Source organism: Mus caroli, unplaced genomic scaffold, assembly GCF_978045245.1.
Source record: "Mus caroli unplaced genomic scaffold, Mus_caroli_1 scaffold_20, whole genome shotgun sequence".
Taxonomy (NCBI): Eukaryota; Metazoa; Chordata; class Mammalia; order Rodentia; family Muridae; genus Mus; species Mus caroli.
The window spans coordinates 22,928,165-22,999,866 of record NW_028227275.1 but is presented as its reverse complement, the minus strand read 5'-3'; the positions used below and the strand labels follow the sequence as shown (position 1 = coordinate 22,999,866).

Sequence of the window (71,702 nt, the reverse complement as noted above, 5' to 3'; positions counted from 1 at the left end):
ACTCCTCTCTCAGCCTTGGACAAGGGTCCCGGTTTGCGAGAGTCTCCAAATACTGGTCTCGAAGCCATTTAATTGGAATAAGTCCTGTGATTGTTATCAGAGGTCACAGGATAATTTGGGTTGGACCTTGGTCTCTGCTTCTTCCTCTGCTGGTTTGTCGGGCTAAGGAATATCTCTGATTGTTCAGATTACAAGGCTAGAATGGATTACACCCAGCAGTTTGGATGTGAATCCAGCCTGGCCACTATCTGGCTGATTGACCTCGGATAGGTTACTCAACCTGTGACAACACTGAATTTTACTTGACCTCTAGTGGGTCGGGGGAAGCAAGAAATTCTAGCACCCACTGTATTATTGAAAACAGTAAAGGGCTACTCTGCCCTCCCATATGTCTTCTTCGACCTGTCTCTGTCCTTCCACAGAGATCCAATATGGCTAACTCCCTTCTTACCCTGATTTTATAAAAGCCTGAGCCCCCCCCCCCTTTGCTGTCTTTGAAATGGTATTCAAAATGAACATTCTTCCTATTGCAATAGCCTGAGTAAAGTTTCTTAGGGGCATTCATTTTATGTTTCAGGCTTGTAAGCCTTAAGTTCCTCATCTGTTAAAAGAAGAATCATAGCCCGGTGTGGTGCCGCATGCCTTTAATCCCAGCACTCGGGAGGCAGAGGCAGGCAGATTTCTGAGTTCGAGGACAGCTTGGTCTACAGAGTGAGTTCCAGGACAGCCAGGGCTACACAGAGAAACCCTGTCTCGAAAAAACAAAACAAAACAAAACAGAGCGGTCATAGCTACTCTTTTGATCAGTTGTTTGGTTTCTGCTTGTTCAGTTATTTGAAATAGCATCTTACTATGTAGTCCTGGCTGTCTTGGAACTCGTTCTGTAGACCAAACTGGTCTTGAACTCACAAAGATCCCCCTGCCTCTGCCTCCTAAGTACTGGGATTAAACTCCAGTGCCACCACCACCCAGCACGATGCTCAGTTCCTCCCGCTTTCTCTTGGCATGGATGTGCGTGCCCACTCTCTCTTTTTTTTTTTTTTTTTTTTTTTTTTTTTCGAGACAGGGTTTCTCCGTGTAGCCCTGGCTATCCTGGCACTCACTTTGTAGACCAGGCTGGCCTTGAACTCAGAAATCCGCCTGCCTCTGCCTCGCAAGTGCTGGGATTAAAGGTGTGCACCACCACAGCCCGGCTGCCCACTCTCTTCTTGATGAACTTTAGTGCGCGCTAGTCCTTGGATACTTTGAGCAACTCCATGGCTCGCAGCTCGCTCTTAGGGCGCAAAGCCGCACACCTCCGGGATCATGTCCCGCACAAACTTGATGTGCTTGGTGAGGCGCCTGAGGCGCCGGCTGTGTCTCCGCTTGTTGTTGTTTTTTTCATCACCTTGTGGCCCTTGTTAAGGCCCATGGCCATGGGGTAGCACAGGCTGCTGCTCTCTGATGGCGGCCGAACAGGAAGCCAAGTGCTACTTCTTAAAGCCAATTATGAAAAGTAAGTAATAAGCATAAAGCACAATGAATACTCAGCTAATATTTTGATGGAATTATTATTTCTGTTGTCAATTCTGCCCACCAGCCCTGGTTTTTGCAGTCTTGTATGCTAACCCTGTCTGAAGGAAGTGTAGTGCATATTTTCCTTTATGGACAGAATTGTTCTAGATGGTTTTGCAAGAGTTTAGTCACAGCCAGGCGTGGAGGCGCACCCCTTTAATCCTAGCACTCGGGAGGGGCAGAGGCAGGCGAATTTCTGAGTTCGAGGCCAGCCTGGTCTACAAAGGGCTATACAGAGAAACCCTGTCTCGAAAAAACAACAACAAAAAAAAAAAGAGTTTAGTCACATGTAGCTGACTTTCTCACTATGAGCACCAAACACATCTTAATACCTGTTATGGTTTGTATATGCTTAGCCCAGGGAGTGGCAGGATTAGAAGCTGTGGCCCTGTTGGAGTAGGTGTGTCACTGTGGGTGTGGGCTATAAGACCCTCATCCTAGCTGCCTGGAAGTCAGTATTTTGCTAGCAGCCTTCCTGCACTATGCTTGTCTGGATGTTTCCATGTTCCTACCTTGATGCTATTGGACAGAACCTCTGAATCTGAAAGCCAGCCCACATTAAAAGTTGTCTTCTATAAGACTTACTTTGGTCATGGTGTGTGCCCTTCCTCCAGCCTTGAGTAGGCTAAACAGACCTTGAGTGCTTGACACAATGATTTTACATCTTAGCTAGAGTTGGTTGGCCTCTCTGCGTTTGCAATTTCTTACAAGAGCTTTGAGGAATTCACTGCCTGATGAGCTTGCTTTGCAACTCAATCTAGCTGAAACAAAGGATGGGGCTGTGGGCTCTCCCTATATAAACACAGTGCTGAATATTAAACCTTGAGCCATGATTAGAAACTTTGTCTTGGCTTCATCTTTCTTTTGCACCCCGTCCTTTTTCTTCTTCTTTTTTTTTTTTTTTTTTTTGGTTTTTCGAGACAGGGTTTCTCTGTATAGCCCTGGCTGTCCTGGCACTCACTTTGTAGACCAGGCTGGCCTCGAACTCAGAAATCCGCCTGCCTCTGCCTCCCGAGTGCTGGGATTAAAGGCGTGCGCCACCACACCCGGCTCACCCCGTCCTTTTTCACTTCCAGCCCCTTTTTCCGGTAGACCCAGTTCTCCATGGCCGCTGGACGCCTACAATGGTGTCTGTTCACAGCAGTGAAACCTAACTAAGACAATGCAGGCCAAGACCAGCACTTCCTAGGCCCCTGTACATCTTGAAATAGGGAGACTGGAACCACTTTCTCACTCTGCCCACAAGGTTTTCTTTAAATGAAAGACCTGCCCCTGCTTCTCCTTTTGAATTTGACCCCAGATGGTTTCTGTAGCTCTGGTTGCTGCTCACCTGTTCTCAGTACAAGGTAGGGCCACTTGACTTTAGGGAGTGTTAGAGCTAAGTGTGTCCTTACTGGCCTTTTGCAGATCAGTCAGGACGGGGATCTCCTGGGGAGCTGTTTAATGACACTCCTGATGTACAGCCAGCTCTCCAGAACCCCTGCTGTAGCTACTTCCGTTCTTTGGAGCAAATGTCCTCTGGCATAACTTTTTGTTTACCTTTCCCATTAGACCAAGATTCTTAATCTGCAATCCATACACGACCCACGGGGATAATAAAAAATGCACAACCAGAAACTACTTAGAGTCATTCTTCCCAAGCCCAGGAACATCTTGGGAACCAAGTCCGTGGCTTATCCACTGTAGTAAGCTATGTGCTAACAACACACATGGTCATTCAATAAGGCAGCATCATTCTGCAGAAAACCAAGTGCTGCTGGAGGAGAGCAGCTCAGCAGGCATTGCTGAGACACTGTAAGGGGAAAGGTAAGAACCAGCTGGGCGGTGAAGTGGCTCCTGTCTCTAATCCAGGCACTCCTGAGGCTGAGTAAAAGTTAAAAGGAGTAGTTTAGGTGTAAGGCAACTTAGTATTGAGAGTGAGGGAAACTTTGTTTCAGAAAATAAAAGAAAAAGCAGCCGGGCATGATGGTGCAGGCCTTTAATCCCAGCACTCGGGAGGCAGAGGCAGGCCGATTTCTGAGTTTGAGGACAGCCTGGTCCACAAAGTGAGTTCCAGGACTGCCAGGGCTATACAGAGAAACCCTGTCTTGAAAAAACAACAACAACAAAAAGCATCACAGAATCAACAGCATGAAGTAGGCAAGGAGAATAGAGAGATAAAGAGGAATATTAGATATTTAAAATTCCCCAGTATTTGCCCAGACATGTTTATTGGGATATTTGGCTGCCAAAAAACCCTGTAATTCTTAGAAAGTGTTCAGTCTCTGGAAAATTATTCCAATTTTCTTGTACCAGTGTCTTGTCCAGGCCAGTATATTTTAAATTTATTTAAATAATCATTGATTTCCCTTTTTGCTTTAATTTTGCTAGGATAATGAGAGTTCTGTAGAATTTCTGAAACAGAAATAGTTTTAAAATTCATTTTGTACATTTGCACTAATGAACTGAGGTCTTATAGGTGTCCCTGGCAGGGAATGAAAAAGTATAACATAAAAACAACAACAAAAAAAAAACCCCTCGGCCTTTAGGCCCAGGCTTGAGAATGTGACCTTTGTGACTCAATGCTCCAAGGCATGCTAATCATAAAACAGATAGCACCATTCCTTCACCCACCTGCTTCCTGGGTTCAGGGAGTGTTTGTTCAAAAAAAGGTCACCCTGACCGTTCATGGAACCCGCTATGCAAATGTGCTATTGTTAGAGTCTCATAGAAACTGTCTTGAGAAATAACCTGCACAATTACCAGGTATTCCTTGTGATTCTTGTGACTTCCACTCCCTTGTACTCTTAACTGGTATTTTTGGTATTTTCTAAGAGTGCCCTCCCTACCCCCTTGAGTTGTGGTTTCTTCCTTTAAATACCACCTTACCCAGCTACTCGGGCCCGCACGGTCCTCTACCCCTGTGTGGTGTATGACTGTGGGCTCCAGAGCGCTCTTGGAATAAAAGTCCTCTTGTGGTTTGCATCAAGACCATTTCTCGTGAGTGATTTGGGGTGTCACCTCTCCTGAGTCAGAATGTGGGGGAGTCCTCACATTGTGGGTCTTTCAGAAATATCACACAGAGATCAAAGGCTTGGTCCCATCAGCAGCACTTGTCCAGGACCCCTTCTGTCCTGGTGGGAACATTCTAACTACTTCCCTGAATTCTTCCGGATCCTCAGAGGTGGGGAGAAGGGTGGGGATGAAATGGACAGTTTGTTATCCGGCAAGCTGACTGCAGCCAGCTGACTTCTAGAGGAGGCAGCACAGAAAAGGTCTGCCTTTTCCCCACAAAAAAGAACTTCGGGACAAATAATAACAAAAACAATAATGACAACAAACCAAACCAAACAATAAAACAACAACAAAGTTAGCAAGTTCACTGACAAAGCAAACAGACACAGCCAAAGAGTCAAGTACAAACATTGGAAGGCACATAGCCCACTGTGGCTCAACTGTTCTGTATGTGTGTCTTGGGGCTTTAAGATTATTTATTCTGCAACTGAGTTTAAATATCAGGGGAAATATGCACTGGTATACTTACTATTCTTGTCTAAAGAATTCTGCCCTTGAAGAGGAGATACATTGGGAACATTGCCATCAGGCAAAGAAGGGAACGCTAAACGACATAAAAATACCCATCAAAGGAACCTTTTCTTATGCCAGGAGATTGGATTTAAGATATGCATATAGTTCCATGGCCATTTTGATGATCTTATTTGTGAGATGTTTCTCACTTCTTTTGCAGGTGATCTGATCAGTAATGCCTAAATTCCAGGATGCCATCCAGTGAGACAAATTGGAGCCAGAGTTAGATATTAAGAGTAAAGGGCCCTCTCCATCCTCATACTCCCTCTATTTTCTGACTATCTAGTCTTCCCAGGGGGCAGTTCACAATAGCCAGAGCAAACAGTCCGGCCTGTACACTTTCTGCTGCCCCTGTATGGAATCTTATTTTTGGTATTCTGATACTTACATCTGCTGGCTCACTGACCCTAGAATGGGTGTCCATCTGGTGCTAACCAGTCCCAAAGTCAGGAGAGCTCTCAGGTATTGTGCCTGTCTTATGCAGAATAATGACTGCAGAAGCTCCCTGTTGCCACTCTGAGGTCTTCACACTCAGGATCACTATTCTGAAACCCTAGGCATTCTTAGGTCAGTTATCAAATAATCATAGATAGCTCCCCTACACCCTAGGCCAGCTAAAGTTACTTAAGCCAGCCAAGGTTAAGTCTTTCTGCCTACAGTAAAACCTACCCTAGCATACTGCAGTTCTGGGCACCATCCACACATATCCATAGACCCCAATGATTGCCAATAAAATGACACGCCATCTGTGGTGGTTTGAATAAAAATGGTCCCATAGGCCCATAGGGAGTGGCACTATTAGAAGGTATGACTTTGTTGGAGTAGGTGTGGCCTTGCTAAAGGAGGTGTGTCATTAGGAGGTGAGCTTTGAGTTCTCAGAAGCTCAAGGCTAGCCAGTATCGCAGATCACGACAATCTCGTGCAGCCAACAGATCCAAATGTAGAACTCACTTACCTCTCCAGCATCATGTCTGCCTGCTTGCTAAGCCGTATGTCACCATCACCATGCTTTCTGCCATGATGATAACGGACTAAACCTCTCAACTGTAAGCCAGCCTCAATTAAATATTTTCCTTTGTAGAAGTTGCACTGGTCATGGTGTCTCTAAACAACAATAAAATCTAGACTAAGACTCTATATTGTACCCTCTCACCAGAAGTTAAAAGCATGGACCAGACTATCTTGCAGTTCCACCAGGGGCATCTGTATAAACTGATGACATGCCACTCCTGAGGTATGCTTAAGGAGAAGGTTTTATTCTAAGTATGAGGGAGAGAATAGCCAGAGACATCTGGAAGATTCCAGAGCAAGGTGACCAAGTAGTGGACTGAACATGGCCAGCAGACCTGAGCTGGCCATGAGAGGAGAGAGAGAGAGAGAGAGAGAGAGAGAGAGAGAGAGAGAGAGAGAGAGAGAGAGAGAAAGAGGGAGGGGGAGGGGGGGAGGGGGAGGGGGAGGAGGAGGGGGAGAGGGAGAGGGAGAGAGGAGGGCAAAAGAGAAGACCAAGAGAGGGCATAGCCAAACATAATAGGGTTATAAGAGGAATTAGAAGCTAGAGGGAGGAGAACTAAGAAGAATGAGGAAGCCAGCATGGACTATTAGGGTAACAGGTACTTCTCATGCTGATGGGGAACAAATGCCCCTTGGTATGCTAATAGGCACAACAGATAGCCATAGGTCCCTTCTGCCAGAGTTAAGGAAGATGGTTTCTTGGGTAGAGGGGAACTGACTTCACAAGGTCCTAAGGAATGCTGGGTTTTGTCTAACAGGCAGAATCTGGGGAAACAACGCAGTTTCCTTTGGAGCCAACGGCATAAAATTAGAGCCGATCTTCAGGAGCACGGCTCCTGCTGTGAAGAAGGCCTGCTTTGAAAGACTTATGAGGGGCTTTGCTTTGGTTTGACCCTGACTGGAAGGATCTTTCTTCCAAGGAGAGGCAGGCAGTTCATTAACCCAGGATTGCTGCAGAGAGGAGAAAGCAGGGGTGAGGTGAAAGGGGGTGGGAGGTGAGGTGGAATGAGGAGTTCCGCTGAATCAGATCGCGTGGTGTCTGGGCCCAAGAAACCCAGGCTCAGAAAGGGACCCTGGGGCGATCCAATTGGTAAATAGCTTAAGACCAATTGATTTCTTGCTTTAGTGCTTCCTTTTTCTGAAAGAGTCCTAATGCCTCTCCACCTCTCCCTCCCCGTAGCCAACGGCTGTTATTCCCGAGAACAGCCATTTACCACCTGCAGGTTTGTATTAACATAAACTATGCAGATAGCTTTTCTGTTCTGTGGGTTCGGGGTGGCGATGGGGGGTGGGGGGTGGTGCTCTTTGTAGCTGGAGGCAATCAGACGATCCCTTTAAGAAAGGCAGAATTAATTGGCTGTGGAAGAGAAACCTATATTCAGCTGCAGCAGTGCCCTTACAGAGAAGTGATTTTCAATGGGTCTGTTACGGGCTCACTTAACACTATTTTAATTGTTTTTAAATGTTTCTATGGGCTTTTGGAGGTCAGAAGCTGCTAAGTACCGAAGTCTTCCCCAGGTAAGAGGCTAACTATCCACACAAACAGACGTCACCTCATCTTTGTTCTGTGCTTACTACTCCCGCTGGCGGTCGATGGTTCCGTAAGGGCCACTAAACTATTACCCATCAAGCGGTATTTTTACCTTTCGAGTTCATTTAACTAATTACCACTTAACGGAAGATTTTTGTAATTGGCCTTCTTCAGATCGTTGTTAAATGGACGACTGCAAAGATATCTTTTGTTTCAATATACCCTAGGGCTCTAGTCTGCGGGTTGGACAAAGGAAGCCCGGAGACTGTGAAAGGGAGCCTGGGATTAACAGAAGTGAGGTGAGCAGTGGGTGGTCCCAGAACTGAATGGCTACGAGTTCAAGTCCCTCTCTGCATCAGATAGGGTGATCAGTTAATGTCTCTTTCAAACACAGGGACTTCTGAAAGCTCCTCTAGGACTATGACTGGACACTCCTGAAAAATTATGACTGATGGACCAGTGATTAGACTCTCAGTACAATAGGGAGACTGGAATGTTTCCAGGCCAGAGGCTAACTACCTTCTCTTGGGCTAGTTCTAGCCCTCTGGAGCAGTCATTCCTTGCTGATCTCTGCAAGGCCTTTAACATAATAGATTAAAAACCTTTGCAGATTCAGTCTTCTGTCAATCCCAAAGCTAAGAATGTCATCTGATAGCATCTTGGGCATATAGAAAAGTCTCCCCCATCTTGCTGTAACCACCTCTCTGTTGTTGCCTTGACTTATGTCTTTCTTTGTCCTGCAAAACTAGGAAGACTTCATGAAACGGCTTCTACATTGGAACATGAGATTTGGGGTAATCTACATCTGTTCATGGGCATGATCGTTTCAAATGGCTCCAAAATAAACTGTCTTTTATTCCCTTTAAGGTGACAGCTGTAGATTTTGCATTGCTAGGCAGTACTAGCTGAATGGGATGTCAGTCGTGGTTCAAGACTTAGCAGCATCGTGACTTTAGGAGGTCACAGTGTCAGCATTTGGGGGTACAGGTAAGAGTCGCCACTCCCTACTGTTTCACTTGGCAGTGGGGGATGGGGGTTCCCTTAGAGTTTTAGGAATCTCAACTCAAGCCAGACCAACCCTGAAAAGACTTCAGGACTAGCCAGTATGGTAGAGTTGGGCATTTTATGAAAGATCTTTATTGTTACGATTATTTTTACTTATTAATTATTATTGTTGACTTTATTTGAGACAAGGGGTCTTTGTGTAGCCCTGGGCATCCTAGAACTTGCTCTGTAGACCAGGCTGTCCTTGAACTCAGATCTGCTTGCTTCTGCCTCCTCAGTGCTAGGATTTAAAGGCTTGCACCATCACCAACCATCAAAAGAGCTTTTTAATACAGACTGAAGCATGAAGATGAAGAGAAACAGAATTCACAATTAGGATTCTGGTAGACTTTTGTCGTCATTACTGTACCCATGAGTGCTTCCACAGTGACACCTGACATTATAATAGATTAACCAAAAGCTAACCTACTGGGCTACAGCCTCGTAGAGTACCTTTACTATGGGCAAAGTTGTCTGTGTTGTAAATCAAGTGGACTAGTTCCCCCCTTTAAAAGGTCCATCTTTCTTCTCTGTCTTCCAGTGTCTCTGTCTCTCCGTCTCTCTCTGTCTCTCTGTCTCTGTCTCTGTCTCTGTCTCTCTCACATGTTCTTACATCTGGACAGCCTTTTGTTTTCCCCCTCCACAACTAAACCTCTTGCATTAGATCTATTGCACGGTGTGATCTCTTACTGGCACATCTTAGCCCCAACTGCCAAAGGTACCCCCTCTGCTTTATCCTAAGAGTTTGAGATTCTCAGGCAATGAGTGACAGAAATGAATGAAGCCCTGCCGCCCCCACGATAATGAACATTCAATATATGTTCAATATATGCATGTATATGCATGCACAAGGGATGTGCCTACAGCCTTTACAGCGAATGTAATTTTATGCTGGGATCTTGCTTCTAGGCTGACTCTAACCCCTCTTGTGTCCCTCAAATCTCCCAGTTTTTCTGTCCTGCCTCAAAATGACTTCCGTGAAAAGAAGAAACTTGCAATGAAAACTGTGTTGAGAGAGCTTTCCAGAGTCTAGATACCATTAAGGCAACAGGACTAAATCAGATCTCCAACCACTCTCTGGCAATGGGCATTCTTGCTTACCTTCACCTTTGGCTACAGGCATCTTGCATGACTAGTATTTATGATGCATCAGAGACTCCAGATGGATGCTATGATGTCTCTGGAGACTGGGGAGATAGCTCAATGGGTAAAATGCCTCTGTACAAGCACAAAGAGCCAAGTTTAGATGCTCAGTGCCCAGTTAAAGCCAGTGTGGCAGTGCATGTCTCTAGCTCCTGTGCTGGGGTCAGAGACAGGAGGGGCCTTGCCTACCAACCAGTCCAGTCTAGCTAAAAGAGCAACCTCTAGATTCACTGAGACCCAGTCATAAAAACTAAGGTAAATGCATATCTAGCCTTCCTTTGTGTATCTAGTATGACATTTTTACTATGTGTTTGAATTATTTTATTGGTTTACTGATAATAGGTCTGTTGGTTGAGTGAGTGAGTCGGAGTCTTACTATCAGCCCAGGCTAATCTAGAACGCTGTATGTAGCCCAGATCGGCCTTGAACTTGTGATCCTCTTGTGAGTCAGCAATCTAAGCAACAGAATTTGAAGAATGTGCCATCGTGCCTGGATTCTCTTCTTTTTTGTTGTTTTTATTTGAGATGGGATCTTATGACTGGCCTGAAGTTTACTATATAGTTCAGGCTGGCCTGGACAGTGTAGCGGTCCTCTGGTATCAACCTGTTCAACACTGGAGGTGGATACATAAGTCCCACACTGGCTTTTTCTTCCATCCTTCCTTCCTTCTTCCTTCCTTCCTTCCTTCCTTCCTTCCTTCCTTCCTTCCTTCCTTCCTTTCTTTCTGTTTGTTTTTTTCAGGACAGGGTTTCTCCGTGTAGCCCCAGCTGTCCTGGAACTCACTCTGTAGACCAGGCTGGTGTCAGACTCAGAGATCTGCCTGCTTCTGTCTCCCAAGTGCTGGGATTAAAGATTTACACCACCACTTCCCAGTCATACCTGGCTTCTTGTCCCTCACCTTACCTATCATGTAGCCCTGCCCTCTCTCCGGTATTCAATGGGCATTTACTACAAAGGTAAATTAGCACTGTTTATCTTTACTAGCTTCCACACCCTCTACTTCCTTCTGTAAAGCAATTTAGTGCTTTCTGAACCTGTGTCTCTGAACTTGAAGTCCTAAAGCAGGCACCTTCCCCGCCCCCCCCCCCCCATACACAGGCAGGCACACACACACACACACACACACACACACACACCCCTAAAGTTCTTTCATCACCACGGTGCTTGGATTAATGAACATTTCTGAGTCTACTCCTTGGCTTTACAGTAAAGACACAAAGTCTCGTATCACTCACTAATCATGAGATAAACACAAATGCACTTTATACATTGTAAACATGATAAAAAATGTAAAGCTAAGATTACTGCTTACCACGGGGAGATGGAAACATATGACAAAGTATATATCAAAATAGAACTTTAACCTAACCCCTGCTCAGGGAACCAACCCCATCTACAGCAAATAGCTTTCGAAGTCAGCCTATCCTACAACCCTGATGGATTATTTACTAATCCCACAAGTGAGCTTCTATCAGAGCTCTTCTATCAGCTGCCCGGCTTGCTCAGCACTTGATAGTGACTGACACTTCCCAATCCTCTCAGCTACCTGCTTTCAGTTCTGTACTGATAGAGGAAATCAAATGTGTGCCCCAGCCAATCACACAGGATGTCTTACTTTATGGTAGCCAATTAAAGTTTCTGCATGCCAACAGAATCCATGAGGGACAGGCCCTTTTTCACTCTTTAAAGTTTTCATAACTCCTTGCAGTCCCCGCCAGAGCGCAGTAGTGACAGCTGGCTCTCTTGGGTTAGCAGATCAAAAGAAATAGCTTTTGCTTTCCTTTTCTGTCTGCTGCCTGGAAACAACAAGAAAACAAGAAAAAGAATAAGCATCCATAGACCAGAAAACAGATTTGCTTTACATAACTGCAGTCTTGAGCTTAAACTTGAAGAAGGCTGGTGTGAGCAATGGCTCATTTTGTGATAGATGCTGACACCTAGTGGCCACCATTGGTAGTTAAAAGTATAATATGTTGTCGGGCGTGGTGGTGCACGCCTTTTATCCCAGCACTCTGGAGGCAGAGGCAGGGGGATTTCTGAGTTCGAGGCCAGCCTGATCTACAGAGTGAGTTCCAGGACAGCCAGAGATACACAGAGAAACCCTGTCTCAAAAAAAAACCAAAAAAACAAAACAACAACAAAAAAAACAAAAAGCAAACAAAATAAAAACAAAAACAAAAAATGTATAATATGTTTTAGCCCCAAATAAAGAAAAGCTGTGATCCCGATGGTGGAGGGCTGGGAGTCGGTGTGGATCACAGCTGGGGGTGGGGTGTGGGGGGCGGGTAAGAACATAGTCCGCAGGGAATGGAGGGCTACGGATGAGGACAGAGCTAAGGAAGGGGATCATGGAATGGCTCCTGGAATGCCATTGGAGTTGACCCCAAACTCTGCCTTGTTAGTTTTAAGATTCCTGTCCTAGGATTGCTTATCTTGCCTTCCAAGTGTTTTTGCCTTCATGTGCACAGTACATTTCCCAACCACAGGTGCTCGGGTTTCACGTCACCCCAGAGGGAAATGTTCCTTAATCGCCATCGTTAGCATTGCCAGCAGCTTCAGGGTGCCAACTTCGTACTTCTGGGCTAAGTGCTTTGTAAGTAAGTAGACAGACTGGAGTCAGACGACAGTACACAAAATCTGTCGTTCATAAGTTGTTAATTTTGAGTAAGTGGCTTCATTTCTTTCCTCGTCTTTAAGATGGAGAGGACCATCATGTCTTTGTTGTTGTTGTTGTTGTTTTTCGAGACAGGGTTTCTCTGTGTATCCCTGGCTGTCCTGGAACTCACTCTGTAGATCAGGCTGGCCTCGAACTCAGAAATCCACCTGCCTCTGCCTCCCAAGTGCTGGGATTAAAGGCATGTGCCACCATGCCCAGCTTTTCACAAGCATTCTTGAGAGAGTTTAAATAATCCACATATGTAAAGTGCTCAGAACAGTAGCTAGGGTACCCCAAACACCAAACAATTACTAACGTCATTACCTCCATTTATCTTTACAACACTTTGAAGTAAATATTATATCTCTTATACTAAGCAAGAGTAAGAAACGTTTTCAGCTTTGGGCAACAGAAAAACATGACTAACGGTGGCTCCTGGTTTTGCTTCCTCTCTCAGATAATGAGTAAGCAAGGGGTTGAGGTAAGTGGCTGCTGGCACTGGGTCCTGGCTCAGCGATGTCAAAGCCAGTGCCTCAGAACTTTCTAGGGCTTTCCTTCAAGGTGGTATTGTTCCAGTTCCAAATATCATGTTCAGCAAGAAACAAAAAACAAAACAAAACAAAAAAAGAGCAGGGGAAGAAACTGGGGCCGTGTGTGTCCATTTGCTTTCTTTCATCAGAAAAACTAAAACATTTTCCACTAAAGTCTGCTTCTGTTCTGTTGGCCGAAACTGTCACTTGGCTACTCCTAGCTGAAAAGGCTCATGGGAAGTAGGTCTTTAACTTTCCCAGTTTACACAATAGAAGGCAGCAGGGGAGAAGGGAGCAGAAGATGACTATTGTCAACTATCCGGCTATGTGCCACACCTTAGAAAAGAAGACGAAGTGAAATACACAGTCAAGAGAAACCATGGAAATTTCCCCAAGACAGATTAAAAAGTGAACCACGAGGGAGAGGTATGCTGGGACAAATAACAGCAGATAAAGGGAGAAGGCAGGTGGTTAGAAAAATCAGACTTCATAAACTAAGCTGTGTTGGGCCTGACTATTAATAGAAAGTCTTGCGACCAAAATCCATACTCCTTGTGGATCCAAACATTTCCAATTCTAAAGCCACATGGCGATACCTGCGTTGATGGAGCATGCCATCGTGAGAACCTGCGGAGGACACAATGGAAGCAAGACTGTAAGATGAGATTTCAATAGATGGAGAACCCTTTAAGGATACCTATAAAGTATACCGTAGGATACCGTGTATCATATCAATAAGGGGTTAGCCTTGCTTAGGAGCCTGATGGGAAACAGATGGCTTTTGAAGTGTAAAAGAATGAACACGGTGTGATGACTGAAGGAGCCTAAAGGTGGCGCTCGTGGAGCTAGTAAAAGAAGGGGCGGGGCCGGGGGATAGGGTGTGGCTCGGTTGGTAGAGCTTTTGCCTAGCAGGCATAAAATCCTGGGATACAGTCCCAGCATGACATAAACATGTCTGATGATTCATAACTGTAATCCAACTCTTGGAAGATAGATGCAGGGGGATCAAAAGTTCAAGGCCAGCTTCTTCTGCTACATTGCTAGTTCTAGTTTGGGACCAACCTGGGTTACTTGAGATACACACACACTTCATTTGGAAGTGTTGACATTTTAACAAGACAAGTCTTTTTTTTTTTTTTTTTTTTTTTTTTGGTTTTTCGAGATAGGGTTTCTCCGTGTAGCCCTGGCTATCCTGGCACTCACTTTGTAGACCAGGCTGGCCTCGAACTCAGAAATCCGCCTGCCTCTGCCTCCGTAGTGCTGGGATTAAAGGCATGGGCCAACACACCCGGCTTTTTTTTTTTTTTTTTTTAAACAAGACGAGTCTTAAGATAAAGTAGATCTTTATCTTAAAGATGATTCTGCTTTTTCTTTAAGATAAAGATGATTCCGAAATAGCAATCTCAGGGACAGAAGACAATTCTTATTTGTAAAGCCATTTGTTTTTATCATGGTAAAATACATATGATATGGCCCGGCATGGTGGCGCACGTCTTTAATCCCAGCACTCGGGAGGCAGAGGCAGGCGGATTTCTGACTTCGAGTCCAGCCTGGTCTACAAAGTAAGTTCCAGGACAGCCAGGGCTACACAGAGAAACCCTGTCTCGAAAAACCAAAACCAAAACCAAAAAAAAAAAAAACAAAAACAAAAACAAAACAAAACCCCAAAACCAAAAACAAAAATAAACTTCAACATTTTAGCCTTGTTAAGTGAATAGTTCTTTGGCATCAAGTTCTTTCACCATCCAATTCTAGAACTTTTCCATCTTCCTTTACTGGACTTTGACCCATTACACACTAAGCCCTCATCCTATCCTCTTACCAGGTTTGGCAACTGTCTGATAAAATAAATAAGGCTTCCTACTCCTTATTTTCCTGCATCCTGACCCACAGGGACCTGGGTTTACCACCCTTGTTTCTTGGGGTTTTAGAGCCATCTCCTAGGTTATATTTCTTTCTGTATAATTTTCACAGGATCACTTTGTTTTGTGCTGTTCAGAGGAATAAGCTTGGGTGACCTGGAAATGTTATAGGTTGTCCCCTGTCTATGGATGGACCCATCATTGATGGACAGTGAGCTGCATGCCTGTAGCTATGTGAGCCAGGCCGACCCTCTGTAAGGATGCCAAAGAAGGAGGTACGCTTCATCATGGGACGTTCTCACCTCTTCTCCCATGAGCTCTCTTCTGACCGATGATTCCTTGATCCGTGAAAGGAAAATTGGATCAAGGACTACAAACTGTTTTCATTGAAAACAGGTTGGTTAAGCTATTTAGCCAGTCTGCCCAGACATGAGTCACCGGCAGTTAAAGCCAGGTTAAAGGTAATAATATTGCTGAAATACAACCTTTTTAGGGCAAGCGTTCAACAAAAGCAGGGCTAATTAACAAAGGGTGGTGGTGATGGTGGGTGGTGGAACCTAAAGCAATGGGAGGCCTGGAGGCCAGACTCAGTCCAGACTGGTCTTATTGGACCTGTGCGAGGTATTTTTAAATATGATTAGCTGGTGAATTTGAAAAATCAAATTTCTGGTTTGGGTTGAAAATTTTGGCAACACTCCTAGAATCCTGCCTGGTAAAAGAAATAAGGTTTCCCACTCCTTATTTCCCTTGGCCCACAGGACCCAGGGTTTGCAACTCTTGTCCCTTGGGGGTTTAGAGCCAACTTCTAGGTTATATTTAATAAGATATCAAAGAAACAATTAATTATAGCTACAAGAAAATTAAAATAAGGAAACCTTTGAAAACGAACAGCTTCTGTGGGTGTTATTAAAAGATGGGCTAAGTTTCAGATATAGTTGAAAAGTTGATAAAGTAATATAAATCAATATCTGAAGAGAAAGGGTCAGTCAATATGTATTTGTGTGTATTTGTAACACCCTAACATTTTCAATCTGCACTCTGAATTTTCCCCCACACACTGCATACTACACGGTACTTTATGCTTTAGTTATGGGTTAGATTTATGCCTTTGTATGTGGTTCTCATGATAGCTGAATAAATGTTATGTTCTTAGGTATAGTTATTCATGATAACTTATTTTCTGTTTTGGTTTCATTAGAGTGTAAGTTTACGAAGAGTAGACATCTTCATTTTATTTCCAGAGCTAAGGATAATTCCTGACACTGAAAGAACCTAGTGGGAAAACCCCCACTCAATTCCCATTCAGCGTGCACCCAAGAATCACGAACAGATGGCCATCTTGATGTAAAAGCATGAGGTAGTTTAATGACGGAGCTCCAGGCCGACACATATCTCCCACAGGAGACAGAGGTGTTGACCACATGGTGGAGCCATAATGGCGGAGCTCTGGTTCGAAACGTATCTCACACAGGAGACAGTGGTTTCGACCCTAAGGCTTGGAAGCTAGGGGCTTTTATAGAAAAGGGGTGGGGCTGGGGGAGGAATTGGCGTGGTTTCACATGATTGGTCCATTTAAACATCAACAGACTGTCAGAAGGGTGGGAGATAGGGAGGCCCTAGGCCAGCCAGGACATGTAACGACGGGCCTGCCCAGGCATGTCCTGGCCTGTTTTGCTATGTTCTCAGCCCCAGGTTTCAAAGCTCACAAACAACTCTTTGGGCTATTTGACATACATTACATGAATCACAGGTCTCAAGTTTTATTTCCTTTCAACACAATAGCAGAAACCCAGTGGCTACGGGCAGGAAGGCTGAACTCCCGAATATGTGTCTGTGTGACAGAACCAGTAATCTAAGGTATGTTACTTATGTAAGCCACCTTCTTCATATTCAGGGAGCTTGTTAGAATTATAAAAAGAAGCCGGGAAGTGGTAGATCACACCTTTTATAAGCACTCAGCACTCAAGAGGCGGAGGTAAGTGGATCTCTGCGAGTTCAAGGCCAGCCCGATTTACAAAGTGAGTTCTAGGACAGTCATGGCTACACAGAGAAAGCCTGTCTCGAAATTAGAAAACAAAACAAAACAAAATTATAGAAACAAGTCATAAACTAGGTATGGTGGTGCATGTGTTTAATCCCAGCATTCAGAAGGCAGAGGCAGGTGGATCTCTGTGAGTTTGAGACCAGCCTGGTCTAGACAGTGAATTCTAGGGTAGTCATGTTTACATAACAAGGCCCTGTCTCAAGAACAAGCAAATAATCAAAAACTAGATATAAAACAGGAAACAATAAGGTGTGTGTGTGTGTGTGTGTGTATGTGTGTGTGTGTATGTGTGTGTATGTGTGTGTGTGTATGTGTGTGTGTATGTGTGTGTGTGTATGTGTGTGTGTATGTGTGTGTGTGTATGTGTGTGTGTGTGTATGTGTGTGTGTGTATGTGTGTGTGTGTGTGTGTGTGTGTGTATTTGTCTTATTAGAGGTTCCTGAGCAAGTGACTTGTTTGTACTTTGGAAGTTCAGGGTCTTATTACCTGGATGAAAGACAAATTCCTAAGAGGAAGTTGTTGGGGCTCTAGAGAAAAAGAAAAGTCTGGGAGGTTCCACGGATAATAGTTGGGGAGTATCTCCTACAGGAGCAGAGACCTCAGGACAAACAGAAAGTCAGTTTGAATTCCTGTGAGCGAAAGAGCTTTATTGGCCTATAAAACTGAACTGCAGAGAAAGTAGATGACAGGAAGACTTGGCAGCCAATGCCTGGAGTCACCCCACCCCGTCTGCAGCTGCTTCTCTGCATCCACTCCCTTTATGAGGCTAGAGCCACATCTGCCACGTCTCCCAGACCCTCATCCTCCTGTCTGACCCCAGCCATGACGAAACATGCTTGCTTAGTGCCAAAAGCCTGTCACACTTTGTTTGTTTTGATGGATTAAAACTGAGAAAAGAGCACCCATGGAAAGTCACAGACTCACCTTATCTCAGAGCTCCATAAAAGCCATCCGATCTTACAGCCTTATCCAATGTATGGGTCATGTCTGGCATTATTCCCAGCAAATGATCTTCCAACCAGCACTGAACTGCTTATGCCCCATTCAGGCACTCCACGGCACTGTAAAAAACGCTCCACGTTGTTACAGAGTTGTTCTTTACGGTCAGATAACATCTACCACCAGTTGATAATGGCCTTCCCCTTTGTACATCTCAGTACATCAGATGCTTGAAGAGGTCATTGGCCAAACTTCAATTTGCTATCATTGTTTCTCAGGTGGCACGGAGTTGAGCTCCCCTTGGACTTTATCAATGGACTCTTTCAACCTCCAAGAGGTATTTAGTGTGCACTCGTTTTGTTCGGAGCAGTTAACTAGGTGTTAGGAAGGACAAGCATGGGAAGGAAAGCAGGCTCTTGGCCTAATGGATAGCAGACTCCTGAAGAACAGAGGGATATCATATGGGCAATCCCACGATAGGGCACCTTCCATGTTTCTCTTAGAGTTCAGTGTCACAATTGAACGTAATTGGATTTGTGTGTGGTCCTCTTGCTAGGGTTTGGATCTGACCATCTTCCTAAGGTTTGGTTGAAGGTGATGGCGCTATGGGAAAGAGGTGGAAATTCTCTGAATGTGGGACCTAGATAGGAAAGTAGGTCACTGGAGCATGGTCTGATTAGAACCTGGCCCCCAGTCCTCCTCTCTTTCTCTCCCCACCTCTCCCCTCTCCTCTTTTTCCTCCTTTGTCCTTCTCAGGTTTAGGTGATGAAAGTCCTGCCTCACCAAACAAGGGTACCAACCAACCAAGGACAAACGTCTCTGAAGCCAGGAGCCAAAATAAAGCTTTTCTCTTCTAAGCCGAGATTTTGAGGGGTGAGGATGGGGCGGGGGGCTATTTTCTCACAGAAATGGAAAGCTGACTCACTTCCATGCAAACAGTAGGTGGTTAAACAGACCCAGAGATTGGTTTTCAAAAGGTACAGTCCTTTGAAAGAACTCTTTTTTTTTTTTTTTTTGGACAGGAAGTCCTTTTGATTATGAACTGAACTTGTGACTTGTTTTTAACCAATAGGGAAGAAGGAAACCGTATAAGTGACAGGGTGTAAGACACTGGCCTCTCTTTCAGTCTGGCTCAATTCCTTGCCTACATCACTCTGGCTCTCTCTTTTCTCCAGGTTCGGTAGGAAAAGATTTCTTCATCCTTTTCAGGGGAAGGTGTTTTTTTTTTTTTTTTTTTTTTTTTTTTTTTAGCGCAATAAGTTTTATACACATAATAAAGGCTTCGTTATATGACATTTTCATCTAATGTATATGACGTTTTTGATCACATCACCCCTCTGTTCCCAACTCCTCTCTCTCTCTCTCTCTCTCTCTCTCTTTCTCTCTCTCCCCTCTCTCTCTCTTCTCAAGTAGCTCCCCGTCATTGTCTGTCTGTTTTTGTGGCCTGTGAGTTTCCAGGTGCATGGATGAGAGTCTGCTTACAGCAGCGTGGGTGCCTTATCAGTGCTACCCCACTGAAGTGACCACTGAAGAAAATGTCTCTCCCTCATCAACCCCTCACTTGCAGGCTCTTGAAAGGATTCCCTGTGTTTTCATCTAAAAGCTTCAGCCTTTCATGTTTTAAATTGAGGTCTTTGACTCATTTCAAATTGATTTTGTGAATTATTTATCTGATTCCATTTTTTTTTTTTTCTCCCAGTAGCTATCCAGTTTTTCTAGCACCTTTTGTTGAATAGTGTCTTAGTCAGGGTTTTATTGTTGTCAAGAGACATCTTTTTTTTTTTTTTTTTTTTTGGTTTTTCAAGACAGGGTTTCTCTGTATAGCCCTGGCTGTCCTGGAACTCACTCTGTAGACCAGGCTGGCCTCGAGCTCAGAAATCTGCCTGCCTCTGCCTCCTGAGTGCTGGGATTAAAGGCGTGCGCCACTATGCCTGGCACCAAGCAACTCATAAAGGCAAACATTTTATTGGGTCTGGCTTACAGATTCAGAGGTTCAGTCCATTATCATCATGGCAGGAAGCATGGCAGCATCCAGGCAGACATGCTGGATAAAGGAGCTGACAGTTCTACATCTTGATCTGAAGGTAACCAGGAGAAAGAGGTTGAGCAAAGGACCTTAAAGTCCACACCCACAGTGACACTCTTCTTTCAACAAGGCCACACCTACTTCAACAAGACCATACCTCCTAATAGTGTCACTTCCCATGGGCCAAACATCCAAACCACCACAAATAGGTTGTTCCCCACCCCAATCCCCTTTTTTGTCTCCTTTGTCAAAAATTAGATGGAATTGATGTCAGAGCCATGGCTTAGTTACTAAGTGTGCTTGCTATTCTTGCAGAGGACCTGGTTTGGGTTCTCAGCACCACGTAGTGTCTCACAACCTGCCATTACACTAGTTCTGGAGGGTCCAGTGTCCTCTTCTGACCTCTGAAGATACCAAGTGCAACACGGTACACATACATACATGCAGGCAAAACACTCATACATATAAATGAATCTTGAAAAAAGAACCTCTGCTGTCAGGTAACTTCTTGGTCCTCTAGCTGACCCCCCTGGTCCACCAGCCTGTTTTTTATTCCAGTGCAAAAGCTGTCTTTATCACTACAGTTCTGTTCTATAGTTTGAGCTTGGGTATTTGAGTACTTCCTGCTGTATATTGTTTGACTATTTTCTGATCTTTTTTTTGTGATTCCACATGAATTCTTGGATTGTTCTGTTCCCAAATTTTTAAAATGTAACACCAACATTTTGATAAGCAGCACATTAAATCTGTAGATTAATTCTGGTATCAGGATGAGAGTGACTTCATAAGATGTATTTGGTAGTATTCCTTAATTTTCTATTTTGTGGAATCATTTAAGAAGCATTGGTGTGAGGTCTTCTTTGAAAATTTGCTAAAACTCAGCGAAGAACCCATCTGGTCCTAGACTTTTCTCTTTTTTTGTTTTTTTTTTTTTTGTTTTGTTTTTTGTTTTTTGAGACAGGGTTTCTCTGTGTAGTCCTGGCTGTCCTGGAACTCACTTTGTAGACCCAGCTGACCTCGAACTTAGAAATCTGACTGCCTCTGCCTCCCATTTTCTTTTCTCTTAGGGGAGGGTTTTAATTACAACTTCTAGTTCATTGCTTATAATGGCCTGTTTACATTATTTCTATTTCTGCCTTTAATTTTGTAGATGATATACATTTAGAAATCTTCTATTTTTCTTGATTTATTTTTTTTAGAGTGTATGTTTCATAGTAATCTCTGTAAGAGTGTCTCTCAGTAAAGGGAACTATCAGGCTAGCACACAGATGGTCCACAGAGTGGGAGAAAACCCTTTATCAGCTATATTTTAAACAAGGGCTAAAAATTTAGAATTTACAAAGAATTGCAGAAATTAAATAAGGAAGTAAAACTGTCAGTCAACAAATGAGCAAATGAATGGAATAGACATTTTTCTAAAAAGACAAAAGAAGCATGTATGGCCAGTAACTACTCTTAAAAAGTGTTCAACATCCCTAGTCATCAGGGGAATGCTAATTAAAATTACTTTGAGATATAACCTCACCCCCAGTGGGGATGGCTGTCATCAAGAACTCTGACAATAAATATTGGAATGGATGCAGAGAAAAGGGAACCTTTATTTCCGGCCAGCTGGGATGCAAATTAAAACAGGCATTATGGAAATCAGTCTGGAGGTTTCTCCAAAAAATTAAAAATAGAAATGCCACATGACTTGACTATTCCACTCTTGTGATGTATCCAGAGAATTCTGTACCCTACCACAGAAATAATTGCACACTCATGTTTGCTACTCTATTCACTACAGGGGAACATAGAAACAACTAGATATCCACCAACATCTATGCTGAATGGATAGTGAAAACCTGGCACACACATAAAGTGGAATACTATTCAGCTCTAAAAAAAATGAGATCACAAAACTTTCAGAAAAACGAGTATCCCCTCATGCCCACCCCGAATGCTAGATACCCAAACTTCTGCGCGACCCTAAGAAATCAGGGAATCATGATTGACCAAGATTCAGCGGCTCCCACTCAAACCAGAAAGAAGTATACTCAAACAGAAATTCAGTTTGCAGAAAACTATTTCCATAGTCTTGCTACCTGAGTTTGTGTGTCAAGCTAAGATCTGAAAAATTCATAGCATCTTGTGCAGTTCATTTAAAATAAAATTCCACCAAAAGACTTCTGGTTTGTGTGTTTTTAATGTCCTTAAGAGAACAGCTCTCGTCGCCAGGCGTGGTGGCGCACGCCTTTGATCCCAGCACTTGGGAGGCAGAGGCAGGCGGATCTCTGAGTTCGAGGCCAGCCTGGTCTGCAGAGTGAGTTCCAGGACAGCCAGGGCTATACAGAGAAGCCCTGTCTTGAAAAACCAAAAAAAAAAAAAAAAAAAAAAAAAAAAAAAAAAAAAAAAAAAAACCGAAACCAAAAAAAAAAAAAAAAGAGAGAGAGAGAGAGAGAGAGAGAACAGCTCTCAAAATCTACCGAAGCCAGTGGTTAGTCTATGAACTTTATACTCCGTTAAAATAACTCCAAAGAAAAATGATATTCACAACACTTCGGAATAGCAAGCTTTCATGGGACAGAAAATGATATGTGTATTCCAAAAGGGATGAGGAAGGAAGGGCTTCAAAGGGGGAAAAAAAGGGAGTAATTTGTAAAGATTTTGAAAACTGGATTCACTCATTTTGGAGAACTCAAGCAGAAGTTAGTGTCAGTTCGTGCATGAAGTGACACCTCTGGGCAAGCACTTTGTCCAGAGCATCTTGTTTGAGTGGTTACAATCTTAGAAAATGCTGAAGATAACCTTTGTTATCCATAGATACCAGTTAAGCAAAAGCAGGGGGCGCCTGAGATTTTGAAAGAGTTCTTGTGTGGTGCCTGTAGAAAGCTCTTGTAATAGTACTTACCTTAGACATGACTGCCCACTGATGGTTGTATCTAGGTCCAACAAGAAGGACTTCATGCTATGGTCATCAACTGAGCTTTCATAGCATTAGGGACCATCACGAGATACGCTCTTTATACCCCCAGGCTAGTGCTTCACTGCTGTGACCAACGCCTGAGAGAAACCATTTTAAAGGAGCAAAGATTACTTTTGGCTTATGGTCAGGTAGTTTCACTGGCAGACTCGGGGCACTCATGAGGCAGAAATCCATGGCAGATGGGTTTGGTAGAACAGTGTTGTCATCTCATGGCAGCCAGGGGGGAAGCCAGGACTCAGAGACAAGGGACAAGAGATTAGATACTTTGTCAAAGGCTTATCCCTAATGATGCATTTCCTCCTTATGAGGTCATAGGATTATGAATCTGTGGATTAATTACTGATTGTTCCAGAGTCCTCAGGATATAATTAGCTTCCAGTGATTAGAACCACCAGCTGGGGACCAGACCTTCACCACATGAGCCTTTTGCAGGGCCCTTCACATCCAAACCATAACACAGAGTGGCTGCCCCCTATTCCACAGTGGCCCTATTCCATAACCATGCTTGGAAGAAACAATTAGAGATTATCAATTAGATCAATAGAGACATTGGCCCCATTTGGGACAATCAGATTCACTCCTGGAAGTCAGGTCTGATGGCTACGAAATTAGTAATTTTCAGGGTGCAGATGGAACTGAGTGCTCTCTCTCTCTCCCTCTCTCTTTCATATATATATATATGATGGGTTTGGTAGAACAGTGTTGTCATCTCATGGCAGCCAGTGGGGAAGCCAGGACTCAGAGACAAGGGACAAGAGATTAGATACTTTGTCAAAGGCTTTATCCCTAATGATGCATTTCCTCCTTATGAGGTCATAGGATTATGAATCTGTGGATTAATTACTGATTGTTCTAATTGTTCCAGAGTCCTCAGGATATAATTAGCTTCCTGTGTGATATATATATATATATATATATATATATATATATATGTGTGTGTGTGTGTGATATATATATATATATGTGATATATATATGTGTGATATATATATATATATCACACACAGGGGTGAGGAGAGGGAGAGAGAGGGAGAGAGATGGGGTTAGGGGTAAGAGACTTTTCCCAAAGAATAAAGCCGTAAAGAGAGGCAGCCTGAAGAGTCAGGGATAGCTAGTGTTCCTGTGGACCTGAGAGGAGTCCAAGGTCACCTTAACTCATGACATTTCCTCAGACACCCAGCTATGTTCCTGCCCTCGGATTGGGAGGTGCGTTCTGCATTTTCCTAAACCCTCCATGACCTCTTTCCTTTCTGACACGAGTTCAAGTGAATCTCTTTGCTCGCCAGAGTTGAAAGATCATACAATGAATAGCTGTGTTTGTTTGCTTCCTAGTGGAGCAGCCCAAGCAGCTACATGCCCAAGCAGTGAGATTACAACTCGCCAGGCCAGCTAAAATAATCTGATCTTTAACAGGCATGCTATGACTCAGCAGTTTTCTCTCCCCACCCCTGCCTCCAAACCTCTGCAAAGTCCTGGGAAATCTCAGAAAATTACTTCCCTCTCCACATTCCCTTGTACAGTTTCAGAGCGCACACAAGCAAGTCATCTAACACCAGGATTTGCTGGAAGACTGACCAAGCCTCTACCTGCCCCAGACTGCTAGCTAGTGAGGGACACAGGCCATTAAGCAAAAACTTCTAATTCCCTTTCAAAGCTGTCTAGACATGGGGAGGACATTATAGAGGCACAGGGTAGGATACTTCTAGTCAAGGGAGTGGAAAAGAAAGTTATTTCTCAATAGAGAAAGAGAGAATCCATCAAAGTCAGGACATATGTGATGTTCACTATGTGCCCTATGTTGTTTTAAGCTATATACATGTATATCATATATATACACTTATAGCACACATGCTAATTCAACCCTCACACATCTAAATGCCTCTTTGTTCTAAATTAACAAGTGTCTACAATATGTAACTAGTATTGGTGGATCTGAGCTTCAAACTCATATTAATATCGAATGTTTGTTTATTGTTTGTTTATTACACAGTGGGTAAAGTACACAACGCTTATCCACCCCTCACATCCTCATAGAGGTTACTTTAATTTCCAAACTGTAAATATCTTTAGGCTTTGAAATGTGCATTTAGTATGACCCAACTTTGTTCACGGGGTCAATGTCAAGAGGGCTAAAAAGAAAATTTCCAGGCCATGAGACCACGTTATCATACTCCAGAAAATAATGAGCGGCCTCCGGATTCTTTATTATCTGCAGTGACCTCTACACTTTGCAGAGCAAGAAAAACAAACGGATCATTTCAAGGTTGTGCCAGCTGCCAACTGCAATTACCCCATTAGGGGTCAGTCCAGAAGAGGGTTGCTGGGTAACATGAAGTTTGCTTACATGAAATGTTCCCTTTTGGTAAAAATCTCTCCACAAAGGTTTTTATTCCCATATTTTAAAAGTCGATTTTGTAATTTCATCAGAAAATATTTAGTTTATTTAGTTACTTTAGCTAACCAAATGTAAAGCTGCAGTTACTTATAAAGAGATCATCACTGGCTGTTCTGTGCTTGCTTTTAATCAGAAAAAAAAAAAAAAAAAAAAAAAAGGGTGTGTGTGTGCCACCATGTGCTGTGTGAAGGCCAGAGGACAACTTTCAGACTTGGTTTTATTCTACTCTGCTCGACGTCTCTCTCGTTTCTCCTCTTTGCTGTGTTGTATTCTAGGCTAGCTTGCCTGTGAGCTTTTGGGCAAGTCTCCCGTCTCTACCTTCCATAGCGGCAAAGTGGTGAGATGACAGCTGTGTGTTCACACACCAAGTTTTTTCATGTGGACCCTGGGGACAAACGTAGGTCACTAGGCTTTCTTGGCAAATACTTTTACTTACCCAATAATTTCTCTGGTTATAGTTCATGTTTTTGAGACAGGGTCTTGATACATAGCCTAGGCTAGCCCAGAACTCTTGATACCCCTGTCTCAGATTTCTGAGTGCTGAGGATAGAAAGGAATGCACCCACATCTAGCTACCGGTTTGAGTTTGTTACTGGGTTATTTTCTTCCCTTCCTGTGTCCCTTCTATTCACCACTGCAGCCATCTCGGTGATTTTCTGCTTATTTGTTTCTGGAGACTCTGCAGTGTTTAAGTAAGAGCTACTAAGTACACTGCCTTGTGCTCATGGACTTGCAGATAAGCAATGAGCCGTATTGATGCCACTCACCTCCCTGGATAGCAATTATGCAGTTGTCACTGGGGCTCTTTCCCATATCTCTAGCCTTCCTCCCCTCCTTTGCATGTGACAAGACTGTATCTTCCACCTGTCTCAACGATTCCTGTCATCACATGACTTGCTTTAGCTACTAAAACATGAGGAATGGTGTGAATGTATTAAGAAGAAAGCACACATAAATTCTAATAACAGTGACAGTAATTGCTTTATTTCTTCCTCCTGTATGTAGTCGCGTGTTCTATCTGCATGTACACCTGCATGCCAGAATTACAGATGCTTTTGAGTCACCATGTGGGAATTGAACTCAGGACCTCTGGGAAAGCAGCCATCTCTTAACCACTGAGCCATCTCTTCAGCCATCTTCTCATTTCTTAGTGGGAAATATCAAGTGGTGATTAAGCTGTAGGGAGATAGACACGCGTATACTGATGCTGGAGGGGATCTGAAATGGCGTAGACACTTTGGGAAACATTGGATGGATCCACAGTGAATTAAATGTGTGGAGATGCACACCTTTGACCCCAGCACTTGGGAGGCAGAGGCAGGAGGATCACTGTGAGTGCCAGGCCAGCCTGGGTAGACTAAGACGATGTCTCCAGAAAGGAACTGTCATGGAAGCCAGCAGTTCTGCTCCGGCGTGTACACCTGAAAGAGAAAATATGCATTCACTACAACACAAGTATTCATAGCATCCTCAGCTGCAATCTGCCAAGTACAGGAAGACTGTTATCTATAAGCTGATTAGTGGGTAAGTAAAATGATGTATATAAAATGAGATAGTATTTGACCATCAACGAGAACAAAGTACAGATATATGCCACAACACAGATGAATGTCGACAATGTTACACTAGTGAAGAAGTTAGACACAGAAGGACATTAATATGTAAGTCCGTTCATATGAAATGCTCAGAAGAGGGAAAGCCGATAGCTAGCTGTGTGCTGCTAGGGGAAGTAGGGTAGGTGTGACTGCGCAGTAAGGAGGGTATTTCCATCTGGGGTTATAAAGGTTTTCTGACTCCTCATAGTGGTGATTGTATTCTATAACTGTGAACACAATTAATTCCACTAAATTATAGTTACACTTTGTTAAGAACAACTTAGTGTATACTATAATGTATTACATCATACATCTTTTTTTAAAAAAATATGTGTGTGTTCATGAGCACACAGTTCTTCAGAGTAATCACAGACACACATGTTGATAAGTAGCATTCATCAGCCAGACTGACAGCAGTCTGAACAACACGCAAACTTTTCTGCTAAGTCATTTATCACAGCAGTATGACCTAGCCCATCCCTGCTGTAAATTATTGTATTGGATTTGGTTCACCGAGCCTTTTCTTATGCCCCCTTTGTACCAGATAGTGGGAAAATAGAGAATAAGCCTCAAGCTACTTATAAACTACCAGAGGAAGTAAACATATAAATCAAAAGATGTTCTCCAGTGTGATGGCAACATAATAGAAGTAGATTATAAGTTATAGTGAAATCACATAATAGAGGCGATTATGAGTTACACAGGGAACACATAATAGAGTAGATTATATGTTCATTATGGAGGAGACACATAATAGAGGGGAAAGTATATAATAGAGTTGAATTATGAGTCACACTGGCTCAACTGGCAAAGTCCATGCTAAAAACCCGGAGAATCTACCCAAGAAGGCTAAACTTGAATTTTTGTTTGTGTTTTGTTTTTTTTTTTTGGTTTTTCTTTAATCAAAAGAAGTATAAAAAATTGCCAGGTAGAAAAAAGGAATTCACTTAAGGTTGGTGGCAGAGCTTGACCCCTGTGCAACGAGAAAGGCTCAGTGTGTGGGGGAAATGTCAATCATTTGATAACAGGATGTGGGAGATGAGACCAGAGAGGTTAGCAAGGACCTAGATTGTGGACAAAATCTTGTTGCCAGTTCTGTTTCTGTTCACTCCATCCACAAGAAGTAAACACAAATACAGAATGCTAGCCTATAGTACATTGCAAAACTGGGCACATTGTAGTCCATGACAACAGTTAGAGGATGCCTTTGACTACTGTGGGTAACAGTGAACATGGATGGCACTTGTCAGGGTTACTATTGCTGTGATGAAACACCACCATCCAAAGCAACTTGAAAAAAAAAAACAAAAAAAAAACAGTTTATTCTGCTTAGGCTTCCTCATCACTTCATCACTGAAGGAAGTCAAGGCAGAACTTCAAGTAGGGCAGGAACCTGGAGGCAGGAGCTGATTCGGAGACTGCAGAGGGGTGCTGCTTGCTGGCTTGCTCTTCATAGCTTGCTCAGCCTGCTTCCTTTTAAAACCCAGAACCACCAGCCCAGAGATGGCACTGCCCACGATGGGCTGAGCCTTTCCCCAGTACTGATTAAGAAGATGCCCTGCAGGACTTTCTACAGCCTAATCTTATGGAGACATTTTCTCGAGTGAGGTTCCTCCTCTCGGAGGGCTATAGCTTGTGTCAGGTTGACAGAACATTCGCCAGCATTGTACTTAAGCTAAGAATCAGGATACTCAGAACCATATTCTCAGGCATGTTTTAGAAGACAAAGCAGTATGAAAAAAATGAGTGTCAGATCAGAAAGATCTGGACATGGAGGGGGAAGAAAGGATTTAAAATGGCTCCTAGCCTGAGTGATTGATAGGGCTAGGGACAGCCTGGCTTCCCGGTATTATAAGCCTGTTGATGGCTCTGCTAGTGTATTTGATAGATATTTAAAATTGAGGTGCTCACATGTCATTCTAGGAGGGGACTGCATAGAATTAACGATGTGGGGGTTATTCGCTGATAGATGGGATAATTAAAGCCTTAAAGCCCAGCGGGTGGAGAGCTGAGAGACAATAAGTAAGAAATTAAAAGCGCTGAGGGCATTTAAGGGGAATGCACTGGAAGGTAGGCCTCTGGGGAATAGTATTGACATTTCTTTGATGCCTAAAGGGATCTTGTCAACTGACTGAGCACTGAAAGTCTTTGAAAGAGTGACTCTTTAATCTGTCTAAAGGCTCCAGAAGGGCACCTCTGAGAATCCCAGGGGAGTGGTCCCTGGTACAGGCTCACACTTTTTGTTAAAATTGAATGTTTAGAAGATTATACTATTTATGTAGTTTTAAGAAACCTCTAGTTATCTCAGACATTAAAGTATATTGTCATTACTTATTTGTCTTCCTGCCTTTCTAACTGGGCTGTGAAATTCTTAAATGTTGTTTTATAAACAAACAAACAAACAAACAAACAAACAAACAAAAAACCCAAGCCATTCAATTTTTCCAAAAAAGACTCAGGAGACAGGTTCTGAGGTGAAAACTGGTTAGCAGAGAAAGCTCCCAGCTGACCTTCCTACTTCACCGACATCCCAGAAGGATTTTCTCATATTCACTCCCTGTTGGCTAGTTACTTGTTCCACCTCTTGACCTAGGGTTGACTTTATTTAGCTCTTGGGTTAAGAATGTGTGCTAGGGCTGAGCCACACCACAATGAGATTTTTCCAGTTCACAATTTTAGGGTTTACAATGTGATCAAATTTTCTAATATTCTATAACATTTAAAGGCCTCTAGTCTTTACATCTGACTTGGTTTTGACACATAGTAAACACACAGGTGACATGTATAAATATGTAAGTTTTAGAGTTCAGTCTGGATAGAGACTGTGATAACCGTTTTGGAACTCAGGCTCTTTCTTTCTTTCTTTCTTTCTTTCTTTCTTTCTTTCTTTCTTTCTTTCTTTCTTTCTTTCACCCTCTCTCTCTATCCCTTCCTTCCTTCCTTCCTTCCTTCCTTTCTTTCTTTCTTTCTTTCTTTCTTTCTTTCTTTCTTTCTTTCTTTCTTTCTTTCTTTCTTTCTTTGGAGTTGAGTACACTATGGCTGTCTTCAGATACACCAGAAGAGGGCATCATATCCAATTACAGATGGTTGGGAGCCACCATGTGGTTACTGGGAATTGAACTTGGGACCTCTGGAAGAGCAGTCAGTGCTCTAACTACTGAGCCATCTCTCCAGCCCAGACCCAGTGTTTCCAAGGTTCTGATATATATGTGTGTGTGTGTGTGTGTGTGTGTGTGTGTGTGTGTGTGTGTGTGTGTATAGCCTCCCTTGAGGAAATGCCTCCATGGGATCCAGCTGTAAGGCATTTTCTCAAGGGGTCGGGGAGGGCCCACTGTGGGTGGTACCTTCCTTGGGTTGGTAGTCCTGGGTTCTATAAGAAAGCAAGCTAAGCAAGCCAGGGGAAGCAAGCCAGTAAGAAACATCCCTCCATGGCCTCTATATCAGCTCCTGCTTCCTGACCTGCTTGAGTTCCAGTCCTGACTTCCTTTGGTGATGAACAGCAATGTGGAAGTGTAAGCTGAATAACCCTTTCCTTTACAACTTGCCTCTTGGTCATGATGTTTGTGCAGGAATAGAAACCCTGACAAAGACATATATAATTCTAACTATGGCAGTGTCCTTCATACTAGTCATTACTAATCATGTATAAACTATGCTAGAATGTAGTATCATTCAGCAAATGGCATGAATCAAACAGAACCCAGTTAGACAAATTCCACAAATATTGGTGGAAGAAGTCACATAAAAGCATGCTCTGTTAATCCATTTTGTGCCGCCATAACTGAAAACTCAAGACTGAATACCTCTTTGAAGAATAGAATTTGTTTTACAGTTCTGAAGGTCCCTAAGGTCCAAGGTCAAAGGGAGGGATTTCTTGCTGCCTCACCCCATGACAGAAGACAGAAGGGCAAGAGGGCACATGCATTGGAGGCACAGGGGACGGCGACTAACTCATCTTTCTTAGGAACCTATTCTTGCAGCGACGAATGCACTCCAGGTTAATGACATTAACCTACTCAGAGCTGGTCAATTGTAGGCCAGCTCATTTCTTAAAGATCCCATCTCTCAACACTGCAACATTGAGGATTGCATTTCCAATTGTGGGGTTCAGGAAATTTCCATACCAACCACGAATACACCAATCTCAGTTAAGCAAGAAAAGTTTATTGAACACATACCATAATACTGGACGTCCAGGTCCACGAGAAGGAAAAGCCTAATTGTGGCACCAGTCTGCTCTCAGGGTAGACTTTTTATAGGGAAAACCAGGTTCAAAAGTTTAAAGGGCAAGGAGGGGAGCAGATGGCTCACTAGGCAAAGTATTATCAGCTAACCTTTAAGCTGCTTGGTCCTGGGTAAGGCAAGGGAGGTGGTGGATGGGTGGCAAACAGGGGAATTTCAGAAGATTCAGATAACAGAGCATGAGTATTATAATCACAACATTTTGGCTTACTAGTAGCATTCTTCAGTGTTACCCACAAAAATCACAGTGAGCTCTGCATAACTGCAGGAAGGGCTGCCCTGTGGTTAGCTCTGACCCAAGATATTTTAGACATAACAGTTGATACAGACCTTTGATTTGATGGGTCCCACATAAACCTTTGTGGAATGTCTTAAGATTAATTAGCAAACCTCATACTGCCCATTCAGAGCATAGAGAACAAAACAGGGTGTGTGGTCAGCATGTCCTTGAGCCAAGTCACTTCTCTGTGTCAGTGACTGGCAGGCATGTTACAGCAACAATGTGAATTAGCTGGCAGGCATGGAACAAAATGGCTACAGCTATAGGGGTTGGGGGTCTGGCCAATACATAATATCAACTTCTGAGGGCACACTCAAAGCATAGCAGATGAAAACTACATAAACACTTGAGGTTTAGATAAGCAGGTAAGCATAGTTTAGAAGTCTGGAGAGCTTATCTTTGGAGGGTATAGTGAAGAGCCAACCATGGAGTGGCCATTTTGAGAACTATTCTCTGCTTCTTTCTCTCTCTCTCTTTTAAGATTTATTTATTTATTTATTTATTTATTTTATGTATGTGAGTACACCATTGCTTTCTTCAGACATACTAGAAGAAGGCATCAGATCCCATTGCAGATGGTTGTGAGTCACCATGTGGTTGCTGGGAATTGAACTCAGGATCTCTGGAAGAGCAGTCAATACCCCTTAACCACTGAGCCATCCCTCCAGCCCCTATTCTGTCTCTTGATCTGGGTCATATTGACATGAGCATGCTCAGTGAGTGAGCTTTCTTTGAGCTGTCCATTTCCATGGTTTCGGCAGTAGTTGAAACTACACCATCAAATACTGGATTTCAGAAGGCATTGGAGGCTTGGTTGATTTATAGGCTAAAGACCCAGTATTGCCTGGGTGGATGGTGTATCTTGATGGTCCATACTTGGCTGATAATATAGCAAATAGATAAATGGAATCAAGAAACCATTGGTAAATGACTTATATATAATTATGGATCTTGTTAGTATTGTTATACAATTGTTTTTCTTCATTTCATAGCATTCTACTCCAAGAAGAGTGAGGTTTCTCAGAGATACCACAACCCTAATGCAAGCCACGGAGTATCACGATTGTAGCAATAGCTGGCAAAGCATGCTGCCAGCTCAGTGGTCTCAGAGTTAAAGCCAAAAGATCAGGTGAAAGAAATTGCTCTAATGAGGTGCTGCTCTCAAAAGCCTGAAATCCTGTTAATGCTCTGCCTGAGAAGCAGGGGGAAACTGTCCAGACCACCCACTGAAGCATCTAAAGTCTTGAATTCTAAACCCATCTCTGCACCTCCCTTTTAGTGTGACTGTAAGAGTTGACATCTCTAAGCTTCACTTTCCCCATCTGTAAGTTGAAGATAAAACACACACCTTAAAGAAAAAGAGCACTTGCATCTGGTGTTGGAAATGAATCCTCTCATCTTCTTAGCCGCTAGATAGTTTTCTTCTTCTATTTTCTATAGGAGAAAACAAGATGGGGAAGGGGGAGGCTCAGATGGGAGTCATCACTCTCCTGAAGCCACAGGGCTGGTTAGTGGGACAGACGAACGGGACTCCAGAGCCTGGCTTTTAACAATTACTGAACTGCCTGGTTAAATTCCCCGGGGGTCAATGAACCGTTGCACCTAATTGTGTGTGGCATATTTGGAGCATTTCATAAACGTTAATGATTAAAAGGAGAACAGAGTGGAACCCAGATATCTGACCATAACAAATCTGAGGTTAACAGGGATCATCTCTGAGCATGCCCAGTCTCCAAGCATAAATAAGTTCACAGAGGAAGGTAAAGGTTCCCGGGGTGTTAGGAATAATTTATGTACATAGGAGCCACGGTTCTCAGGAACAGATTGGAGAGAGAGAGGACCTACAAAGAAACGCGCAACAAGGTCTGCAGGGTGCCCTCTGCCCAGGAGACTGCAGGGGTGCAGCCCTCTGACTCATTGCTGAACACACAGGCCAGGAGAGCTCTCCAGCCACACATACCCCGACCCCTGTCTCCCAGGCCAGTTTGTCAAGCTTGGAGCAGAGAGCCGAGGTCTGGATCCTGTGGTCTGCGTGAGAGTAGGCAATGCCAAGGCCAGTGAGAGGTCATCTGTGAGAGGTTGGGACCCTGTCTCGTTCGTCTCCCATTTCATCTCTGTTGTCTAGTGTAAACACTTAGATGTTAGCCGGATCTGCTACATTTTTTAAAATGGGATGAAGATAAATACATCACGATCTAGAAGGGAAATGGACATAAATATTTCAGATGGAACACAGGACTTCAAAGAAACCTCCAAAGTCTTACAAGAGCCGTACACTCTGTCTCCAGAGAGTAAAACTGTAGAACCCCGAGTTCATATGTTTTTTTTTTTTGTTTTTTTTGTTGTTTTTTTTTTTGGTTTTTTGAGACAGGGTTTCTCTTTATAGCTCTGGCTGTCCTGGAGCTCACTTTGTAAACCAGGCTGGCCTTGAACTCAGAAATCCGCCTGCCTCTGCCTCCCGAGTGCTGGGACTAAAGGCGTGCGCCACCACGCCCGGCTCATATGTTTTACTACTGGTAATATTTAGCTACAAAACTCTGAAAGGCTGGGAAGACACTAAACCAGGGTTTCTCTCCTCTCTTAGCTTTTCTGTCTCTGGTGCTCATCGTTAGATCCTAAGCCAGCTCAGGCTGCTGCCCAGGTCATGTTCATTTACAGCTGAGTCTCTCCCCTCCCTCACAGCTGATTTTCACACAGCTCCCAGGCTAATATACTCTCCTCAGTCCCATTTGTCACCCAGCAATCAGAGACAGCCTGGCTGCCAGCACTGTATAAAGGATCCATCAATCACATGACATAGACCCTCTCTCCTTCTTCTGAGAAGGGACATTACCACCCCACTAGGCCACATGGGCCTGAACTCTCCTTAGAGTTCCCATCATGTCTGACTGTCTGTCTGTTTATAGTGTTAATTACCCTCTGAATAAATCTTATTCAACAGGACAGTCTGTCTCAGTGTCTTCTAAATCCAAAATGTTTTTCTCTTCTCTGTAGTTAGGAGCCAGAACTGAAGCGTGGCCAAGGCTGGAGCTAAGGATCATAGATCGCTCATGTGTCTTGGTGGGGATGTAGACCCAAGTTAACTGCAACTATGGCTCTAGGTTCCCATGGAGCCTTTTGCTAATGTTCTCTTTGGATTAGTTTGAGATAGAGTCTCCCAGTGTAGCCCAGGATGCCTCCCAGTGTAGCCCAGGGTGCTCTGTGACTCCCCATCCTCCTGCCTCAGGTTCTCTCATACGGGAATTGCAGGTGTGTGGCTCCTGCCTGGCTACACTGCTGCTACATTAGCTGACTCCCACATAGTCTCAGAAGGGGTTTCTCTGGGAAGTTTTACCCTTTTAAGGGTAGTTGGTGTATGGGGTGGGGTGGTAGAGTTCTATTCGCTTGACTAACATGCAAAAAGCCCTGGGTTTGATCCCTAGCACTGCATAAACCAAGAGTAGATAGAGGGAAAAGGACTGGAAGTTCTTGGCTACACAAAGACCTCAAGGGCAATCTGAGCTATATGAGACCCTGTCTCAAAAATTACTCATTAAATAATTACAAAACTAAAAAAATAGACATTCCCATAATGGTTACAATTTTCACCATTTTGAATACAGAGCTCGGTGGTATTTATTTACATTATCACTGCTGTCTCTCCACAGAACTCCCATCTACCTAAAGTGAAACCACACCCACCAAGCACTATTCCCCATCCCTCCCCACCCCACCCCACACCCTGGCAACCACAATTATACTTCCCATCCCTATGAATCTGATTAGGCTAGGCCCTTCTAACAAGTAAAGTCATACAATTTTGTCCCTTGGGTTTGATTTATTTCATTTGCATAAAATTATTAAGATTTATCCATGTTGTAACTGTGAATGCTGAATAATATTCTCTTATATGGAGTGTATCATATTTGCTTTATCTATCGGTGGGCCTTTGCGTTGTATTCACCTTTTGTCTTTGTTGATGATGCATCTGTGAACCAGGATACAAACAACATACAAACAGGTTTGCTCAGGTCCCTGCGCCATGAAATTTCTGGAGCATGCGGTGATTCTCATTGGAATTTTTTGTTAAGCTACACCTAGAGTCTTCTTTACTTCTGACATTTCCGGAGCTAGTTACCTATTTGAGCGATATAATTTTGCCTATCAAGTATATTCGTGTATATTCATCCTAAGCAGCCTCTCTCTTGCCTGTCCCTTCCTTAGTAACAAGGTTATTTCAAAACATGATCTTAATGTTCCACTCCACTAATTTTTTTCAAAACAGAAACATTAGGCTTCACTCTTTGGAACAAATTGCTGTTTCCCAAGTTCTGGTGTGTATTTATACTTAAATTGATAAGAATCGATACTTTCATGTCAAGTGTAGGGGAAACAATCTGTGACATCAATATTAAGGTGGTCTGGGGACATTAAGCTGTTTGGGGGCGGGGGAGGGGCATGCCCATAGTCCCAGCTACTCAGGATGAAGGCTTGGGGTAGATGAGTTTCAGACCAGTCTGGGCAACATAGTGCGATTATCACCAGTCTTAGGGTCACAGTCTGGGCCGGTAACAAGCCAGGTTTAGATAACTTTATTCAAGTCAGTTAAAAGAGCCAAATTAGAAAAGAAAAACAGAAAAAGGATATTTATTCAATGTAGCCATTTAGGAAAGAGGGACAAAGAAATCCAGCCCCTTTTAAGTCCATCTTCAAGGCTCCTACATGAGTATACATTTAAAAACAACAACAACAACAACAAAAAGCAGTCTAGCCAAGGTGTGATTCCCTGACCCCACTACCCACAGATTCAAATCTCTCTTTCTTTTTTTTTTTTCTTTTTTTTTTTTTTTTTTATTTGTGATAGGCAGGTCTTTTTTTTTTTTTTTCATTTTTTTTTCCACTGTTTTTTTTATTACATATTTTCCTCAATTACATTTCCAATGCTATCCCAAAAGTCCCCCATACCGCCCCCCACTTCCCTACCCTCCCATTCCCATTCTTTTGGCCCTGGCATTCCCCTATATTGGGGCATATAAAGTTTGCAAGTCCAATGGGCCTCTCTTTCCAGTGATGGCCGAATAGGCCATCTTTCGATACATATGCAGCTAGAGACAAGAGCTCCGGGGTACTGGTTAGTTCATCATGTTGTTCCAACTATAGGGTTGCAGATCCCTTTAGCTCCTTGGGTACTTTCTCTAGCTTCTCCATTGGGAGCCCTGTGATCCATCCAATAGCTGACTGTGAGCATCCACTCCTGTGTTTGCTAGGCCCCTGCATTGTCTCACAAGAGACAGCTATCTTTGGGTCCTTTCAGCAAAATCTTGCTAGTGTATGCAATGGTGTCAGCGTTTAGAAGCTGATTATGGGATGGATCCCTGGATACGGCAGTCTCTAGGTGGTCCATCCTTTCATCACAGCTCCGAACTTTGTCTCTGTAACTCCTTCCCTGGGTGTTTTGTTCCCAATTCTAAGAAGGGGCACAGTGTCCACATTTTGGTCTTCATTCTTCTTGAGTTTCATGCGTTTAGCAAATTGTATCTTATATCTTGGGTATCCTAAGTTTTGGGCTAATATCCACTTATCAGTGAATACATATTGTGTGAGTTCCTTTGTGATTGTGTTACCTCACTCAAGATGATGCCCTCCAGGTCCATCCATTTGGTTAGGAATTTCATAAATTCATTCTTTTTAATAGCTGAGTAGTACTCCATTGTGTAAATGTACCATAATTTCTGTATCCATTCCTCTGTTGAGGGACATCTGGGTTCTTTCCAGCTTCTGGCAATTATAAATAGGGCTGCTATGAACATAGTGGAGCATGTGTCCTTTTTACCGGTTGGGACATCTTCTGGATATATGCCCAGGAGAGGTATTGCTGGATCCTCCGGTAGTACTATGTCCAATTTTCTGAGGAACCGCCAGACTGATTTCCAGAGTGGTTGTACAAGCTTGCAATCCCACCAACAATGGAGGAGTGTTCCTCTTTCTCCACATCCCCGCCAGCATCTGCTGTCACCTGAATTTTTGATCTTAGCCATTCTGACTGGTGTGAGGTGGAATCTCAGGGTTGTTTTGCAAATCTCTCTTTCAAGGCTGACAATTTCTAAAAGTTTTTCCAAGAGAAAAGTTCTCCTCCCCTCCCCCCAGGGCATCAACCTTTTCTCCCTGCAAATCCTAATTTCTTGGGGGGTTCATTGTTTGAATAATGTGGTAGCCAAAGGGAGGGGCACAAATATTTCCTTAGATTGTATTCATGCTTGCAAGGCAGGCTGGTTGCAAGGCTCACTTGAATAAATGTGTTTAATATCAGCCTGGGTGACAGAGTGAGACCTTGTTCCCCTACAAACAAGAAGCAAATGAAGCTCTCAGTCTGGTGTGCGGTGGGTGACACATTAAGAAACACAAGGTTCTTAATGTACACCCATCCCAGCTGGGAATAGGCTGTTAATGAACACCCATCCCAGCTGGGAGTGCCAACAGCAATGGGAAACTAGGAGTCTAACTCTTGCAGCCCTGAGTCTCCACCTGCTGCAACTGGACTGTGAAGGGCTTGGATTTTGGGTTGTTGATGGGTAGAGGCCAGATCTACTGTGCCTCCACTCTCCTCCTCCCTCTCACTAAGGCTCTGGATCTCACCCTCTTTGCTTTCTGGCATCAAAGGGAGAGCTCCTGTTTGCCCTGGAAGATGAAATCCTCTCAGGCACAGCAGTTTCCCAAGTAGTTAATGGACCCTGTTCACATCCAAGTCTACCCTTCCTCGATATGTCTCCTACCTGGGATCAGAACAGCAACCTGAACTATTGCAGTGGATCTGAGCTGGTCGCCACCCACCCTTCAGACTATAGGGAATGGGGATTCACATCTCACCAGCTCAGTGGCTTTGCCCACCCCCACCCCCACCCCCAAGTCCTGGAATAACAAAGCTCAATGGAGAATTTTAACCAGTCATACCTCCCCTGGGTGGATAGGCAGAGAGACAGGCTCACGTGAGTTGGTTGCCTTTTATCTATATGGCTCTTGTTTGTTGAGCTAACACAGGGGAATGAATAAGATTGATACTATTCATGTAGCAAGGTCAACAGTGGAGAGGAAGACAGTTACAAAGAATAAACTGGAAGTCTGAGATCATCTCAGCACCCCTTAGTCACTCTACTCCAGTACCAGTGTGGCACCGGTTTTCCTCTCTTACAATTGTCTCTTTTCAAGGATGGTATTGTAAGTATGTTAAGCAGAGTCCTTTCCCAAAGCACCACGCATTTTTTTTCCTTCCACTTTTCACTTCCCCAGTCACCATCTCTCCACCTCTGCCCTGGAAGATTCCTTTTAGCCTTGCTACATCACAATCCCGGAATGCAACAGGAAACTGCACTTGCCTTGCCGGATGCCGGGAGAAAGCGTCTTCATTCTGACTTCATAACCGTTGATTCGGACTTTTAGGTTGCGTCCACCTTTTAGCTCTGCAGTGCGCCTCCATGAATACGAACACCTGTTAAAGTTCCTGCTGAGTGGAATGGCTGGATCATATGGTAACTGTAGATCAGGTGTGAAAAGCCTTGCTTCTCTGTGCTAAATCCTGCACAGGTCCAAGCAGAACCCCTCCGGAGTGCAGGGTTTCCATCTTCTTCCTGGAAGAACAGGAGGCCTCGCTTTGATCAGTCGCCCTCAACATCCCTTCCTGCAGCTTTCCGTGGCAGCAAACGCAAACATGTTAACTCCATGATTATTGTATAAAGATTTTTATCAAGCTTATGATTGTGAAAAGGATGAATTCGTAGTAGTCCCTTGAAGACAGTATTTTTCCTCTCAACTATTGATTTCCGTTTCTGCTACCCATGATCCAGCCTACCTTTTGTTTTCTGGTAGGCACACCAGGGGAATTGAATAAACATTTCAGGGGATTTGAATAAACAATTGTGTGTGGCTAGACAACCAAACAGTAACAAGTAGCTTTTTTTTTTTCCCCCTTAATGAGCGCTGGCAGAGGTTTACTTTTAAAGGAAAACTTTCTTTTTCCCCCAAGTCTGTGTTCCGGCATGTTTCTAATATCAGAATCAACCGGGTCAGTGAGAGCCAGTGCGCATACTCTGTAGTATTTTCCTCATGCTGTGACCAACTCAATAATATTTTTAACCATTTATTATTATTATTATTAGATATTTTCTTTATTTACATTTCAAATGTTATCCCCTTTTCTGGTTTCCCTTCCGAAAAACCCCATCCCCTCCCCCTCCTCCCCAACCTACGCACTCCTGCTTCCTGGCCCTGGCATTCCCCTATACTGGGGCATAGAACCTTCACAGGACCAAGAGCCTCTCTTTCCATTGATGTTTGATTAGGCCATCCTCTGCTACATATGCAGGTAAAGCCATGTGTCCCACCATGTGTTTTCTTTGGTTGGTGGTTTAGTTCCAGGGAGCTCCGTGGTACTGGTTAGTTCATATTGTTGTTCCTCCTATGGGGTTGCATGCAAACCCCTTTCAGCTCCTTGGGTCCTTTCTCTATCTCCTTCATTGGGGGCCCTATGCTCTGTCCAATGGATGCCAACTCAATATTATTACCTCCAATAATGGACACCAGTTTTTTTTTTTTTAATTTATTTATTTATTATATGTAAGTACACTGTAGTTGTCTTCAGACACACCAGAGGAGGGCATCAGATCTCATTACAGATGGTTGTGAGCCACCATGTGGATGCTGGGATTTGAACTCAGGACCTCTGGAAGGGCAGTCAGTGCTCTTAACCACTGAGCCATCTCTCTCCTGGACACCAGTTTTAACCAACATGGCATAGTATTTTACTTCAGATTTCCTCAAAGCAGGCAGCTGTCGGCAAGGATAACCGATTTTACTCTGTCTTGTGTGGTCACCTTCAGTATCTGTTTGTATCCCAGTACATACTTTCCTCTTTTTATACCAAGATGGAGCCTAGGGTTGATTGACTCCAGAGACTTTCTCCATCTTCATTGTGGCCACCATCTTCCTGGCTTAAGTGTAGGATGACCGCCCCTCACTCCTGCCCCCACCCAAGAGCAGCCACCAAGATACAAAGGGAGTAAGAAAGGCTAAGTAGCTCTTAATACCTGTTTATTCTGTTTTATTCAGATAATGATATTAAGATTCCTAACACATTTGCTCCCTTATTACCCATACTTTTCTCGTGTTATTCTGATCCTTAAGTAAAAACATCTCAAACTCAACAATTTATACTTCCTATTCCTATTAAATTATGATCCTGCCAAATCCTAATTCTCATGAATTTTTAACATATTCAACATTCATTGTTTAATCTAAGACTGAGAAACAGTAGTTCATTTAAGAGGATAAGCGACATCTATTTAATTATATATGACATTATCTATGCAATTTATTAAAAGTTATAATAAATATAACAATAAATGAGTGCTCCAAACTTGGGCTGTGCATGGGGAAGAAACTACAAGACACAAGAGGTTACCTTGCAATAAGAAACCTTCTCCAGAGGTGGAGAAATAAAAGACAGCTTACTGTACCTGTTTTATTTACAGTTTTGTACACTTCTTTAGTATGAGTGGGACCCATTTCCTACTTGAGCCATTTGTAGCTAAAGCCAAACAACCTTACCGTTACCAAGTGTTAAAAGTCCAGCACAAAGATACAAAAGCAAGACAGGGGTGTAAGGACAGTGTTCCATTTTATGGCTCACAGACATGTCTAGGGAGTCACACAGACAGACAGATCATTGACTTCAGTGAGATGGATACATTACCTATGTCCTTTAAAAAAATTACCCGGGAATGCACAAGTTTAATGTTTATGCCCCTTTCTGTCATTCTCCTGGGTCCTTCACCAGTGTTCCCCGAGGAAAAAACAAAAGCAAAACAAACAAGAAACTGAAGTCAGAATCCCATCAAGACAGGACAAAACCACAAATCTAGCATCAACATGAGGCCAGCAAGGGGATGTTGTGAAAGGAATTGAAGAGTGCTAGCAAACTGAACTCACCCTACTCTCCTGCCTGCAAAATTCACTCTGGCATGGACTAGAGCATAAACTGATCTTTTCCTGCTAACGTAATAGAAATACAAGTTGGTTTTGGATACCGTGGAAAGACAAATGTGTGTGTCACGGTGATTCTAACTAGCTGCGACAGAGCAGGCCAGGAACACAGCTACAGGTTCAGAGGATGAAGTGTATTGGAATGCATTGATTGAAATAGTGGACTCTGGCAAAACAAATTAAAATATAAAAAAAAAAAGGAATGATCACAGAAGTACAAGGCAAAGGCGCATGAGACTTCTCTTATGTCCTAGCAACATTTAGATGGAATGAACTTCAGTGCAGTCCATTCTGCTTTGATGAGGCTTTGGTTTAGATCCCAATCTCTAGAGCTTGACAAATCTCCTGCAGGAATACTCAGAAAGAAAATGGCTTCTTACACAACAAACCTATTTTTAGAGGTGGTTCTGCAGTGGACTGATAGCCGATCATCAATCTCTTTGGAGAAAGTCCTAGCCTTTCCTGTACCCCCTTCCTGTGTGCATGACTGCTTTCTCTGTGTTAATGCTCAAGAGTCCACATTGCTATCTTACCATCTTAGCTCTAGTATTGACCACAGCACCACATACATCATCACTGTTGCCATCAAAAGATTACCCAATAAGGCACACAAATGTCCCTAGCCAGAAGTGATTAAGGTCACGACACCTCTGCTGTTAAATGTCATTAGCCATTGCCTTCTCCGTTTGTTTTTCTCATCTTCTCACATAACTCGATTAGCATCCTTAAAATAAGTTGAGTAGTAGTCACCGCCTGGCATTAAATGACCAGGCAACTAGATGTGGTTGTATCGAGCCCCAAAGTCTTCCACTGTATCAAAATTACAGGTCAGTCAAAGGTTGGCTAAGTTTTACTTTTATCATTTAGAAAAAGAACAGAGTGCCCACCTGTGCTACAGAGGATGGGTAATATAGTGCTCTGGGTTAGCAACCTCCTGATTAGATTCTGTTTCTTCTTCTTTCATAGGTGGTGGTTGGGAGGCAGTGTGGGGGGTGGGGTGGGAGAGGGTTGGTTCCCACTTCCATAGCCACCATCTTAGCTGTGTGTATTCTTAAAAGCAGTCTTGAGTTATTTTTCAGACAAGGCAAAGCTATACATTAATCAGGTGAGAATTGAGGCAGCCACGTGCTTTAGTGTGCTTAAGACAGTCCCAGTTCACCCCTCTTGCCCTGCAATTTTTAAAAGAGTTTCTCATTCTTTTTTTTTTTTTTTTTGGTTTTTCGAGACAGGGTTTCTCTGTGTAGCTCTGGCTGTCCTGGAACTCACTTTGTAGACCAGGCTGGCCTCGAACTCAGAAATCCGCCTGCCTCTGCCTCCCGAGTGCTGGGATTAAAGGTGTGCGCCACCACGCCCGGCTGAGTTTCTCATTCTAATCTAAACTCAAAATATAAAGACAATTCCAGTTTGGAGGGTGAATTCTCTGTTCAGTTCAGGTAAAATGCATCTTGATATTCCAGAGAAGTTTCCATGTTCTGCTAAGAGCCGGTTATTGCATCTGATTTACTAACAACTCCGCAGAGTAGTCAGAGGTGGATAATACCATCTCCATTAAGTGAAGGAGGTACCTGAGTCTTCAAGGGTGCTTAGACAGGCGAGGCCATGCCTTCAGGCCAGAACTAGGATTCTCTCAATACTGAACCCCAAGTCCAGTATTATTTCTGCTGTAACTGCTAAGTGCCCACATGTATAAAGTCTAACTTCACTCTCTCGTTTGGTAACTGAGTTGCCTCCCAGACCTAGAACAATTTAGGCATGTTCATCCTTGCCCAGAATCTAGGCAAGCATTTAAAGCAAGCAAAGAGATGGGGAAAAGAAGATAAACATAAAGAGTGCTTTAGCAAATCCAGAAAGCAAATGATATAACCCTTTAGCTTTACTGGGCGGTGTCAGGTTATTTGAATCTTCTATCTGGCCAAATTAAGAATGGAATTACAGGGGCTGGTGAGATGGCTCAGTGGGTAAGAGCACCCTACTGCTCTTCCGAAGGTCCAGAGTTCAAATCCCAGCAAACACATGGTGGCTCACAACCATCCGTAATGAGACCTGACGCCCTCTTCTGGTCTGTCTGAAGACAGCTACAGTGTACTTACATATAATAATAAATAAATAAATCTTAAAAAAAAAAAGAATGGAATTACAGGAGGCAGGGAGAGAAGAGAGGGGGTGGGGGAAGATATTGAATTTTGGAGAAAATATAACTAAGTTCTACTCTCTTATAAATGTTTTTCTCCCTTTGTCATATGGGTCAAAGGTATGTATTCGTCAAGTTAGAATTATAGGAAATATCAAATACTGTAAAACTTATATTTAGGATAAAAAATTAAAATCTTTTCATCACCCCACCTTGTAAGGTCTCTATGCAAATGTTTTAATCTCCTAATCCAGTAAAATCTTTGTTTATACAAAGGCCCGTTGCTATATTCCAGCAAGTGGAGATATGTAATAGTGGTGACAGGTTATAGGTGGGAAGAAAGGGAATATTAGAAGTTAAAAGGAAATATTAGAAGTTTAACCCACAAAAGAGCTAAATCCATCCCTGACTTAATACAGTCATTAAATGCTGACTGATGTTGCTGGGCATTGTGGGTCATGCTTTTAATCCTAGCATTTGCAAGGCAGAGGCAGGTGTTAACTCTGACTTCAAGGCCAGCCTAGTCCACAATGAGTTCCAGGACAGCCTGGGCTACACAGAGAGATATTGATTAAAAAATATATATATTTAAAACAAAAACCAAGAAGAAACAAACAAAAAAGTTGACTGATTTCTTTGACATGTGAAAGTACACACACTCCAAGAGAAAAGGAATAAAGTTAAGAACTCTAGCGGAGGGAGAGGGGACTGGGGGGGGAGGGCGGGCAGGACAGGGGAGGAGGGAGAGATGGCTCTTTGGTTAAGAACACTGACTGTTCTTCCAGAGGTCTTGAGTTCATTTCCCAGCAACCACATGGTGGCTCACAACCATCTGTGAAATGATCAGATGGCCTCTTCTGGTGTGTCTGAAGACAGCTACAGTGTACTTATATACATAAATAAATAAATAAATAATTCTTAAAAATCTAGCAGGGGGGTGGGTGTGGGTGATGAGGGTGAAAGATGGGGAGTAGGGGTTGGGGGGTGTCTTAGTTAGGGTTTTACTGCTGTGAACAGACACCATGACCAAGGCAAGTCTTATAAAAAACAACATTTAATTGGGGCTGGCTTACAGGTTCAGAGGTTCAGTCCATTATCATCAAGGTGGGAGCATGGCAGTATCCAGGCAGGCATGGCGCAGGCAGAGCTGAGAGTTCAATGTCTTCATCCAAAGGCTGCTAGTGGAAGACTCACTTCCAGGCAACTACGGTGAGGATCTTATACCCACACCCACAGTGACACACCCATTCCAACCAGGTCACACCTATTCCAACAAGGCCACACCTTTAGATGGTGCCACTCCCTGGTCCAAGGATATACAAACCATCACAGGGGTGGGGGGGGGGGATGGGAAACTGAAGGGTGTGGCACATACCTTTAATCCCAGCACTTGGGAAGCAGGGGTGTCAGCCTGGTCTACAGAGCTAGTTCCAGGACAGCCAGGTCCATAAACACACACACACACACACACACACACACACACACACACACTGTCCCAAAATCAAAAATACAATAAAGTTAGGAACACACCAGAGGATGCTCTGGAGAGGGAGACAAAGAAGATCTGGAACACATTCATTCCAAAAATCTTTTGCCGCAAAGATGGGTACCTGTCAGTGAAGACTCCTCTCCTTGCATCCTTACCCAGGAGATGAGGATGGGATCTTCATCCATTGGCCTTAAGAAAGAAATGTTTGAATAAAAATATTAAAAATTTAAAAAAAGAAAGAAAGAAATGTTTGATATATTCCTATACACAGATCAGGCCTGACTATAAACTAGAGGATAAAATGTGTCTTCTGTAGTCAAATAACAGAACATTCTATTTCCCTAAAATTTGGTTTCTGTGTAGGAAGGAGGGCACTTACCATGATTTGTTAGGTTCTCTGCCTTCATTTGCAGATGCGCCTATACTGATTGTGAGTATTGGTCTCACGCCAAGTGTAGGCAGGGTGTGTAGTGTCCTAGTTTGGTCATTTGTAGAGGTAGATACTCTCTTGCCTTGATCCTTCTTGGTCATGGATTGTCACTGCACTCACCCATACTAAAGATATCACAGGGTGTACTGGCTGCTTTTGTGTGTCAACTTGACACAAGCTGGAGTTATCATAGAGAAGGAGCCTTCCTTAAGGAAATGCCTCCATGAGATCCAGCTGTAAGGCATTTTCTCAATTAATGATCAAGGGGGTGAGGGGCAGCCCATTGTGGGTGGTGCCATCCCTGGACTGGTGGTCCTGGGTGCTAAATGAAAGCAAGCTGCGCAAACCAGGGGAAGCAATCCAGTAAGCAGCATCCCTCCATGGCCTCTGTCTCAGCTCCTGCCTCCAAGTTCCTGCCCTGTGTGAGTTCCTGTCCTGACTTCCTTTGAGGATGAACAGCAGTGTAAAAGTATAAGCGGAATAAACTTTTTCCTCCCCAACTTGCTTTTTGGTCATGATGTTTTGTGCAGGAATACAAACCCTAAGACAGAGGGTGACCCTTCAGTCAAGTGCTTGGTTGGTATAGGATCCAATATCTATATCTTTACCTATATTATCTATATCTAACTATATATTTCTTTTTCTGTCCCTTGTTAATTCCTATTCCAAATGCATGACCCAGCAGATGATACGACTCATCTGGACAAATTTATTTAGATCATAAGGAAAACAGATGTTTTCCGCCAGTTGCCACTGAACTCAACAGCAAGTCTCTTGTCTGAAGTAAACCAATGGGTTCAGTTTCATAAAGAAACAATGTTTTTAGCCAGGCGGTGGTGGCACACACCTTTAATCCCAGCAGGCGGATTTCTGAGTTTGAGGCCAGCGTGGTCTACAAAGTGAGTTCCAGGACAGCCAGGGCTATACAGAGAAACCCTGTCTCGAAAAACAAAACAAAACAAAACCCCCAAAACCCAATGTTTTTGTATGCACTATTATTATCTCATGATATAAAGATATCTGCAGTAAAAACAACAACTTGGATGCTCATTCAGGGACAGGATAGAGAGGACCCTCTGTCTAAAGATCTCTCAACAGTAACTCTAACAATGTAGTTTTAACAGGGATTCATTGGTGAGCTTTTACTGGATGTTGTAAACATCAGTTAGATAGATAATGTTTTACTATGTATTTATTTACTGCTTCTTTGTGTCTGAGACACAAAATTATTCAAAAAGCTCCAGGTGCTCTATGAAGACTGTCTTGTGTTTTCTAGAAAGCTTACCTGGGATCATCCAAAGCCTCGCCTCATGGTGTAACTGTATGCACCCAGGCAATATCATATTAATTTGTTACATTATCCTATGTACACAGCTTTCTTTCATAGAGGTGGTGTTGCACGACCTCATCCTAAGACAGACAACTGCCATCTGCTTCATAAGATCAGCTGTGTCTGCTTACAAACGATGAGCACATCTGGGCTTGCTGACGATTGATGTTCCTTCAGAGAAGGGATGGATGAGTCAGGAAAGTGAATGGATCCTCACCTGAGTACCCAGACTCCCTCCTGACCAGTTCTATGCAGTTCTACCCTGATTACTTGTGGCCTCATGGTATTGGGAAGGAGCTAGAGTATACAGGCTGGGGAAGACTGGGAGCAGGGCTCTTTTGCAGCTATGGGAAAACTATTAAAACATACCGGGTAAAGGTATTCCAATATGGTTGCTTTTGGGTGCCCACACCCCTGTCAGTAACGACCACTCACGTAGAATAAGCCCAATAAACTCATTGATTCTCCAGGGTGAATTTTGATGAAATTGAACTTTGGTTTGTCATTGGAAACTTGTGATGGAAAGAGAGACATTACCCCTCCCCTTTCAGGAAGAAAATTCTCCCATTAGATAGTAAATTCATTTGCTGGTATCATTATGTCTCGAGGTATTAAGAATGTAAAGCAGTAAATAAAACAACATGTTAGAAGCACGTATACATGGAAATTGTTTTATTAAAGAGGGATTTATTGCATATGATGATTAGGGTGGTTGGGTGTTTCCATAATGGGAAAGAAGACTGGAATTCATTTGCCAGTTATGGAGACTTGAATAAGTCACTTAAGGTACTTAAGTCACTTAAGGTACATGAAAGATGAGACCAGCTAAAATGTATGTCTAATCAAAGTTTATTGTTTTTATTATTGCTTTGGTATCAAGGCATTAAAATATTATACAGTAGTATAAAGTACCAAACAGTTGTAACTGAACTGCTGGGTGTTTGTCTTAGTCAGGGTTTTTATTCCTGCATAAACATCATGACCAAGAAGCGAGTTGGGGAGGAAAGGGTTTATTCAGCTTACACTTCCATACTGCTGTTCATCACCAGGGAAGTCAGGACTGGAACTCAAGCAGGTCAGGAAGCAGGAGCTGATGCAGAGGCCATGGAGGGATGTTCTTTACTGGCTTGCTTCCCCTGGCTTGCTCAGCCTGCTCTCTTATAGAACCAGGACTACCAGCCCAGAGATGGCACCACCCACACGGGGACCTCCCCCCTTGATCACTAATTGAGAAAATGCCTTACAGCTGGATCTCATGAAGGCATTTCCCCAACTGAAGCTCCTTTCTCTGTGATAACTCCAGCCTGTGTCAAGTTGACACAAAACTAGCCAGTACAGTGTTCAATAACCATAGTTGGAGGCTATTCTAATGTGATCTTTGATCTGGGTCCTAGGTGATCTAGGGTTACCTCTTTAGGGATGCGAAAGGAGCAATGAAGGCCTCTAAGGGGAAATCCCTGGTCAAGAGAACAGAATCTCGGGCCTGGGCACAGACCTAACATTTCAATGGGGCTCTGCCAATCTCTTGGCCAAGGAGCCAGCCCTTGCAATCAGGCTCATCTTAAACATGCTAATGAAATATATGGAATCATTAATTTTTGTTCCAGAGGACTAGTTTTACTATTGCAATTTCTTATTCCAAGATAGGACAGAAAAACAGCAGGCATTGTTTGTTTGTTTGTTTGTTTGAAGACAGGGTTTCTCTGTGTAGCCCTGGCAGTCCTGGAACTCTGTAGACCAGGGTGGCCTCAAACTCAGAAATCTGCCTGCCTCTGCCTCCCAAGTGCTGGGATTAAAGGCCTTTACCACCACTGCTCTGCAAGAGCTAACACTTCAGTGAGTTTGGAAAAAGTATTTTTTTTTAAAGAGGAGGAATTTCTAAGAAATATTAAATATGCGTCTTTTCTATCAAATACTTATAAAACAAGTTTAGGAGAAGGAATCAACGTCCTTTTATCTCACCCATATGCAAATATTTCCATCTTTCCCACCACCCATTAAAATGTCTGTTTACACAAAGCCCAGTGCTATATGCCAGAAATTGCAGAACCAAAGATCAGCTTCCCCTTTCCCCTTCTTCCTTCATTTCCAGAGGGCCAGTTCTTAAAAGACTGGCTATGGAATAAGACTGTGAGGTCTAACCCCAGCCAATGGGGGAAAAGACGAAGTCCCATCTAAGGTGGAATGAAAAATAAATGCATTTCCTGTTCCATTTTCAGAGTACACCCTCTTAATCAAGAGTAAAATTTACCCCGCCTAGGCCCTTCACTTGGAGTATCACAGGTCTCTTTCTTTGAAATCTGGAGCTAACAGAACTGAGGTAGCTACTTGTCTCAGTTTGCTGAGACAGCCCCCTTTGCCTTGCAATTTTTGTTTGTTTGGATGGTTGGTTTTGGTTTTGTGGAGACAGGGTTTCTCTGTGCTGCCCTGGCTTTCCTGGAACTCGCTCTGTAGACCAGGCTGGCCTTGAAGTCACAAAGATCCTCCTGACTCAATTTGCCACCACACCCAGGTGCCTTGCATTTTTAAAGAGCCCTCCTTTTCAATTTTATGTTTCAATCTTTATGTTTACACCTTAAATTCTTGGACAGGCCGTAGTGTGTTTAAAAACTAACATAATGTTTAGAAGTCCTTGGGGCATCACAGAGGTGATCCACATCAATAAACCTTTTAATTTAATTTAATTCATGTATTTATTTAGAGAGGGCGTCTCACTATGCAGCCTTAGCTGGCTTTGAACTCACAAATCCACATGCCTCTGTTCCTAACTGCTGGGAGTAAGGGCGTGGGCCACCACGCCCAGCTCAGAGGTACAGTCTTTCTAAAGCAGCAGAAGGCCCCAAGACCCGAGGCGCCAGGGCTGAGAACCAAGCGTCCCTCCCTGTCTGTGCAAAGACAGAGGAGGACCAGTGTGCTGTCTAGCCCGACTGCCCAGCGGTGTGGGGGGGACCGTCACCGCGCCAGCTGTAGCCACCGCAGCCCGAGAGCACGAGCGAGCGCAGGCGGCGGGCTCCCCGGGGCGGGAGGGCAGAGGAGGACAAGCGCGCGGAGCCCCGAGCGGGCGCACGCGCACGCGCACACGCACCGGCTCGCCGGGGGCCGGAAGAGCCGAGCGGCCGGGTTGCAGCTGCGGGCGCCAGAAGGCGCGCGGCTGCGGGGAGAGCGCGGGCTGCGGGATGGGGCCCCCGGAGAGCGCGACGGAGCTTGCAGCCGAGGCGGTGGAGCTGCGCGAGCCCGAGCTGCAGCTCGCGGACCCGGCGTCCCCCGGCGAGGAGCACGTGGACGTCGAGGCGGAGGGCGCCCCCGGCCGCGGCAGGTGCTGGCCGTGTGGAGCCTGGGCGTGCGGCTCGCGTGGGGAGCCCGGTGAGTGCGGGCGGGCGGGGCGGGGTCGGTCCGGTCCTCTGCGCACCGGCCTGAGCCGAGACCCAGAAAGTTTCCAAGTGTTAGTAACCCCAAATTGGTGACGGGGGCTGGGGGTGGGTGGGACAGGACCTCGCAGTCCAATGCCAATCAGAGGTGAAAGGTCACCGAGAGGGGCCAGGCAGCGGGTGGCAGGAAGCCGACTTGGAACCCACATCGCGGGTGTAAACCGATCTTCCTGAACCAAGTTGGAAAGACTCGAGTTCTGAAAGTGTTTGTCACAGAATCTCAGCATCGCAGAGAGGAAAAGTTCAGTGGACCACTGACCCTCAAGCTTTGGGGGGATAGGAGGGCTTTTTAGCTACTGGCTTAAAACGAGGTACACCTTGTGAGGAGCCTCGGTGAAGAACCCTTAACTTTCGTTCAAATTCCCCTAACAAAGAAGTAAAGAGAGGTCGTGGAAGATGGGGGTTTGGGATTCGGTCTCACCCCACCTCCATCTGCCAAGGTCTGGGTAGGGCAGGTCCAGACAGCACTAGGTAAGGCTCTCAGCTTTTGCCAGACTCTGTCTGCCTAGGGCCCTTTCCACTAACTAGCTTTCCATTAAGAAGCCCATGCAGATCTTTTAGAATTACCTTTCTCAATCTAATCTCCTGGGTCTCTTCCCCTGAATATGCCCTGCGACTTCTGTGCCTCTTGTCCCACTCAGGTTCCTAACTTCTTAGTTGTGTTTTTTTGAGTTAAGAGAGAAAAGTCTCGAGGAGATAAGTATTGCTACATTTCTGTCCTGAAAGCAAAGAGAAAAGATCTCGGGTTTCTGATTTTGTTTGCATGGATGGGTTACCCCGTGCTGGGCTGACTAACCGGGGAGCTCCCGAGGTCAGTTTTTTTCTAGTCACCCAATGGGTGGATGTCATTCTGGCCTAATGTGGAACTGGACCTTGCAAACTCTTTAGTTTTCCATTCGGGCATGAATGAAGGGGTCTGCATACTCACTCAGGCAGCACATGGCAAAATGTCAGCACATCGTGAATGCTCAGGAATCTTGCCCTTCAATTTCAAGACAAGTTTCTAACAGTTATTTTGAAAACAAAGCACAAACTACTATAAGCCAGAAGTTGGCATTGGATTTTTGACTGGCTCGTTTTAGACTCTGTGTGCAGTCTAGGCTGGCTCCCACTCTGTTGTCTTGCCTAAGCCTCCTTGAGTGCTGGGGGTTAAGGGCCTCCATCATTATGCCTGGCTTTCAGACTCTAGATCTTAGTGGTTTCTTAACAAAGCTCACCTTCAAGCTTAGGTTGGAACTGGATAACCTTACCCAGTTTAGAGGTGTGCTGATTCCTGTTTGCAGTTTCCCGGACAGTGTAGAGTCTGTACTAAAGGGAGAGAGTTGTCTTAGCCCTGTGCACCCCATTTTCCTGCTGGAGTGAACACTTGGCCAGTGTTAGTGTACCACCAGGCCTCCAGCTAGCATCTACAAAGTTCCAAACCTAAGTTACCCCAGTGATCCTAAATCCCAGCCAGGTCCAGGTTACTGCAGTGTGGAGAAGCCAAGTGAAAAAGGTTTTTTTTTACCCTCTTCTGGAGGTTGTCCGGTGACTGCTTAGTTTGAGTCATTAAACTCTCAGCTTGTTTAGAGTGGTTAGATACACTTTCAGTGGATGTTAGCGTGGTATACATGAGAAAATGCCTCTTTAGGCTGCTTTGCTGGTCACCATTTTCACAGGGAATTGAAATTATCATATAATAAGAAACTGAGGTTGCCCAAACAGAACTAACTATTCCTTGCCTTCACTAATAATCCATTTCGATTTAACCCTCTGTTACCTGCCTATACATAATCAGAAAACAGGAACCTTAAATATTTGAATGTTTTTTTTAAATTTGGGCATGGTGGCACAAGTCTTTGGAGAGAGGGGAAGTGGGACTCTGAGTTGGAGGCCAGCCTGATCTAGGACTGTCAGGGCCATATAGGGAGATCCTGCCTCTAAATACATAAATGAATAAATAAATAAATATACATACATACATATATCTTATATACATAGAAAATATTTTAAAGCAAAAGACCCATTTCTGGAGTTAAATATTACACTGTTATAATTCTTTTGTTTTGTTTTGTTTAAACATTTTTAATTATTTATTTATTTTATATGAGTCCACTGTAGCTGTTATCAGACACACTAGAAGAGGGCATTGGTTCCCATTACAGGTGGTTGTGAGCCACCATGTGGTTGCTGGGAATTGAACTCAGGACCTCTGGAAGAGCAGTCAGTGCTCTTAACCACTGAGCCATCTCTCCAGCCCACTGTTAAAATTCTTAAAGAAAAGGCAATGGGTTTACTTTGAAGGAGATCCTTGAATTAATAAACCAGGAAGATGTTTTCTGTCCTAGGACTCCTCATTTTGTTCTGTCTGAGAGTGGAGGTTTCTTTTGAGAAAACTTGTTTTATTTGGATCTAACTTTTGTAATTTCAGAAGCTCAATTCTAAGGCTGACCACAGCCAAGGCATGTGTTTTGTGGTGCTTCACTTGGCAATCTCAGGCCTCCTCCTGGTGCCCCAGTGGCTCTTTATAGTTTGTTCCCACGGTGTTGGAGCACAGGGGTACAAGGTGGCAAGGGCGGAGGGCTCTGAAACCTCTTATAGAATGACAGTCCCCGGGTGGTCTCTCCAGGTCACCCAGAACAGGAAGGTGTCTGATTCAGATAGTATGGCTGATGCAAAGGTCAGGCCCTATGATGTTGCTAGAAAGGCTGTCATGCTTTGGTCATGATTTGCAGTCACTCGTGGCCAAATCTGACATGAGGATGTTGAAATATATTACCTGGTGTATCATTTATCAGAGAAGGGCATTTAAAAAGGGAACATAATTACGCAATACTGTCCCATAGCTGAGTAACACTGTGTACATTCTGAGAGTGAAGGGGCTGTTCAAGTTGTTCAGAGCAAATTGCAGCTTTCACAGGTTTGTGTCTCCAATAAACTCTTCATCGTCAGGAGCCAGTTGTTTTCCTTATTGCTGTCTCTTCCCTTCGGTGTTCCTAAGGAGGGAGGGGTGTGCCTGTATGTGCATTGGCTGTGCGGCTTATTCTTAAGATGCCCTTAAGGGGTTAAGTATTTGAAGACCTGGAGAAAGCACACACTTCCTGGTTCAGATTAAGGTGGGAAGTAAGAAGTTGAGACAGGACAAAATTAGCAAAACTGCTCTCACCGTTACACAACAGAGGAGCTTTTCAAGATTATGTTCTTGCCAGTAATGTTGGACCCCGTGTCTTCCTGTGGGGGTCTCACCCACGTTCTTCCCCTCACTAGGTAGTTACTCAGGTTGTCTGTGTGTTCCAAGCATAAACAAGATGAGGTCCCAGTCCTACAAAAGCTCATAGGCTTATAGGAGAAGTCATATAATTAACAAATGACCAGATAACACAGTTGCAATTGATTTCCAGCAAAGAGACTTCCTCCCTGAAGCTCACCAGTGAGAGGATGGAAGGTTCTGTGGCCGAGATAGAAGATTTCTCTCACCATCTTAGCAAGATTTTTTTTTTTTTTGACTTGTAAAGTGAGGGCTGATTTTTAATGAGTCAAAAGGAATCCTTTTTTTTTTTTTTTTTTTTTTTTCCCGAGACAGGGTTTCTCTGTGCAGTCCTGGCTGTCCTGGAACTCACTCTGTAGACCAGGCTGGCCTCAAACTCAGAAATCCGCCTGCCTCTGCCTCCCAAGTGCTGGGATTAAAGGCATGCACCACCACTGCCCAGCCCTTTTTTTTTTTTTTTTTAAACTGGGAGAAGCAACAATTCTTTTTTTTTTTTTAAGATGTATTTATTTTATTATATGTAAGTACTGTAGTATTGTAGCTGTGTTCAGACACCCCAGAAGAGAGAGTCAGATCTCATTATGGATGGTTGTGAGCCACCATGTGGTTGCTGGGATTTGAACTCAGGACCTTTGGAAGAACAGTCTGTGCTCTTAACCACTGAGTCATCTCTCCAGCCCTGAAGTAACAGTTCTTAAATGCTATTTTAAATTGTTACCCACGTCTGTGGCTTCTTCATATTGGATTGGGAGAGTAATACAAGGCCACAGGTATGTTTCGAAGGTCTTACCTGTCGTCTAGCCGTTGCTACCGTGCCTCTTTCTTCCTTTCTAAGTGAGAGTGGTGATACATGCTTGAGACAAGGACTAACCAGAACTTAATCTTTTTCAGAAGCCAAGAAGAAAGCACCCTGCCCCGGACTTGGCTTGTTTTACACGGTGTTGTCTGCCTTCCTTTTCTCAGTGGCCTCTTTATTTGTTAAAAAAGTGCAAGGCGTCCATGCTGTAGAGATCAGTGCGTTTCGATGCGTGGTCCAAATGCTAGTTATTGTCCCTTGCTTAATATACAGAAAGTAAGTACTTCATAGAGCGAATAGAGGAGATTAATACGTGTGTAAATCTTTTGAACTGTAGTAACTGGCTTATCAGACATTTTGAACTGTAGTCACTGGCTTATCAGACATTGACCAGCCTGTTCCCCTTCACGCCGATTGATGACGTGTTCTCAGGGCTGTTCCCAGAAGGGTCCACCATAAGCACACACTGCATTGCCCATCAGAGGAGAGAGGGGTGATACGTCATTGTTCACCACCCTCCTTCCTTTACTAAAGCTGGCATAACTGGTATGATGAAGATCAAAAGTAAACAAGCACGTTTAGCGAACCCTCCTGTCAGGGGTTTCTGTAAGTGGGGCACAGTGCTTCTCTGCCAGGTCATACCAGTAAAACTGAAGCCTTCCCCGGAGGGTGGGTGGCAGGTGGAACCTTGAACAAGATCTTTGACTACCTTGGTACTCAGGCTCTTCCACTGTACAAGTCAAGGGAGTGGCCCTTTCTGGACTGTGCCCCACAGCAGGTTGCCAGGGTCACATCAGAGTTACTCTGGGTTAGAGTACTTCCTATAGACTTCAACATGTAGGTACCATTTTTACTGTCCCCTCTCTACCTTCCCTCCAGACTTGATCCCCTTTCTCTGTGGAATCTATCAGCTCTCAGTAGGGTTGAAATTAACCTCCAACGCCCCCACACCCTTGTAACTTACACATATTTTTATGTTCTTTGAACCCTGAGAGGAAACTAGTTGGGCCCTGACTGGCTATCTGGCTCTTTGTTTTGGAGTTGAAGATGCTTAAAATCTCAAATCAGAAGTTGCCACTGCCTGCCTCGGAGCCTCTTTTTATCTCCTGCCCTGATACAGACTCATTTGGAATCGTGTCATTCTGTCTCCCGAGAAATTGGTTAGAAAGTGACAATCTGCAAGGATTCATATTGTCAGAAATTCCCATGCAAGTGTAATGTGCAAGCCAGAGTGCTATGGGAGACGGTGAGAAAGCACCAGTTTCTACAGGAGGTAACAACACTGATGTTAGCAACTACATCCCCCGTTTTTCAGTAAGAATGTTCAGAAAGCTAGAAAAGTATTTTGAAAATCTTTGGCTCTAGCCTTTTTTGATACTGTGTTCTGTCATGGGAAATCCATAGTTTTTCAACATACCTATGGGCCGCAGATTTGACTCAAGTTACCCAGTGTCCATGCCCACCTGGATGAGGTGTGTCCTAGCAGGAGTCAGTGAGTTATAGGTAGCTAGGAGCTATCAGAGTAGGTTCTAAATGAGTGGGTGATCGGAAAAAAAGCATTGCTTTTTTTTTTTTTTTTGCCTCATATTCAGTGACTAAATTTTAACACTGGTTCAACGTTTATAGAACAATTGATGTGATTGAATATACACTAGCCAAGATTAAGTTTCCTTGTGTAGAGACAGAAAATCTTGAGATTATGTTTATTATAAAATGATTGTTTTCATCATAGAAAATGATGTGAGTCCACCTACTAGTATATAATGTCTCTTCAGAGCTAACACTTTTTCTCCTTCCATAACTTTTTTTTTTTGCAAGAATATACATAGGGAAAATGCTTACCTGCGTTTACTGACTTTTTATCAGGCTGTTTATGAGGGTCTGTGGTTTCTTTTTTGCTCCTGCTATCAACACTTTGAAATATCAGTACCAAATACCTAGAAGAAATATTTTTAAAAGATTCAATGCTAGAGGGTTTACTATCCCCTTATTTTTAATATAATGTACTTTTGGAATAATGTCTGATTAAACATTTTGATTTAAAAGCAATGCCAAGTTCATTTAAGATGCATTTTTTTTTTCATTTAAATTTGCAGAACGGGGTTCATAGGTCCCAAAGGCCAGCGACTCTTCCTCTTCCTCAGAGGGGTCTTTGGTTCCAGTGCCATGATCCTCATGTATTATGCCTTCCAGACAACGTCCCTCGCAGACGCCACAGTTATTGCGTTTAGCTGTCCCGTGTTTACGTCCATATTTGCTTGGATATTTCTCAAGGAAAAGTATAGCCTCTGGGATGCTTTCTTCACCTTGTTTGCAATCGCTGGAGTGATACTTATCGTGAGACCATCATTTATATTTGGTTCCGACACTTCAGGGATGAGAGAAAGCTATTCAGAGCACATTAAGGGAACGTTTGCCGCGATCGGACACGCTGTGCTAGCTGCGATGACTCTGGTTATTCTGAGGAAAATGGGAAAATCTGTGGACTATTTTCTGAGCATCTGGTATTATGTCATACTTGGCCTTCCCCAAGCCATCATCATCCTCTTTGTCATAGGAGAGTGGAGTCTGCCCTACTGTGGGCTGGACAGGCTGTTTCTCATACTCATTGGACTCCTAGGTTTGGGGGGTCAGATATTTATCACTAAAGCAGTTCAAATAGAAAAAGCAGGACTCGTAGCGATAATGAAGACCATGGATATAGTCTTTGCTTTCATATTTCAGATTGCTTTCTTTGATAATGTACCAACTTGGTGGACGGTGGGTGGGGCCCTCTGTGTAGTGGTCAGCACCACTGGAGCAACCATTCGTAGATGGCTGCAGAGTTCCAAATGAAATGTCACTGCTGAGACCTGGTTTTTATTTTCAAGTGTGCTATCACCTAGCTCAGACATCTTACACACCCACACATACCTGGAGAATCTGCATCATTCATTGGCTCTCTTTAATACCTTTCATAAAGTACCATTTTTAAACATAGTGCGTTTTTAGTTAAGAGTAGCTAGCTAGCCGGGCGGTGGTGGCGCACGCCTTTAATCCCAGCACTTGGGAGGCAGAGGCAGGCGGATTTCTGAGTTCGAGGCCAGCCTGGTCTATAAAGAGTTCCAGGACAGCCAAGGCTATACAGAGAAACCCTGCCTTGAAAAACAAACAAAACCAAACAAAACAAACAAGAGTAGCTAGCTAGGCTAGCCTCTCAGTCTGGATAGCTTTTATCTTTGCTTTGGCTCCTTGCTTGGGTTACCATTGATGAGAAGGGAGCTCATTTGCGGAATTTCAGAAATTTTGTATGAGTACAATTTTGAAAATTTATTTCTGACCCGGGATGTGGATGGGAGATACTCTATTTCAGCAGTGCATATAAGAAGCTCAACGTTGACAATGCTGCTCTAGTTAGTACTGTGCTAATCCGTTGATTGCAATAGCATCCCACTTAGGATGCCAAAGCTGCAACTTGGTCTAGGTGCCTACCTACCGATAGGAGTATAAGCGAACCAGCCTTATTTTCAAGGATCTTAGAGATGATTACTATACTTTTAACTCGTGTGTGCCTTTTCGTTTTGATGCTGGGACTTTTTATATGTACTCTGAACAGAGCCTTCAGCTTGCCACATGTGGTTAGCAGTTCTTTCTTTCAGAATATTAGCAACTCTGGCTATCATTTTGAATTTCAGTTGTCTCCTGTTTTATTGAAATTGCACTATTTTTTTTTTTTTTAACATTCCGAGATTTCCAATCTTGAATTCATGAGAGCAAAATCTTGGCGTGACCAGTGTGTACATTCCCATCCTGAGGTGATTTCACTTCAGATGAGGTGATTTTTCTACAGATTCTCTTTGAATTCATAGTGTGATGCCAAATACGATTTTTTTCTCAGGATGGTACTAGGCTGGGCCATTATCAGATCTCCCAGATTCTACCATTTTCATTTTCAAAACCCACAGTTCTAGAAGGTTCATCCTGCAGGCTCCCTTTGCATTAAACCAAATATTTATACCTTTACAGTACATGTCTGTTAATAAACGTACAGTCTTTTTCCATTTTGGAATGGTATGTTATAATGCTTGTGGCATACGAAAAATGTAAAGACTTGTTACTCCATAGCTGATTGGTTTTCCCAGTCGTTTGCATATACGGAAAGAACACAGGTACAAGCCAGTCTTTGACACACAATACTAGTGTGAACTTAAGACAGTAGAGTCTAACTGTGGACCACCAGCAGGCCAGTACTCCTCTGTGAAAGAGGAAAGCTTGGTAGATTGGGAGTAAATGACCATGCGTCTTTGGCGCTTTGGATGCCTTTATGATGAGGCCATTGTGGCTGCCACCTCTTACTTTGTTCAGACACTGTCTACTGTTATCATTAGCTGCAGACTTGAGGGGCTCTTGTTCTCTCCCACGCTCCTCACAGCTCTTCTGGAGGAAGGGACTGGTCTCCTGGATCTTACATTTAGCTATGGAAGGATCTTCTCCAGTAGTTCCTAAGAGGAACTTTGAGTTTGGTGGCTTTAAATCACCTTCGCCACCTGACATCCTACATATGTACTTAGCTGAGTCACCTCAGTTGCATTTGAGCCCGCATAGATCTGCCAATGGTGCCGTTCTACCAACATCCTAGAAAACACAGAGTCAACAGACTCTTAGAACTCTGGAGGGGTCTTAGAGGGCATCCTAAGGGATGACAGGAGGGAGGCCTGCAATAGCTGGTTTCTATAGCAGCCTCCTCTTACTGAGTTCCACTCCTGGAGTACCACCAAACTTACACACTAGAAGAGTGTCTGGGATAGTGGAAGATAACCCCTTTGGAAATACATTCTATTTCAACTGTGTCTTAAGTACATGGATGTCAGGATATGTGGCTGACATTGGAGACAATGTTTCTTATACCAACCTTTACAGGGTATGATTTTTAAACAATGTTCAAGTGGTATACAAGACTATGTATTGTAACAATTATGGGGGGTGGTATGTATTTTCCAAAGATTGTAGTTTCTATATCTTGCAAAGGGAATTTTTTTTTTCCTAACTTGTTTTTATTTTGTAAGTAATAAAATCATAAAAGAAAGATGTTGGGTTTTACGACTATAGAAAGTGTCTCACGACTCGTTTCTCTTCTCGACTGGGCGCTTCAAAACTCATTTTCTATAGAAGACTCCCCTCTAGCCGTTTTGTAGGCTGTGATCTTAAATTTTCAAACTTTATCTGTTCTTCATACACAATAAATACAACACCTCCAAAATAAATAGTAATCTGTTAAGAGACTTTCACTTTTCTAGACCCCCAGAGCTTAGAGCAGCTTGGAGTTGTGCTGTCTTCTACGGCTAGGTTCTGTAGTGCCCTAGGAATTCTTTCTACCCTCACAATGTCTGTCTGTTGCTACCCACGGAGTGATTACACCTGAGTTTTTTTACAGCTGTATTCTAACTAAGCTACCTACTTAATACGTTGACCTTGATCCAGCTATCAAGGTCAGGAGTCTTCCTAAAGCCCTGCCACGGTCACTTCAGTTCTCAGGAAGCCACAGAGGTGGCTAGTAGTCCACACGGTCATGCCCATATGCTCCCCTCCCCCACTTCCTCTTCACTGTAGTTTCCCACATCCCAGATGTCCTAGGATCAGCATTTCCATGAACTCATATTTGTCAGAAAAGCCCTTCCTCTTTCCCCTGCTTTCTTCATGGTCTTTCATGTGTCCTCAGAAGCCTGGGCCTCCAGTGCCTGGGCAGTGAGCTGTGATTTCTGATTCTTCTACTTCCCCCAGCTTCTCTCCCTCATTAATCCCCTTGGAGAAGGGGATTTGTACCAGGTTCATTAATCCCTTTGGAGGAGAGGATTTGGTACCCAGGGAAGGTAGGTGTAGTTTTTTGCCACTTTGCATTGAGGCAAACAATATACCTAGGCCAGTTTCATTTGTTAAATAGAATAGTATTCTCACTAGTGAGTGGCATAGACTTTAGGCCAAAAAAGAAGCACAAAAGCTTAAGTGTTGAGCTGTGGTTAAAGACTTCAACCTTCCCCTTAAGAATGGTGCCCCACTCTGGACCCTTCCAAGAACAGCAGGTACAGTTGTCTCCAAATGCAAACCTCACTTGTGCAGCCCCTTCTGTAAGTGCAGACTAGAGTGGATGGGCACCTCTTCTGTCCACAGAAGGCTGCCGAGGGCCAGCACTTCTCTTACCAACGCACACGTCTCAATGCACAGGTGTGACTTTTTCCAGTTTGCTGTAGTGCTTTTCCATTGTTTGATTTATTTGGGGAATAGGCCTAACCCTCCACATGCTTCCTTTGAACTGAACATGACTCTTGTAGCTTCTTTGTTTATCCACTAAACACAACAACTTATGTAAGTGCTAAGAGAGCTAATGTTTCCTGATACCACCCCTGCCTTTCCCCCAGGTATGTGCAAGTGCTTGTGGTTGGCCTGAGAATTGGTCTGTTATGGTATTAGACATGTGATGCCTGGACACTACCGCCCCAGCTTGACTCTTAGTCCTTTAGGTATTTACTTCAAGTCTAATACACCTGCCATACTCACTTATAATTCTTTAGAGTGCCTTACTAGCAACTCCCTACAATACCCAAAGATATACTCATCTAGGCTATAGCTTCTTTAAAAACTAAATTTGAAACTGCCCTTGGAAAACTTCATAGAGAGCCCATGATATATGGTACTAGCTTTTATCCAGAAAATGGGAGTGAGGGTCATACCAGGAAGGTAGAAAGCCATTGTATGTGATGTCAAGGCTTGACACGTAACGTGGCAGCCTGGACCACAAGAGTACTGAGTTCAGGAAATACCATTGCTGGAGAAGAGAGCCTGGCTCTTCTAACCTTGCACGACTTGTAACTGTTCATAGCCCTAAGACGTGTAGCCATACCATAAAGCACAGGAACGAATCCATATTTGTGACGAGAGTTGCCAGGCTGAGGTGGAGAATATACAGCACCACATTTGAGAGAAGGTAAACATGGGTAGGAGGAAATGTGTTGATGTGGTCAGGACAGAATCCAAGGACTAGGCCAGGGTTGGCACTGCAGCCAGAGACTGAAAAGTCAGGGTTATAGAGAACATGTGAGCTGGGGGCCTGTTCCTGATGACATAAACACCCAGCCATTCTAAGCATGGCTGACCACGTTCAAAGCCCAAGCTGTATATGCCAAAACATGCCGAGAGATGGCAACTAAAGATCGAGTTGTTTGGGGCTCTTTATGATCACACCAGGTGTTACCATGCTAATTATTAAAGTCAAGTTCAAAGCATAAAGTGTAATTCAGAAAGCACTAACCATTTTTCTCATGTGACACTCCTCCTGGGGACCGAGTTACACTGCTGAAAGGAAGCTGGGGCCACATATAGAAGAGGATTCGCCACACTTTGGGCCCTTCTGCACTCCAGCGGACAGTTCACACTGGCTTGCCAGACTGGAGGGAGTGTGCACACTGGGAATGGATCCTCCAGTCCTCAGGTAAGCCACCCTGACGAACGCTGTGTAGAGAAGACACAGCCTACCCCGCTTCTGGGTTCTCTAATTGTAGATTCGTGAGAATAAAAAATTGCTGTTGTTTAAATTACTAAAAATAAGTAAGTAAATAAATAAGGGGCTGGAGAGATGGCTCAGTGGTTAAGAGCACTGACTGCTCTTCCAGAGGTCCTAAGTTCAATTCCCAGCAACCACATGGAGGCTCACAACCATCTGCAATAGGCTCTGATGTCCTCTTCTGGTGTGTCTGAAGAGAGCAGTGGTGAATAAATAAGTAAATAAGCTTTAAAAAAGTAAGGATATAGAAAACGTGTTCAAATCAGTGTATATTCAGTTAATTGATCACAATTACAAAAAAACCCACTTCCATGTAAAACACAAAATCATGAAAAAGGACAAGGAAACAGATACAGTTGTCAAAAGCGAAATCTAAAGGGATAAGAATAATAAAGCTATCTAAATTAAGTCTTCCCTAATGCCCAAATTGTGTTAATAACAATTTGAGAGTATTGGTCTGGTTCGCTTGCTTTTGTGGGTATACAGTGAAGTTCTAGAGGTTACAAGATGCAGAAAAAGAAGATAGAAGAAGCCAGCTTGTAATTTCAGGCGTTTCAACCCGTGCCCTTGTTTGCAAAATGCTGACTCTGAGACTTAATTATTTGTGAATAAATGTGTAGGGCATGTGCTTGGGCTTGTTCCTGACTAGCTTGTAACTTAACCCACTGTCTTAGTTAGGGTTTTACCGCTGTGAACAGACACCACGACCAAGGCAAGTCTTATAAAAAACAACATTTAATTGGGGCTGGCTTACAGGTTCAGAGGTTCAGTCCATTATCATCAAGGTGGGAGCATGGCAGCATCCAGGCTGTCAAGGCGCAGGCAGAGCTGAGAGTTCTTCATCTTCATCCAAAGGCTGCTAGTGGAAGACTGACTTCCAGGCAACTAAGGTGAGAGTCTTAAGCCCACACCCATGGTGACACACCTATTCCAACCAGGTCATACCTATTCCAACAAGGTCACACCTCCAGATGGTGCCACTCCCTGGTCCAAGAATATACAAACCATCACACCCACTTCCTCTGTTCAGCATGCCATGTGTGGCTGGTTACCTCTTCTCAGATGCTTTTTTAAAAAATACTTATTTATTTTATGTATATTATTTATTTTATGTACACTGTCACTGACTTCAGTCACATCAGATCCCATTACAGATGGTTTGAGCCACCATGTAATTGCTGGGAATTGAACTCAGGACCTCTGGAAGAATAGTCAGTGCTCTTAACTGCTGAGCCCTGCCCCTGCTCTTAACTCCAGCTCTCTCCTCAGATTCTTGTGCCTGCCTCCCCAGAGTTTAGGCTAATCTGTTCTGACTCCTAAACTCTATCCCAGAGTTCTTCTCTCCCTACCGGAACTCCCTCCTCCTACTTCCTGCCTCAGCTAATAGACCATCAGCCTTTGATTGACAGGCAATGCTTCCAAGAGGCGTACATGAGAGATTCCCTCTACACCTGCTCTCATCTATGAAGCTAAATTTGTAGCCTGTATATTTATGTAAAACAGTGTTGACAGTTTCCTATTTGTAAAGAGTGTATCTTGATCCTGTTCACCCTTGTTACCCTGTCATCCCCTCCCCACTCCTTCTGTATGGAAAATATTTTAATAAAACATTGATATTGACAAGAAGCAATTTGTTTATTTGTTTATGGTCCTGGGGAGTCATCCTAGGACCTTGTGCTTGGTCAGCAGGTGCTTCTCACCGAGTCATATCCTCAGCCCTCCAGCTATTTCATTTACTATCAGTCTTGCTCTTAAATATGATCACTATATATGGAACCTACACACACACACACACACACACACACACCTGCGCGCGCGCACGAACGCACGCACACACAGAAGCTTAACGGCATCTTCAACAGTTTTTCAAAAAGAGATTCCATTCTATTTATTACTGTTATTTTTATGTTTTAAAAACAATAGATTTGCCACAACATGATTTGACTCATAATATTTGAGAGTAAAGGGGCCTGAGAACGAGAAGTGTCAGAAGAACGCATTTAAAGACGTGAGGGGCCGCAGTGGGGGCAGGGTGTGTAGCTCTGTAGTACAGTGATTATCCAGCTCGTGTAGGCCTGCAGTCTGATCTTCAGCCGTCAAACAGGGTTTGAACTCTGGAGAAAAAGTATGGAACACAGAGAAATAACAGAGTCTAAACTTGACACATCTTCACACGTGTTCCCTCTTAGAACAGTGAATTTAAACAAGTCTAAACCTATAAAGTATTCCAAGTTATCCAACTAAAGAAGTGTGTGTGTGGGGGGGGCAACAGAAAGTCCAGCTGGCAGTGGCCCCTGGGTCAGATAGCATCTTCATATCTTCAGAGGCTCCATATTGTGTGCCTTGATTTTTTAAGATGTGTAGTTTAGGAAGCAAGGACACATTGCAGCCCATGTGCCTAGGTGCAAACCGTAAAGCAATTTGATAGCATCTATCAAATTTGCAAATGTGAATGCTGCACCCTATCCCCCCAGAAATTCCATCTGGGGAATTTATCTACAGAGTACAATTTATCTGCTTATGTGCAAAACAGCATAACAAGATTACTCACTGTGGCCTTATCTGTGATAGCAAAACATTGAACAAGCCCGATCTTCTTCAGCCGGGTACCGGTTAGATAAGGCACGGTGTATATAAAAAAATAAGCTAGCCCACAGTTAAACACAAATCAAGACCAAGGGAGCAGCTTTTCATCCATGGTTATATCGCAGAGCCTCCACATGGCGAATTGACAAAAGGAACCGAGGTCCAGATCAGAGTGTGTGATCATTTATTGACGCACACAAAGGGGCTGTTTCAGAGGGACACACAGAAGCTGTAAGCATCGGCTGTCACTGGCAGAAGGAGCTTGGTGACAGGAGGGCGAAGGAAGGAAGGAAGGGCGGAGGAAGGAGGCTTCACTGAATCCCCCTGAATGCTTTGCATTTTGAACTATGTCAAAATTGGTGCAATAAAAACTAAAAGATAATTTTATTTAAAGAAAAGAAAAAGAGCTAGACACTCTTTTGGGGGTGTGGTCACTTCTTTAGTTTGTGAGCATTACTCTGCTCACCGTCTTGACTTCATGCCATTTCCTTCCTCTGCCTCACACAGGCTACAGACCAGACTTCATCCCATTGGCTCCAGGACAGAAGAAAATACAAAAGACTAAGACCAAGTCTCAGATTTTTCATAGGAACAGGTCTTCCAGCAATGACCAGGAAGCATGGCCTGGCTCTCACGGAGATGCTTGGTTTCCTATAGAAACCACTTCTCTCCTAGAGAAGGAGACACATCTTTTGAATGAGTCCCAGACCAGGAGCTCCTTGACATTTAATCCTCGCCAGTTCTAGAAAGGCCACTGGGAGGCTGAAGTTCAAAATGGTTGGAAGGTGTTACTTACATGGTTAATTCTGGTTCCTTCGCTCAAATGGTAAGCCTGGGCCACTAGGTCTGCCTAACTTGGAAATCTCACACTTCCCAACAGCCTAGACACCTCCTCTCAGGGTAACATTAAGTCTAGGGAGTCACTGTGTTCTAAGCCTGTCACTGTGGTATAAGGACCATTTCTTTGAGATTGGAAATCTGTCTTAGTTAGTTAGTTAGTTAGGGTTTCCATGACCGTGACCAAGGCAACCATTATAAAGGAAAACATTTTATTTGGGCTAGAGGCTCAGTCCATTGTCAGCATGGCAGGAAACATTACAGCATGCAGGCAGACATGATGTTGGAGGAGCCAAGAGTACTATTACTTCTTGACCCCAAGGCAACCAGGAAGAGACTCTTCTGCAGACAGCCAAGAGGCTGTCATTCCACACTGGGCAGAGCCTGAGCATAGGAGTCCTCAAAGCCCACCTACACAGGGACACACTTCCTCCAACAAGGCCACGCATCCTAATAGTGCCACTTCTCGTGGGCCAAACACATTCAAACCACCACAGGGTCCCTCCACCTCCGTCCTTAATACAGGAGGAGCTAGAAGTGAGACTGGATGACCACCAGCTTGTACATGTTAATTTTATTTCCTCCATATTTGTTCCTTACAGGCAGCCAATGTAAAGATGCCTCATTACAGCCAAGCCTTTACGCCAAGCACGCCTATAAGGGGACATGATTATACACACTATATACTCAGCACACACGGACTATAGCAGGATGCTTCCAGAGAACCTATTTGTGCATTAGCTTCCTTCTGCCTTTAAGCAAGGAAGAATGGAGCTGTGTGCAAACTCTGGGCCAGCTACATTCAGTCACCACTTCCCCCAGATGCACTAAGATGGATGCTAAGGATGCAGGGTGACAGTGAGAAGCAGAGATGCAGTCAGCTTAGGAAGGGGGAATGGAGAGTGGGGGGAGCACCTCCTCCCTATCATCAATATGAGAGGCACCCTCCAAGCTATTCCCACTGGGGGCATGGCCCTGAGAGACTGAACTTCCTGGATCCTTGATACTCATAAGCTTCTTTCTTTCTTTGGTGTTGCTTGCTTCTTTGTTTTTGTTTTTGGGTTTTTTTTTTTTTTCATTTTATTATTGAGGAACTGGAAACTTGAAGACATTATATATTTGGCCAAGGACACCTAGTTAACACAGGAAAAAGCCTGGGTCTTGGCCTCTCAAAAGCCTGTGTTTTCTTTTTTATTTTATTTTATTTTTTTATGTATTCTTCACTCATACAATACATCCTGACTGCAGCTTCCCCTCACTGTTCTCCCCCCCCCACGCCCCCCCCCCCCCACCACACGCCCTGCCCCATCTACAGTTCCTTCATTTCCCTTTAGAGAAGAGCAGGCCTCCCAGTGATATCAACAGAATTTGGCATAACAACACAAAGTAAGCCCAAGGATGGATGAGGCAACCCAGTAGGAGAAAAAAGAGCCCATGAGCAAGCAAAAGAGTTTGAGATACCCCTACTCCAATTGTTAGGAGTCCAACAATAACCCAAGTTAAAGAGGTATAGAGAGAGCCTGGTGCAGACCCACGCAAGCTCTATGGTGGTTGCTTAAGTCTCTGTGAGCCCTTATGAACTCTGCTTAGTTGGTTCTGTGGGTCAAATTCTCATGGTATCCTCAACCCCACTGGCTCCTACAATCCTCCCCCTCCCACTCTCCTTCAGGGTTTCCCAAGATTTTCCTAATGTTTGGTTGTTTGGGTCTATGTATCTGTTCCCATTGGTTGCTGGAAGAAGCCCCATAGTGACAACAGAGCTAGACACTGGTCTTAGGAATATAGCAGAATATCATTAGGAATCATTTTATTGACTTTTTTTTTTTTTTTTTTTTTTTTTTTTTGGTTTTTCGAGACAGGGTTTCTCTGTGTAGCCCGGGCTGTCCTGGAACTCACTTTGTAGACCAGGCTGGCCTCGAACTCAGAAATCCGCCTGCCTCTGCCTCCCGAGTGCTGGGATTAAAGGCGTGCGCCACCACGCCCGGCTTTTATTGACTTTTTTTGTCAGTCAGGTTTGGTTCTACCCTAGGTCTCTGAGCTAGTTATCCAGCCTCTAGAACCTGGCCATCAAGGCAATGTCAGGCATGGGCTCCCTCTCGTGTCACGCGTGGACCTCGGGTTTACCAATTCCACTTTCCAAAGAGGGTTAGTATCCAAAAATATATAAAGAACTCAAGAAATTAGACATCAGCAAACCAAACCATCCAATTTAAAAATGGGTATAGACCTAAATAGAATTCTCAACAGAGGAATCTCAAATGGCTGAGAAACACTTAAAGAGATGTTCATCCTTAGCCATCAGGGAAATGCAAATCAAAATGACCCTGAGATTCCATCCTACACCTGACAGAATAGCTAAGATTTAAAAACACAAGTGACAGATCATGCTGGTGAAGATATGGAGCAAGGGGAACACTCCTCCATTGCTGGTGGGAATGCAAACTTATACAGACACTATGGAAATTGATATGGCAGTACCTCAGAAATTTAGCAATCAATCTACCTCAAGATCCAGCTATACCACTCTTGGGCATTGTTGCAAGCCAGCCAACAGCTCACATGTCTGGGTTTGAGCCTGGGAGGCAGCCTGGAGCTGAAAGAGAAGAGGGAATCTAGGTGGGTGGAGAAATAATGGAACCAAGATATGCTAGTCTGCTCAAGGTTCAAATGTTTACTGGCAACTGCCCTTATAAAAAGGGGGGAAGCTCATTCCCGCCAATTCATCCTTGGAGCCTGGAACCAGCTGCAGGTGATGATGCGCCAAATAGGGCATAGTCTCTGGAATAGCTCCGGGGCCTCTCAGCAGGTAGCAGAATCTTGAAGAGGAACAGCTGAACATTAGAGTGATCTAGGGAGGAAGGCTCCACCCTAGGTAATCTCCTTAGTGGCAGCAAGGTCAAGTTCTGGCTCAGCCAGCTTCAGGCTGAGGGAAGGTTACAGGGCATAAACCTAAAAAACACTCCCTCTTACTACACTTGCTCAACTATGTTCATAGCATCTTTATTGGTAACAGCTGGAAATTGAAAACCACCTAGATGTCCCCAAACCGAAGAGTGGATAAAGAATATTTACACAGCAGAGCACAATTACTCGGCTCTTAGGGGGAAAAATGATATCGTGGAATTTGCAGGTAAATGGTTGGAACTAGAAAAAAACCATTCTGAGGGAGGCAACCCAGACCCAGAATGACGACAACATGATATGTGCTCATAAGTTGATGTTATCTGTTGAGTAAGAATAAGCACACTACAATCCACAGACTCAGAGAAGTTAGATGAAGAGGAGAGGTCTAGGGGGAACACATGGCTCTCCATGGGAATGGGAAATAAAATAGATTTATTTAATGGGTGGACTCAGGTCTGGTGGGGATGGGACCAGGAGGGATTAGGTCAGGGTTGGAGAGACAGAGGGAGAGACAACTGAAATTGAAAGAAAGAAAACTAAATTCAAGACTTCAAAGTCCTAGCCAGAAAGTTTATTCAAGGTCCATGTCTCATGCAGCTTGCTAGTTAGGAGGGCTTTTTGGGCCTAGAGCACAAGAATGTCCAGAGGTGGTGCTCAGGGACACGGGCTATATTCAGTGTTGCTTGTACAGCTTTTTGGCTACACTGGCTGCTGTCCCTCCTCAGGCCTGTCCTCTAGCTGCCCTGCCAACTCTGTGAGATCCCCGTTCTCCATTCTATCAGTTCCCTGTTCAGTTAGAATCCATTTCAAGTGCTTCCATGCAGAATACCTTAACCATACCCAATGCTTGCCACAGCCAGATGTCTGTTCCATTCATGACTTGGTCTTGAGCTGTGATAACCTTCCTGTGGAGACGCTTCTCCACCAGGTCCAAAGGCATTTCCAGGCGGTGGTCCCCAGACCATGTCCTATTGCATTACCTAAATAGTAAAGGCAGGCCATCCGTATGCCCAAGGTCTGGGCGATGGAATCATACTCAGGAGTCATCACTTAAGAAAGATCCCAGACAGCTGGACGTGGTGGCGCATGCCTTTAATCCCAGCACTCGGGAGGCAAAGGCAGGCGGATTTCTGAGTTCGAGGCCAGCCTGGTCTATGGACTGAGTTCCAGTACGGCCAAGACTATACAAAGAAACCCTGTCACGAGAAACCAAAAAAAAAAAAAAAAAAGATCCCAGATAACAACTTGTCAACCTGTTTCCCAGACCAAAATCAGGGTTTGACAACAGTACTCTACGGTAGATTGAACATTTGAATTTTCTGGAAGCCATATTAAATAATGTATCAAAAACCAGATGAAATTAATTTTAACAATATTTAACCCAATATATCCAAATTACTACCCATCTCAATATATAATCAAAATAAAATTTATCAGTGAGATGTTGTCTATCTTGTTTGTTATTCAAAGCTTGGCGTCTGTTTCTTAATGGCTACATGTCTTGAAGAAGACCAGTCGCACTTCCAGGGTTCAGTGGGTAAAGGCAGTACTTGCCATGTGAGACAGCACAGGTCTTGCAAATGCAGAGAAAGGGGGGTACTGTAGGCATTAGTCATCCTTTGGGCCCGCCATGGGTAGCACATGGCAATGCTCCTCGGACATTCTCCATTGTGACCCTTTGGAAAGAAAGCCTTTGGAAAATTTTTTATTTTCCCCGTGTTACAAATGAGAAAGATGAAGCTTAGGTAGTTTGTGATCCTTGCGTGAAGTCATACAGCCAGCAGAGGACAAAGAGGACCATACACTGATTGATCTGACACACAACACCTTCTGATTATTCTCACTCAGAGATAGGAGGAGATGAATTGCCTTGGCCTTCCTCCACCCAGGAGACTGCAGATGAGAAAATAAGGAAGGCAAAGCTCAGAGGTGTTGGGAGCATAGCACAGGGGCCTTGAGCCCACAGTGCACAGATTTCCAGAGGAGCCAGGGATGTGAAGCACACAGGATTGTCTTTCCAGTGGAAAAGATGTACAGCTTGTTCTTCCATCCAGAAATTTGGCAATTGGAAGTTATTAGCAGCCTGGGGATCTGCATTATCTGTTGGGCCAGGCCATTTCAAGCTCTTACAACCGGGACTGGAAGTGGCTAGTAATTTAAATGAGCCTTACAGCAAGGGGCTCATTCCCCAGGCTCCCACAACCAGGACCAGAGATACCAATAGTCTAAATGAGCCTTATATTATCTATCTCCCAAGTTCCTACAACCAGACCAGAGGTGACTAATAGCCCAAATGACATTTGCACTACCTGTATGAGCAAGACCAGGCTAGACCATTCCTTAGTCCCTTAAGCTAATACAGGTAACCTATCTCTTGAACCCATCTTCTTGAAGGAAATGACATGTAGTCTGAGTCAAGTTTTGATGTAATTACACTTCCTTGTACATTGGAATTGTATTATACCAGGATACTTAATTTGTTGGGAATAAACAGCCTGGCATCAGACTCTCTAGAAGATTTGATTAGGATTGATGAAGTCAACTGAGCCAAGTTTTCATTCTCACTTTGTGGTTCGCTTTCATGCCTGACACCTGCAGAGACCCCCTCACAGGGGACTGGCACAACTCCCAGTAGGCATGCAGCCAAGCCAGCCATTCCCCGTGGAGGCAAGAGACAGTTAACACACAACTCAAAAGTGTAGAAATGGGTGTTGACGAAGTCCCAGCCAAAACACTTCATAGAAGCAGTGCTGAGATGAACACACGGAGACAAAGGGAAAGCTACACCCAGAGAAGGGCATTTGAACATTAACAGGGCAGAGGTGCTGATATAAAAGCCATAACCTTGGCAAATGAGCAGTGTCAATAAAGTGACTGGAGGTGAACAGCTCAGGGCCCACCCACTGGGTTGCCCTTGGATGAGGTGCTAGAAGCCTGGAGCCAGGGCAAGAGAGGCAGTCAGGACCACTGTAGGGGCAAAGCCAAGTGAGCCAATGTTATCATGGAGGGGGTTGGGATGTATAGCCATCCCAAATGTGAGTCTGGGACACAGCTAGGGAGTGGTGGTCTACACATGCCACCAAAAAGGCCATGCTAACTGGGAGAAGCTCAAAAGCTAGACTAGAGTCCATTCAAACATTGTCCAGTGAAATGAAAACCTCAGGGCAAATTCACCTAGCGTTTCTATTGCCCTTTTTCGATGATTTATGACACAGTACTGGTAGTGAGTGGGTAGTCGTTGTTTGGGTGGCTTTGTCTTTTTCCTCTCCCCTTAGCAAATATAAGTTAACAAGGGACCGGTGAGATGGCTCAGTGGGTAAAGGCACTTTCTGCCAAGTCTGACAACTTGAGTGTGATGCCCAGGAAGGTAGGACAGACATGCTTCTCACAAATTGACCTCTGACCTCCACACAAGTACCATGACCTGTGCTCTAACACACACACACACACACACACACACACACACACACACACACACACACTGAGGAGTGATTCCTAAAGTAAGATCCTATATGACTATAACTTGTCAATCTATTTCACAGACAAAACTCAGGATCTTACAATACTGCCATTCAGTAGAAATGTAAAG

The 71,702-nt window shown here is 43.8% G+C and overlaps 1 protein-coding gene, 1 long non-coding RNA gene and 2 pseudogenes across 3 annotated transcripts; 1 reads left to right on the top strand and 3 right to left on the bottom strand.

Annotated features, from left to right (window-relative positions):
• Nucleotides 1-26,229: 26,229 nt before the first annotated feature.
• Nucleotides 26,230-32,958, bottom strand: LOC147000139 (uncharacterized). Of its 2 annotated transcripts, XR_015046154.1 has the most exons (3): nt 32,733-32,958; nt 26,557-26,688; nt 26,230-26,443 (listed from the first exon to the last, which is right to left on the bottom strand). It is a non-coding gene; the product is annotated as an uncharacterized LOC147000139 (long non-coding RNA). The 2 variants fall into 2 exon arrangements; XR_015046153.1 differs by having other exon boundaries at nt 26,230-26,688.
• A 5,737-nt stretch (nt 32,959-38,695) lies between these two features.
• On the bottom strand, nt 38,696-40,921 carry LOC110286036 (large ribosomal subunit protein eL30-like; annotated as a pseudogene).
• Nucleotides 40,922-41,755: 834 nt separating this feature from the next.
• On the bottom strand, nt 41,756-45,203 carry LOC110286037 (eukaryotic translation initiation factor 4E pseudogene; annotated as a pseudogene).
• A 4,441-nt stretch (nt 45,204-49,644) lies between these two features.
• Slc35g1 (solute carrier family 35 member G1) lies at nt 49,645-63,358 on the top strand. The gene is made up of 3 exons (XM_021151807.3): nt 49,645-50,141; nt 54,345-54,525; nt 56,346-63,358. The coding sequence occupies exons 1-3, from the start codon at nt 49,955-49,957 to the stop codon at nt 57,082-57,084; spliced, it is 1,107 nt and encodes a 368-aa protein (XP_021007466.1). The 5' UTR covers nt 49,645-49,954; the 3' UTR covers nt 57,085-63,358.
• The last annotated feature ends 8,344 nt before the right edge of the window (nt 63,359-71,702 follow it).

Excerpts from the sequence above, each read along its gene's own strand:
- Slc35g1 (XM_021151807.3), top strand. The coding sequence starts at position 49,955 with ATGGGGCCCCCGGAGAGCGCGACGGAGCTTGCAGCCGAGGCGGTGGAG. Across the intron at positions 50,142-54,344 it reads CGGCTCGCGTGGGGAGCCCG|AAGCCAAGAAGAAAGCACCC; the intron begins GTGAGTGCGGGC and ends AATCTTTTTCAG. Across the intron at positions 54,526-56,345 it reads CCTTGCTTAATATACAGAAA|AACGGGGTTCATAGGTCCCA; the intron begins GTAAGTACTTCA and ends TTAAATTTGCAG.